This window comes from Ictalurus furcatus, chromosome 3 (genome assembly GCF_023375685.1).
Source record: "Ictalurus furcatus strain D&B chromosome 3, Billie_1.0, whole genome shotgun sequence".
Taxonomy (NCBI): Eukaryota; Metazoa; Chordata; class Actinopteri; order Siluriformes; family Ictaluridae; genus Ictalurus; species Ictalurus furcatus.
Genome location: NC_071257.1, coordinates 9,003,304 through 9,064,251, shown reverse-complemented (window position 1 = coordinate 9,064,251; position 60,948 = coordinate 9,003,304). Strand labels below are relative to the sequence as shown.

Below are 60,948 nucleotides of genomic sequence, written 5' to 3'. Positions count from 1 at the left end.
GGATTATCTGAAAAAATAAGCTCTGTGGTCAAAAAAAGATTAAAATACTAACATGTTTTAACCATCAAGATAATTTCACAAATGAACACAACTTTTCTGAAGTTTGAAGCCTAAATACAATCTCCAGAAAGAAAAAGCTAACCATATGCTATAAAAGTCGAGGTCACTCGACTTCAACGTCACCATCACCAAGCTTCCGACAATTTTTTCCAAACTTGATTTAACACAAGTATAATAATACGGACTTACTCACTAGATGAATCTTCATGCACACTGTTTTTTGGGAATTGTGCCCATGTTGCATTATTTTTGAGAAAATTCCATTTGTTTATATGTGCATCTCTTTTGGATTGTTTTTCTTTGGGAATAAAGAAGTTTTATTTTGATCTAGTTTTAAAGTTTCAAAAAATATGTATGTTTGATAATTGTGCCTCTAAAGCTTATTATTATGAGGTATGTTTAAATTATTGTATACTGCGCATGCATACCCCTGGCCGGTTAAAAAATAAATAATTTCCACGTCAAATATTTTGCGCTTGTGTTCACCACAGACCTTATTTCCGGCTTTTAATAAAAATCTTATTCAAAAAACCCACAGACTTCAGGAAGATGGAACTGGAAGGGCTAAAATGCTAACTCATTTCCAGGTTTTGGCATACAAAATGACGTCATCCCTGCACCACTCTATAGCAGGAGGAGAGGGAGGGGCTGCAGTGGGGAGTCATATATTGAGTGAAAGGGTTGTATTCGTGTTCTATCAAAAAATAAACACTTTAAAGTTATTTAGTGATTTTGTATTTATTTACTTTTTTTTATATAAATATAATTCAAGCACTTTTTAAGCACCACTAGATAAAAAATAGCTATTTTCAAGGTTTTCCAGTACTTAAATTTCAAAAAGCCAAATTCAAGTACTTCAAGCTCCTTGTACAAACCCTGATGAAACTCATAAAAAAGAATTTGAGGCTCTTGAGTTTTTATTCATAGGAACTGTAACAGAATTCTTTCCCTTTGTCATATAACTGTTGTCACAAAGAGCAAATTTAAGACGAGCCACAGGATCTATCCTTGTGATATCCATTTTTAAAATGGAGCTTTTTTAACATGTCAAAACTGAAATCACTGGTTGACTGACACGACAAATGTACAAACAAGGATTTCACTGTGATGGACTGACCAACAAATGAAATAGAAAGCTGGAGGGTGCGAGACATTCCTATCTAATCTAGCTATCCAATTTACTTGAGTTGAATTCTAAGAAGGCATTCTCATGAGAATCAGTTCTGCTACATTGAAAGAGCAAACTAGAGGATACTAATTAACAAAAACTAATATGCACCTGCTGCAAATTTAAGCTGATCAGCATTGTGATAATAAATGTATTTTATTCATATAACCAACAAACTCACTCAACTTAACTGAAAGGCACTGTCTCGCTAAGTGAGTTTGTCAACGGTCGGTCCGTTCCACTGTGTTTGATAGACATGCACGCGCACTCCAAAACCAGGCCCACCTGATCACACTAAACTGTAGAAATTAATTCGAATAGAGATGTGGTTTGAAAAAAGACTGCACTTTGCATTCCATATTTTCTCCTTCACTGTGATGTTTTTAAAATAATTTTTTAAAGCCCCTAATTTTATTTTCTTTTAGTCTTGTTAACTTTTTTACATATTGTACAAATAATTATACAATACAATAAATAACTGATTTTTTGGTTTATTATTTATTTATCAATTGCATTACTCTGCTGTAAATCTGTTTGTATTTTTTAATAAATTTTATGTCGACATATTTTTTAATGCAGTAATGTTTTTAAAACATTCCACTGACAATGTAAGAATAATGTTTTTCTAAGAACGTTTACCAAAGGCATCTAACGTTGAAAAAACGTTATCTTTATCATGAGTGTGCTTACTCAGGTTGCCTTTGTTTTATGTTGTATTTAGTTTGAAGATCTAAAACTATTTAGTATGATATATACACAAAAACAGAAGAAATCAGAAGGAAATCAGCAAATACTTTTTCACAGCACTTTATGCTAAGTTTGCTGAAAATGTATTTGACATGTGAGAACAGTAGGTAATTGGTAACATTAAAATTTTCATTACATTTTTTAAATGACACTGTGCATTGGAATGAGTTTACTGTGCCCTGCTGCCTCATCGGCCAATTACTGTCACTATTCATTCATGAAATATGCCATCTCTAGCCATGATTTCACCCATTTCTCCTAACTTAGGAATTCCAAAGATACTCTCAGTGGCAGTGTAAATAGTTTATAAGAAAAAACTCTAAATTGAATAATTGTTAGTGCCATTTTTAGTGGTATGACAAAAGTCTTTGTGAATACGGCCCGTTTTTCCTTCTGTTTTTCCAGTAAGCTCCCACTTCAATATATATAAATTATTTGTAAAAAATTATGGCCTTTAAAACAAGTGTTGGGTGTATGAATGTATGAATGATAATAAATAAAATAGAGATGAGGTGTGGAAATGTTTTACTTAAGAATGCAATAAAAATAGCACTTGAAAACACTATATGACGAACAATTGCAAGGTACGCATATTATAATGACCAATTCATATTTATCACATTTAGAGTAAATCTATATTTTCAATAGTGTCACAAACTTCAGTCTTAAAAGAGATTAGAATATGACGATAGAATATTAGAACTCAAATAATTTAACCTCTTTTACCGGTAGCCAAAAAATGGCATTTTTGTCTGTTTTGGGGGTACCTGTGTTCAGCATTGATTTGTTTTGTGATCTCACAGACCACAGTAGTGGTTAATAGCTCATATGAAAGTAGACACTTAAGACTTTAAGAATAAGTAGTTATTTCAAGTATTTCTTCTTTGACCTAGCCTACCTGGGGCAATATATTCAGAATTTTTTTTTAATTATTAAAAAAAAAAATTTACTTTTAACACAATTGTTATATCTTCACAGCAAATGTTGATATCAACCCCATTCCTGGTCTCAAAGATGTCCCAAGTACTTGTCCATGAACACACAAAATATGAGGAAGTTATCTCTAACCACTAAAATTGTGTGTAAGGTTATCCAAACACACGTAAAAACCTCTCCAAAATGCCCCAAAACCTCTCCAAATGGCACCAAACGTCTCTGAATGACATAAAACCTCTCTAAATGGCACAAAGCTTATAAAAATGGCATAAAGCCTTTAAATATTGCAGACTTCTAGAAATAGCAAACATTTTTTTAAAGGCACAAAATAACCTCTCCAAATGGCACCAAACGTATCCAAATGGTACAAAATGAAAACAAATGGCAGTAGCATGAACTCTGTTACACAATGTGTAATTTCACACACACAAAAAGTCTGAAACATACTTATAAAATATAATGTTTATTAAAAATAGTGCCAGAGCCCCAGGTGAAGGAGCACGTGCTCTCCGAATGGCTCAAATGATAGACACACGAGTGACCCCTCTCCTCTGACTTCTCGGGGGGAGGGGCGAAACCGCGAGCGAACTGGATTTTCGTCTATGTAGGTAATGTAAGGTAGTAAACGTTTATACAAGTCCGATCTTTGGTTTAAATGTTATAATTTTATTGTGGCAGTTGTATACGGTGTTTTACTATCAAAAAAGCTTTAGTCGTGCTCTCCGATTTATCTCTGTCTCAATGTTTTCGTGGACAGGTGTGAATTGTTTGCCCAGCAGGGAGCTCAAACTCCGCCCCTTTCCCATCCCGCTGCTCACCAGCAGTTAAGCAAACAGACAGAGAACTGTACACACAGAAAGCCACAAGTGTCCTGACTAATCTTGTACCAGAATTTCGGTGATACAATAATTCATTTGTTTATACCAATTGAAAATGTCCGATAAGTCGTTTTCCATTCCGCCGGCGAATGAACGTTAGTGTCGGGGCGAAAGTGGTTTTAAAGAATGACTGTTTTTGTAAAGGTAATGATCTGAACGTTATACTGCCAATCTCTCATCCTCCCATTTTAAATTAATATGTTTATCAAAATTATTAATTAATATTATTATTTATATTAGGTCTAATACCCATAAATTATCTCAAGTGCTAAGATCTGCACACCATAACCAGGTTGTCCTGTTTAACAGCTCACTTAAATGGGTTTAATCCAAACACCTAAAAACAGGTAGCCTTATGAATAAGGTTCAGTGGTAGCTCAGTGGGTAAAACTGCCAAATGTAAATGTAAATGAATAACATCAACAGGCACCTAAAGTGTATTGTGAATGGAAAGTTCAAGAGTAAATGCTCTATGGCTCCAATAAATAGCCAGAGTATTACTATATATATATATATATATATATATATATATATATATATATATATATATATATATATATACAATAATGGTATAATAATTTAAATAAATAAATGTATACTGAGGGGGTTTGTAGAACTGGTGATAATCTATTGCTAATAAATGTTTTGCATATGTTGTACAGATTGACACAGTGCTGTCACTAATATCACCAAGGCAGCAACCTTCAGTAAGGGGAAAAAAACACTAATAATCTTATAATCCTATACTGTATAAGCCCGTACCCTCAGACAGCACGCTATAACTTAAAATCCTATACTGCTTTAAGCCTGTACCATCATATAGCATGTGATAACGTGTAATCCTATACTATAGAAGCCTGTACCCTCATAGAATAGTTTTCAGCTATTTTTTTTTTTTACATGCTTTGTGATTGTTTCAAATAAAGTAAAAATAAACTGGAAATAAGTACACAATTGCATTGGTACAATTTATTTACTGAATAAGCTTTAGTTCATTACAGTTACATTTATATGGCACTTTTCTAGACACTCAAAGTGCTTTATATAGTATGATGAGGTTGGGGGGGTCTCCTGAACCACCACTGAAATGTGTAGCATCCACTTGGATGATTAGACGGCAGCTATAGTGCACCAGAACACCCACCACACACCAGCTATTAGTGGAGAGGAGAAAGTAATGTAGCCAACTCAGAGATGGGGATTATTAGTAGGCCATGATAGAGAAGAATTTTAGGACTATTTAATATAGTTTCAAATATTCCCCTAGCCCTGTGTGCTATCTGTTAAAGGAACTGCTGATAGCGGTAGTATTTTAGAGTATAATTTTGGGGAAGTATTCAAATGAATTTGCTGTGTACTGATCGGTGAGTGGCGCATATCAATTGATCCACGCTGTACTCTTCAGTAATCCGCACAGGTATTTGGTCCGTACTGCACTGTTCTACTGAGTAGCTCAGTTTGGACCACCTTTTGAGTTGTTTGGCTTCCCATAAATGAGAAACTGAGTACCGGCAAGGGCAGCTCTTATTAGGTGTCCTATTCCCGCAAAAGTAAATCAGACAGAGAAATTATGAAGGTACAGCATCCCATCACACTGACATCCATACAGTGCATTAACCTGTCTTGTTAAAGAAGGTCTTGATAGACTGGGATCCAGCAGTTCCCCTGGCCTCCCTCTCCTTCTTTTCATTACATTTCTTGTAGCCAGATTTGTGTTTTTTCCTGACAATCACTCAGTCTCCTGTTCTTCCACTATAACTTCTAACTTAAACTATTCTCAGAGCATCCTTAACTCTGACTGGTGATTTTCACTAGCTCGGGTGGGATTTACAATTTTATTGGGTCCCTCTGCTGTTTGTCACTGTCTGAGCTGAGATAATTAATTGGACTAAACCATTTTTAGGGAGGGGAGAGGAGGTATTTGGAAAACTTCTTACAGGAAATTGCTTGTTTTTTTTGTGGTTTTCAACTCTCAGGCATACAAGCTGAAGCTGTATACTACTACCAGGGGTGGATTTAGTGATTTGGGGGCCCTAGGCAAAATGTAGGAATGGGGCCCTCATTTCAGTGTTTTAATATCGATATTTAAATTTTCAACATTTTATTTAGCATTATATATAGCAATAATCAGGGGTGGCCTGGGACCAAAAAGTGGCCCTTTCCTGGCCCTGAGCGGACCTCCACACCCAGCCCACAACACGCCACATCACAGCACACTGTTACGCCCTCGCCGGCAGATGGCCCTGCGGCACGGCTTTAGAAAGTGCGCATGCACGAGAACTCTAGTATACGGACACGTGCCTTTGTTTTGGTTTTGTTCTCTTCCTGTTCCGGTATTGGTTTTTGTTCGAGGGTGTCTCATAATTGGTTCCAGCTGTCTGTATTCAAGCGTGATTATGTTGGTTATTTAAACCCCTCGTGGTGCTGTGCACTTCGCACAGAATTATTCATATACGTTAATGTGATGGTGAATGCGTTACGCCTGCTAAGCGGTCTTATTTTCATGTCCTGTTCTCATTCCATGCCTCGACTTTAATTCTATGTTTAACCTCGTTAATCTTGTTCAGTATAGACTGCGTTTCCTGTGTTTTGTCTGCTGCATGAAAATAAAGACGCTGATCTGTACCTGCTTCTGCCTCACCTCCCGTTTCGTAACACACACCGTCTCGTTGATGGTTAGACCAATTTTTAACACCACTTACTAGCATAAAATTACAACACAATACAGAAACATAAATGCTATTTAAGCATATTTATTTGAAGTAGCACTGAACAGATAAAGTCAGAAACAGAAGAACAGCGTGACAAAGACTATAAAACAATCAAGACAGCGTGTTAGCCAGTCAGGGGGGATCATCTGGGTGCAGTGTAGGAGAGCTGCAACACTCATCTCCTATACTGTCAAAATTTACAGACTTTCAGTTGTTTGCAATGAAGAAAGTAAACAAAAGCACTTGAAATAGTTCAACACAACTAATGCTTCAAGTGGTTTCCCCAAATTCAACTGAAAAGGCAACTTATAATGACTTCTCCAGTCTCAAAATTATTCAACCCCTTCATGGCAAGCATCTTTAATACTTAGCAGAGCACCCTTTTGCTGTTATGACTTACTGCAAATGAGATGCATAGCCAGACACCAGCTTCTGGCGGTATTCCTGAGGAATCTTAGCCCATTGCTCAAGAGCAATGGCATCCAGTTTAGTAATATTCTTGGGTTTGCATGCTGCAACCACCTTCTTCAAATCCCATCAGAGATTTCCGATGGGGTTCAAGTGAGGTGACTGTGATGGCCCTGTAGAATCTTCCAGAACTTCTTCAACCAAGCCTTGGTAGAACTTGAGGTATGCTTGGGATCACTGTCCTGTTGGAAGGTCCAATGACACCCAAGCTTCAGCTTCATCACAGACGGCATGATGTTTTCCCCTAAGATTTCCTTATACTTCAATGAATCCATCTTGCCTTCCACTCTGCAGGTTTCCAGTGCCAGAGGATGCAAAGCAGCCCCAGAGCATCACCGAACCACCACCATGCTTGACTGTGGACAGAGTGTTCTTTCTTCATTCTTATTTCTCCAGACATACTGCTGATCCATCGTGCCGAAAAGTTCAATTTTTTTCATCGCTCCACAGAACAGAATCCCAAAACTTCTGTAGCTAAATTTATATGATTTTGAGCTGACTTTTCTTGTGCTTTTGTGTCAGTAGTGGTGTATGTCTTGGCATTCTAGCATGGAAACCTTCTGCGTTTAGTACGCGCCTTACTGTGCTCACTGAAACCTCAGTGCCTGTTGCCACTAAGTCTTGCTACAGGTCTTTTGCACTCACTTGAGAGTTTTTCACAACCTCCCTTCTCAGAAAACTGGTTGCAGCCATTGACAGCTTCTTTTTTCTGCCTCTTACAGGTATTTCATACATTTTTTTACCCCTAGCCAGTTCAGGTATTTCATGTGTTCCAGCTCAAGTACACCTGGTGCAACTAATGAAGCCCTTGATTAGCATTAAGTGTGCTTGAGACAACACCTGTTTTGCATATTTGTGCTGTTGTGAGGGATACTATTCAGGGGGTTGAATTGCAGAAGGGATTTTAAGGTCTGTATATACTTAAAATGTCAATGGATGTTCCAAAAAGTGATTTTATCTGGAGTAAAAAAAAAAAACATTTACAGAAAGATAGAAATAACAATAGGGATTATTTGACAGACCTCAATAATGTTTAAGATAAAATGGATAATTGAATATATAAAAAATAAAGGTAGTGTATGTTTTACAGAATGAGACTTGGACAGGAAGTAAGCGCAGGAGGGAAGTCTTTATTTGATACTCAAACAGAGGACATGGAACGGAAACACTAATTGAACTAAGGCCTGAACACTCCTTAAACTAATACATGAACGTTCTTTAATCCAAGACATGAACCCTCCTTCAACTAAGACATGAACGTTCCTTAAATTAAGGTAGGAAACACTCATCTAACTTAAGCATGGCATGAACACTCTTAACTGAGGCATGGCATGAACACTCTTAACTGAGGCATGGCATGAACGCACAACTATGGCATGACATGAACACTCAACTATGGCATGGCATGAACACTCAACTATGGCATGGCATAAACACTCAACTTGCTTGGCTTGGTGTTGCTTTGCTGCAACTCTTTAGCTTTGTCTCTCTTAGTCCAGTCCCGATTTGCATGGGTAGATTCCATTTAGTTCAGGTTAATGCCGCGCCACGTGCGAAGCAACACGAGGGGTTTAAATAACTAACATGATTAATCTAAACCAAAGACACCTGGGTTAAATCAAGGACATCCTCAAACAGAAACTAGAACTTGGGCAGGAAGCGAATGAAAACAAAGAGTCACGTGAGCCGCATAGCAACCGCGCTACAGTGCCATCTGCTGGCGGTGGCGTAACAGAACCCCCCCCTCCAAAGGCGCTCCTCCTGGAGCGCCAAAAAAACCCCCTCCAATGGGAGTCCGGGACCGCCGTGAAAGCTGACACTCACTGCCACGACGAGGCTGGAACGCTGGGCACCGCCCATGATGGGGCTGGAACACTGGGAGGAGTCCCCAGAGGGGCTGGAACTTGGAGGGACTGGACCTGGACTGGAACTTGGAGGGACTGGACCTGGACTAGGAGGCTGGGCGGCGGCGTCTCCAGCGGGACCAGACGGCTAGGCGGCGTCCCCAGAGGGACTAGAAGGCTGGTTGACTTCCTCTGTGAAGCAGGAAAGCAGAGAGACGTCCTCCTCAGCACAGGTAAACAGAGCACTGTACTCTGTGGGGCAGGCGAACGGAATACCGTCCTCCGCGGAGTAGTCAAACAGAACGGTGTACTCAGCGGTGCAGGAAGGCAGAGGTACGTCCTCTGCGGGGCTGGACAGCAGAACAGCTTCCTCGGCTGGGCAGGGCAGCGGGACAGCCTCCTCAGCTGGGCTGGACAGCCTCCTCGGCTGGGCAGCAGGACAGCTTCCTCGGCTGGGCTGGGCAGCAGGATAGCTTCCTCGGCAGATGAGACCTCCCCGTAGGTCTCTGGCCAGAGCTCCGAGGTCGCTAGGTTGACCTCCGGGGGGAGCTCCACAGCCGAGACCTCAACGTAGGCCTCCGGCTGGAGCTCCGAGGTCGCCAGGTTGACCTCCGGGGGGAGCTCCACAGCCGAGACCTCGCCGTAGGCCTCTGGCTGGAGCTCCGAGGTTGCCGGGTTGACCTCCGACGGGGGCCCAGAGGTTGCCCTGTTAACCTCGGGCTGGAGCTCCACAGCTGAGACCTCCCCGTAGGTCTCAAGCTGTTGCTCTGAGGCCGCCATGTTGACCTCAGACGGGAGCCCAGAGGTTGCCATGTTAACCTCGGGCTGGAGCTCCACAGCGTCGACCGGAACCTGAAGCGAAGCTGCTGCTTCTAACCGGTCCAGCCATGTATAATAGAGGTGGAATGGCCAGTCCTCCCTGTCCATTACTTCGATTCCCCTCTGCAGTACATCCAGGCGGTTTAATTGCCCCGGCTGCGAGAACTCCTTCAGAAAAAGTTCTGAGAACTGGGTGACGTCATAAAGGGCACTGGACCCTGAACAGGCCAGCTGCTCTGCCGAATCCCGGGCCGGGCCATAGAACCGGGATACTAGGAAGCCCAGCCACTGTTTCTTGGTAGGCTTGGGGGCCGCCAGGCTTGCAAGTACACCTGGCTGTGAAACAGGAACAGCAGCAGCAGCGGGTGGGATCCCCACCCATACGTTTCCAGCGGGAGTTCAGCGGCCGTCTTCTGTGGAAACTGCACGGACTTGTACTGCGGCCAGTAGTCCGAGCGCCTCCCGACCAGGTGCTCTCCTGCTACTTCCCTGCTTGGGCGCGGCATTCTGTTATGTAACGAGACTTGGACAGGAAGTAAGCGCAGGAGGGAAGTCTTTATTTGATACTCAAACAGACGACATGGAACGGAAACACTAATTGAACTAAGGCCTGAACCCTCCTTCAACTAAGACATGAACGTTCCTTAAATTAAGACATGAACATTCCTTAAACTAAGGTAGGAAACACTCATCTAACTTAGGCATGGCATGAACACTTTTAACTGAGGCGTGGCATGAACACTTAACTATGGCATGGCCTGACCGCACAACTATGGCATGGCATGAATACTCAACTACGGCATGACATGAACACTCAACTATGGCATGACATGTACACTCAACTATGGCATGGCATGAACACTCAACTATGGCATGGCATGAACACTCAACTATGGCATGGCATGAATACTCAACTATGGCATGGCATACACACTCAACTTGCTTGGCTTGGTGTTGCTTTGCTGCAACTCTTTAGATTTGTCTCTCTTTGTCCAGTCCCGATTCGCGTGGGTAGAGTCCGTTTAGTTCAGGTTAATGCCACGCCACGTGCGCAGCAACACGAGGGGTTTAAATAACTAACATGATTAATCTAAACCAAAGACAACTGGGTTAAATCAAGGACATCCTCAAACAGAAACTAGAACTCGGGCAGGAAGCGAATGAAAACAAAGAGTCACGTGAGCCGCATAGCAACCGCGCCGCAGTGCCATCTGACGGCGGTGGCGTAACAGTATGAAATATATGCCCCAACTTTATAATTAATTTATAACTTTTAATTATAAACATTATAATTACTTCTCTGAGTGGTATTAATTTTCTTTTAACCGGCAAACTTCCATAAGCAGACACCGCTGGTTTGGCAATTAATATATAATCACAACTTTTCACCACATTTCTACTTTATATGGAATAATAGAGATATCTTGGATGAAAAAATGTCTATCTTCAATCAGACATGGTACAACTATGGAATACTCACTGTTAGTCAGTTACTTAATAAACAACGTCAGCTTTTATCATACTCAGAATTGTTAAAAAAAAAAAAAACATTCCTGTGAAACCAAAAGATTATGCAATTATCTTGGATGCAATCCCTAGTAAAGTTGTTTCATTGCTACGAAATTCTGAATATTCCTCTGTTAATGTAGAGCAACAACCTCCCAGTTGTAGTGATACAATATTTATTGGTGATATTCACATGTAAAAGATAAATGCAGCAATAAATATATTAGAAATATATGAAAGAAGAATTACAAGCCGTGTTCAACAATGTTATCTGAATTTGAAAACATTAAGTGTGGAAAAAAGTATGGTGATTAACAAGTAAATGCATTTAACAGTTGCTGATGCAATCGATGGATGCCATATTCAGATTCGCCTGCCTGCTGGACCATAGAAACAAAGTTATATCAATTCTGCAGCCATACGTGACAGTGATGGGAAATTCCTTGACATCTATGTAGGCAACCCAGGATCTGTGCATGATTCTCTGGTCCTATGAAGATGCGTGGTGTACCAGGAATCCCTTTTCCTTCCAAAAGACTACTTTCTTCTTGGAGATGGGGGCTACCCATGTCTGCTGCATCCTGTAACCATAATCCACCTCATACAGACAGCCTGTGGCTGGTAAGAATGTCTGCTTAGTTATATCATTACTTTTAAAGTTTTATTTCTTTTTTAATTATTAGAAATATAGCGATACAACTGTAACTTCTACAGTGTTATTGCATTATCACTAAGACATCTTGACCTAAATTGACCTATTGTCACTGGCAATATTACCTCCTACCAAGTCGTGTTGAAGATTGCTTTAACAAGCACCACATCAAGGCTAGATGCATCATTAAAAAACCCGCTGGAGGGCTATCTTCTTGGGGAACCTGAAGATCTGCCCCTATTTGCCCTAAAGGTGGTTGCCGCATGCTGCATGCTACACAACCTTTGTCAGTCCACTGATGACATCCTGGAGGAAAATGATCATTTTCAGGATGAGGATGAGGAAAATATGGATTTAGACCTTGAGAAAACTGGCAACAACATCTGGGCCAGACTTGCAGCACAACTGTCAGCCCCCAAGGAGCTGCCTGCATGTCTGCAATACTCTGTGATTAGAAATTCAGTGAAAAGTTACCCGTGTGTGTGTGTAAGCAGCAGTATAAGCAACAAATCTAATGAATTCTAAGGCCTCTATGAGTGTACATGTACAATGCTGTGAAAAAGTGATTTATTAAGTTTTTTTATGGTTTCCGAAATTAAAACAAAGGCAACCTGAGTAAACACAAAATACCGTTTTTAAATGATAATGCTATTTATTGAAGCTAAAAGGTTATCCAATACCAACTTGGCATGTGTGGGCCTGTGCTCCAATAGTTACTAATTTCCTAAATCTATGAAACTGCATTAATAATGGGGTTCAGCTGATTAGACGCAACCAGGCCTGATTTCTGCAAACTCTGTTCAATCAAATCAACGTTTAAATAGAACTTTTTCAACAACATGAAGTTGGTTAAAAGGTCTTACCCAGTAATGCACTATGCTAAAATTTAAAGAAATTCCAGAAATGATTAAAAAGATGATTGAAATAGATCAGTCTGGGAAGGGTTACAAAGCTATTTAAAAGGCTCTGGAACTCCAAAGAACCACGGTGAGAGTCATTATTTCAAAATGGAAAAACTTAGGACAGTAGTGAAACTTCCCAGAAGTGGCCGACCTTCCAAAATTCGTCCAAGAGCACAGAAATGACTCATCCACGAAGTCATAAAAGAGCCAAGGACAACATCAAAGACCTCCAGACCTCTCTTGTATCAATAAAGGTCACTGTTCATGACTCCACTATCAGAAAGACACTGGGCAAAAATGACATCCATGGAAGAGTGGTGAGGTGAAAACCACTGCTAACCCAGAAGAACATTAAGACTTCTTTTTTTTTGCCAAAACACACCTTGCAGATCCTCAAACTTTTGGGAGAATGTTCTGTGGACTGATGAGTCAAAAATGGAACTGTTTGGAAGACACGGGTCCCGTTACATCGGGCTTAAACCAAACATAGAATTCCACAAAAAGAACATCATACCCACGGTCAAGCATGGTGGTGGAAGTGTGAAGTGTGGGGATGCTGGGCAGCTTGCAATAATTGAGAGAAAAATTAATTCTGTTCTCTACCAGAAAATCCTAAAGGAGGATGTCTGATGGATTATGCAGCAATGATCCAACACATAGGAGTAAGTCCTAGTCCTAGAAGTAAGTGAAAGACTGATCTCCAGTTACCAGAAGCATTTGGTTGCAGTTGTTGCTGCTAAAGGTGGCACAACCAGATTTTAAGTTTAAGGGGGCAATTAGTTTTTCACATGGGTGATAGGTGTTGGATAACTTTTTTTGCTTCAGTAAAATAAATAAATAAAAACTGTATTTGTGTGTTTACTCAGGTTGCCTTTGCTTTATGTTGTATTTCGTACTATTTAGTATGAGTTATACACAAAAACAGAAGAGATCAAATACTTTTTCACAGCACTATATTATTTAATTCTCATTATATATTCATCTGTGAGAGAGAAATAGTTTGTATATATTGTAACTTTATTTTTGACAGGTCTAGGTCAAAGGTCAAAAAGATACATATTCTTACTCTCTATATCTAGGTCAAAGGTCATGATCATAAAATATATTTATAGTTATGTTAAATCCGGATCACATACATTCCAGACACAAATGTTACCATACATGGTGTGGGCATGTGTATTCCAGACACCCACATACGTTGCACATGTTCTTTCTAACACTCTGAGGTAGGTCATAAAAATATATATAGTTATGTTAAATCGGGTTCCCATCTATACCTGACACAAATGTTACCATACATGGTATGGCCATATGTATTCCAGACACCCACACACGTTGCACACGTTCTTTCTAACACTCTGAGGTAGGTCTAGGTCATAAAAATATATATAGTTATGTTAAATCTGGATCACATACATTCCTGACACAAACGTTACCATACATGGTACGGCCATATGTATTCCAGATACCCACACACGTTGCACACACACATGTTCTTTCTAACACTCTGAGGTAGGTCTAGGTCATAAAAATATATATAGTTATGTTAAATCTGGATCACATACATTCCTGACACAAACGTTACCATACATGGTGTGGGCATGTGTATTCCAGACACCCACACACGTTGCACACATGTTCTTTCTAACACTCTGAGGTAGGTCATAAAAATATATATAGTTATGTTAAATCGGGTTCCCATCCATTCCTGACACAAATGTTACCATACATGGTATGGCCATGTGTATTCCAGACACCCACACACGTTGCACACATGTTCTTTCTAACACTCCGAGGTAGGTCATAAAATGTATATATATAGTTATGTTAAATCCAGATCACATCCATTCCTGACACAAATGTTACCATACATGGTATGGCCATGTGTATTACACATCCAAACAAAAATATGACACACACACACACATCCAAACAAAAATATGACACACACAAACACACTTTCTTTTCACATTATTTAAAAGGAATTTAAGTGTTATGTACTAAATTACCATGATTATGAACACAAGTTGTTAAGTTGACAATCATTTTTAAAATTACATTGCTCCATTTAGATTGTCTGCAGTAGAATGCTTTTAAAGTCTTTTAAACCAGGAAAAATGACTGCCTTTAAGTCGTATAACAATAGTAAGTAAAATACAGTGTGATTTACATTACAAATCTCATACATAACATCTCTGCAGGATTTATAGACGTTAAAGCACTGAATGAAATGAGCAATATAGACAAAAAAGAAACACTCTGTGTCTACTACTTTTATCTCTCTCATAGAACTATCCACAGTCCAAAGGCTGTGGAGCTAGAAGGCTACATGTGCGAATGACAAAAGATTTAAAAAATAAAATAAAAAAATGTATCAATACATGAAATTACATTACACAATGTAGTTGAGGTTTACATGAATAAGCAGAAATGTAATCATGCTTATCTTTCCTATAGCACAAATGAAAAGCCCTCTCTAGATGAGCAGATTTGTCAAATGAAACTTTTTTCGTTCTTATCCATTGCTACCGTAAACTAAAGAGTAGATATTCAAATTACACTGCTAAATATGACTAGCATTAGCTACGTGTAGTAGTGCAAAATAGTCCATCAAATGTATTAGCGGGTGTAGCTTATACACTAGTCCACTATTGGTCATATCACAAATGAAAATATGCCCCAAATTCATTGCTTTAGTAGAATTTAATTGTAAGTGAAACGATACTCACATTGTAATATCCTTAGTATTTGTTCAGTCTACAGGTCCTCTAACACACTGTTAAATGAATAAATGTAAATGTACTACAACATAAATTTTGTTTTAAATCAATTAATGCAGAAATTACACACAATATTAAGTTGATGTAATTATCAACATTGTTATGTCAACACAGCTCATCAAAATAATGTGTACAACTTTAAATATTTAATTAATTCAATAAATTAGAATTTTTATCTTGCAACCACACATTTTAGATTTAGATTGTGGGGGTTTGTTTTGTACCCTGTCCAGGGTGTACCCCGCCTTGTGCCCGATGCTCCCTGGGATAGGCTCCAGGTTCCCCGTGACCCTGAAAAGGAGTAAGCGGTAGAAGATGGCTGGCTGGATGGATGGATGGATGGATGGGTTTGTTTTGTGTAACTCCGCTGTTAGAAAATACATGATGGTTGAATGTGAACATAAATGAGCAGAGTGTAAGTTTGTGAAATAAATGAAACTTTATCGATTACATTTTTGAGAAAATTGCATGACTTTGAATAAAAATTTACTGAAATAATACTATAAAACATTGATATACCCGAAGAAATGTTAAAAAAAAAGAAAAGAAAAAAAGTTTTTACATACTTTCTAAATAGGTCCCTTTAGGAGGTAAACATTTTAAAGACGGTGTTTTATAAGAAACGTGCGTATTACAAGCCTTCTAAACATAACCCTTTAGGATGTAAAATGTTTAAAGTCTTGCTTAAAAGAATCGAGAGTTTTGTTTAAACTAGAAGACAAGTTTTTTGGGCGATGTCTTGTAGGCCTATACACACCGTCCTACACATGTGTTTTCCCGTAGTTCTGTAGATAGTGTACATTTTACATTTATGAGCTCTGGTGACAGTGTCTGAAGTGTGTGTGTGTGTGTGTGTGTATGTGGGTGTGTTAGAGAGAGAGAGAGAGAGAGAGAGAGAGAGAGAGAGAGAGTCATGTGTTTCCTGGGGGTTTGCTGACCTGAATGCTTACAGTGTGTTTATGTTAATGAATTAAGGGACGAGTCGTGTGTTTCAGGGTTTTACGACCCCTACCAATGTGTACATTTGTGGTTTAAGTCAATCTTTGTTTCTGAATTTACTTCTGTGGTAATTATCAGTTTGTGTAACTAATCTATCAGAAAATACTAGACCTGGTGACTGAATGTGGTAGATCTATTAGAATTTTGGACATGTTATGCATGTGTAGCTCCCTATGTGTATGATTTATGTGTAATGCTTCTGTCAAGAAATTAACAGACTGAGGTTTGTGAAATAATTGAACTATTTATTGGCTACGTTGTTGAGAAAAACACTTTGATGTGTAAAACATTTCTACAGTCCTTCAAGGCTGTACGATGTCGTTGTTCTCTTTTACTGAAATAAAGGCCAAAACCATCGGTGTTATTCGTTGTGGAGACTGAAGTGACAATATGTCTAAAGAAAATGAAAATATATATTACATAGCATACCTTCTAAACAGATGGTGTTTTGAAAGAATCGTGCGTTTTATTTAAACTATAAACAAGATTTCGGAAAATGGTTCGCCAACGAGGATACTTACACAGAACTGTCGCTAAATACATAAGCTTTTGTCTATGCTTTGACATCCCATGTCCCCGCTGGCTGATAATCGAGTCATGTACATTTATGACCTCTGGTGACCATGTGTGTGTGTGAGTGAGTGAGTGTGAGAGAGAGAGAGAGAGAGAGAGAGAGAGAGAGAGAGAGAGAGAGAGAGAGAGAGAGGGAGGGAGGGGGAGGTGTTCTTTTGGGGGTTTTGCTGACCAGAATTCTTACAAATGTGTTTATGTTAACGAATTAAGGGGAGTTGTGTGTCTCAGTATTTAAATAATGGTTAAGACTTTGTAGTTAAAACACAGAAGAAACTCTGCAACTATCTGTTACAAGAAATCCTAATACCCTTAGAAGATTGCTGTGTATTCACAAACAAGTGGACCTGTTGAAATGAGAGAGGACCTGACTTTTGCTCCAAGAAAAAAAAAAAGAAAAACAAACAAACAAACAAAAAAAAAACCAAGATGTTAGTTTGACAATTTATTCATGAAGGTAATGTAAAGATGTTGTTGTTTAACCCTGAGCAGGGCGTCAACAACTCCAAACATCGTGTCTTAAGTCCGAGGGTTTAGTTAGGAGGTAGAAAAACATTTAAAGATGGTGTTTTAAAAGAAACAAGTGTTTCATCCATAATGGTAAAAAAAAGAAAAATGGCTGTACTCTAATATGAAATAAATCGGTGGAGACACACTGAGTACATTTCTGTTCCACAGTCTATAAGGATCCCCACCCTTCGTGTAGTGTGAAAAATATATACACCCTCCGTGACTACGTTACTTAAGGTTTAAACATTTTTATTTTGTGATGGCAGCAAGACAAAACGGTTGTGCATTTGGTATCTGGTTATTTTAGAATTAGGCCCCAACTGTCAAATATGTTTTGTGTATGGCTTCATCAGGCAAAGATCACGATGGTATGGAAAGAGTATACAAGAGTAATTGGGGTGATCTAATGCTTAGGAGTTGTACAGTACTTCAACTCGGGAACGTCCCACCATGGCCCTCAGAGAGGCATTATCTAAAGTACATGCATATATAATATAGATCAGATCACCAGTCTGTCTTTACCCACTCCTGATCTGCAGTCAAAATTATTACTGTTTATTTCTTTGTAGGGGTTTATGACAGGGAGCAGTCATATACACTACAAGCCAAAGTTATAGAAGCAGTCGAGTTATTTTAAAAGGTTCGGGGGAAAAATAACAGTTCAGGCATATTTCCAACAGAACAGAATATTAGACATTTAGTGTAAAAAAAAAAATTCTCTGAAATATTTCAGTGAAAATATTGGTCCATATTTAATGCATTATATTAGAAATGATAGTACAATCTTTGTTGATCAGTTACCAACTCATACTTTATAACAATGTGTTTAGGAGCATCTGAATCTGGCAAATAACTTTTATTGCATTTAGGCATACAATAAAAGTTAATAAACAAATTAGGAAGAAATGACTTGTACACTACTGCTGCAGATATTAAGACAAACCAATTTATTCAAACTTCAGCATGATCCATAGAGTAGCAGAAACGTATGACACCTTATGAATACCATGTGAAGGATTAAGTTGACTCGTCACTTACAGTTACAAAGACATGTCCTTGTGCAGGATCACCTTCGCACCAGCATTGATCCCCTCTTCTCCCATGTCAACGTATAAGAAAAGGCAAAAAGTAATATAAGATATATAAGAATATATTTATAAAATATAACACATTATGAGGAAGAAACATAAAATATTATTTAACAAGGTCTGCCATTCAGCCCTCTTAAGTGTAAGAGCATGCTCAGTATTGTACGACAGTTGGGACAGTAGTTAGCTTTCAGATGTCAGATATAAAACAACTTTTTGAGTCACAGTGCCAAACTACTGGTATAATATTTTGATCCTTCTTTTTCAGCATGAAGGACTGGCATTTATTTAATAGACAGATGGCATAGCCATATACCTGGTCAGAGGATTTAGGAATTTCTTTAAGAAAGGTTCATTGTTTTTGTTCTTTTATCATAGCGTCAGTTTGTATACTTACTTTGGTTAGTGACTTAAACTGTTTTATTAGGTGGTGACAGATTTCGTTAACAGGGAACGATGATAGGTGAAGATTAAGTTGGTATGCGTGTACAAAATAAAACTGTCTATGTATATTTGTCTGTTATGTATCTGTTTAAGCACTACTGTAATAGCGATATAAAGAGAGAGAGAGATACCCATTAACTAATTCATAGAACCCCCCTCTACCTTTTCAAGTTCATTATACATGTTTCTTTTCGAGCATCGTTTTCAGACATTGCAAATCATTAGTCTGAAGGTTAAGGGTTCCTTAGATTTTTGCTTCTTCAGCATCAAAAAAAGTATAAACATTAAGCTTATTATTAAACTCAGAAACAATATAACTGTCTGGTTGTGATCAGAATGAAAGGCAACATGAAAGGTGACTTAATTCCCAATGAGATTTCTCTCTGACCTTTCTACAGTATATGCCATTAAGTCCTAGTTTCCAGCCATCATTACAGCATGGGAGAGGAAATCTCGTTCATCAGATGTGTTATGTACGTCTAGACAATCTGATAACAAAATACAAACATTTAGGAAGAGGAAGAGAAAATGTAGATTTACTGTTCATTGGAACTTTATTGTTTATTTAGATCAGTCTTGATTCATTTTGATATTCAATTTTTTATACATTTTATTACTTTTTATGATGTACCTTACATGTGGGCAGATGCTGTAAACTATGGATCTGATCCAATGTTATTTGGGAACAAAGAGCAAGCTGAATTTTCTCAATATAAATGTTGTGTGTAGTTAACCATTATTTAAACACTGACACACGACTCCCCTAATTAACATAAACACATTTGTAAGAATTCTGGTCAGCAAAACCCCCAAAAGAACACCTCTCTCTCTCTCTCTCTCTCTCTCTCTCACTCACTCACTCACTCACTCACACACACACACACACACACACACGGTCACCAGAGGTCATAAATGTACACGACTCGATTATCAGCCAGCGGGGACATGGGATGTCAAAGCATAGACAAAAGCTTATGTATTTAGCGACAGTTCTGTGTAAGTATCCTCGTTGGCGAACCATTTTCCAAAATCTTGTTTATAGTTTAAACAAAACGCACGATTCTTTCAAAACACCATCTGTTTAGAAGGTATGCTATGTAATACATATTTTCATTTTCTTTAGACATATTGTCACTTCAGTCTCCACAACGAATAACACCGATGGTTTTGGCCTTTATTTCAGTAAAAGAGAACAACGACATCGTACAGCCTTGAAGGACTGTAGAAATGTTTTACACATCAAAGTGTTTTTCTCAACAACGTAGCCAATAAATAGTTCAATTATTTCACAAACCTCAGTCTGTTAATTTCTTGACAGAAGCATTACACATAAATCATACACATAGGGAGCTACACATGCATAACATGTCCAAAATTCTAATAGATCTACCACATTCAGTCACCAGGTCTAGTATTTTCTGATAGATTAGTTACACAAACTGATAATTACCACAGAAGTAAATTCAGAAACAAAGATTGACTTAAACCACAAATGTACACATTGGTAGGGGTCGTAAAACCCTGAAACACACGACTCGTCCCTTAATTCATTAACATAAACACACTGTAAGCATTCAGGTCAGCAAACCCCCAGGAAACACATGACTCTCTCTCTCTCTCTCTCTCTCTCTCTCTCTCTCTCTAACACACCCACATACACACACACACACACACACACACACTTCAGACACTGTCACCAGAGCTCATAAATGTAAAATGTACACTATCTACAGAACTACGGGAAAACACATGTGTAGGACGGTGTGTATAGGCCTACAAGACATCGCCCAAAAAACTTGTCTTCTAGTTTAAACAAAACTCTCGATTCTTTTAAGCAAGACTTTAAACATTTTACATCCTAAAGGGTTATGTTTAGAAGGCTTGTAATACGCACGTTTCTTATAAAACACCGTCTTTAAAATGTTTACCTCCTAAAGGACCTATTTAGAAGGTATGTAAAAACTTTTTTTCTTTTCTTTTTTTTTAACATTTCTTCGGGTATATCAATGTTTTAGAGTATTATTTCAGTAAATTTTTATTCAAAGTCATGCAATTTTCTCAAAAATGTAATCGATAAAGTTTCATTTATTTCACAAACTTACACTCTGCTCATTTATGTTCACATTCAACCATCATGTATTTTCTAACAGCGGAGTTACACAAAACAAACCCATCCATCCATCCATCCAGCCAGCCATCTTCTACCGCTTACTCCTTTTCAGGGTCACGGGGAACCTGGAGCCTATCCCAGGGAGCATCGGGCACAAGGCGGGGTACACCCTGGACAGGGTACAAAACAAACCCCCACAATCTAAATCTAAAATGTGTGGTTGCAAGATAAAAATTCTAATTTATTGAATTAATTAAATATTTAAAGTTGTACACATTATTTTGATGAGCTGTGTTGACATAACAATGTTGATAATTACATCAACTTAATATTGTGTGTAATTTCTGCATTAATTGATTTAAAACAAAATTTATGTTGTAGTACATTTACATTTATTCATTTAACAGTGTGTTAGAGGACCTGTAGACTGAACAAATACTAAGGATATTACAATGTGAGTATCGTTTCACTTACAATTAAATTCTACTAAAGCAATGAATTTGGGGCATATTCTCATTTGTGATATGACCAATAGTGGACTAGTGTATAAGCTACACCCGCTAATACATTTGATGGACTATTTTGCACTACTACACGTAGCTAATGCTAGTCATATTTAGCAGTGTAATTTGAATATCTACTCTTTAGTTTACGGTAGCAATGGATAAGAACGAAAAAAGTTTCATTTGACAAATCTGCTCATCTAGAGAGGGCTTTTCATTTGTGCTATAGGAAAGATAAGCATGATTACATTTCTGCTTATTCATGTAAACCTCAACTACATTGTGTAATGTAATTTCATGTATTGATACATTTTTTATTTTATTTTTTAAATCTTTTGTCATTCGCACATGTAGCCTTCTAGCTCCACAGCCTTTGGACTGTGGATAGTTCTATGAGAGAGATAAAAGTAGTAGACACAGAGTGTTTCTTTTTTGTCTATATTGCTCATTTCATTCAGTGCTTTAACGTCTATAAATCCTGCAGAGATGTTATGTATGAGATTTGTAATGTAAATCACACTGTATTTTACTTACTATTGTTATACGACTTAAAGGCAGTCATTTTTCCTGGTTTAAAAGACTTTAAAAGCATTCTACTGCAGACAATCTAAATGGAGCAATGTAATTTTAAAAATGATTGTCAACTTAACAACTTGTGTTCATAATCATGGTAATTTAGTACATAACACTTAAATTCCTTTTAAATAATGTGAAAAGAAAGTGTGTTTGTGTGTGTCATATTTTTGTTTGGATGTGTGTGTGTGTGTGTGTGTGTGTGTGTGTGTGTGTCATATTTTTGTTTGGATGTGTAATACACATGGCCATACCATGTATGGTAACATTTGTGTCAGGAATGGATGTGATCTGGATTTAACATAACTATATATATATATTTTATGACATACCTCGGAGTGTTCGAAAGAACATGTGTGCAACGTGTGTGGGTGTCTGGAATACACATGGCCATACCATGTATGGTAACATTTGTGTCAGGAATGGATGGGAACCCGATTTAACATAACTATATATATATTATGACCTACCTCAGAGTGTTAGAAAGAACATGTGCAATGTGTGTGGGTGTCTGGAATACACATGCCCACACCATGTATGGTAACATTTGTGTCTGGAATGTATGTGATCCGGATTTAACATAACTATAAATATATTCTTTGATCATGACCTTTGACCTAGATATAGAGAGTAAGAATATGTATCTTTTTGACCTTTGACCTAGACCTGTCAAAAATAAGGTTTCAATATATACAAACTATTTCTCTCTTCTGTGGTCTCATGTTCATACAAGTATTTATTAGACAATTTTTAAAAACCCACTTTGTTATTAAGTAGTGGGTAGGCATGTTGCTTGTTGGCAGTTATTCATGTCTTATTATGGCGGATAGGATTACTAGGTGGGTAACATATATTAGTGGGTGCAATTGCAACTGAATTTTATGCAACTGTATAATAAATGGTTCAAGCCATCATCGTCACTTTTAATAAGTTTTATTAAAGCTTGTTAACAAACCTCTCAAAAAGAGCAAGGAGTCATTCCATCTCAGTCATTCCATCCATCTTTTTGTCAAGGCACACAACAAATTTTGACTATACAGTTGTTTACAGAAACCTCAATATCTTGGCTCTTGCTCCTTGGAACAAATACTGATCTCTAGAGAACAATACAAGGTACATGGCATAAAAAAAAATGCACATTCCTTCCTTAGCTTTAGAACTTAAGTTCAAATATAATGCTCAAGATTGCTCAGCGTGCCACTTTTGGGGTCACTTTATAATGGGAAGGTTAGTGCATGCAGAACATTTCAGGTTTGAGTCTTCTTTTTTTATGGGGGTGAGAAAGTGCAACTTAAAAAAGTGTCCTTACTTTAGGGTGTGATAAATGCAGTAAGTGACTTCTGAGCTATAGTACTATAGAGCACTTATTTCTGTCAACATTTCAGGTTCGTGTCTGGTCTCCCACAAGAGATATTCAACCTGAAGGTGAGGGAAGTTTTTAAAAACTGGACTTTCTCACTCATGCTGAGTTCAATGGACCCTATGATGTCTAATTTCCACCTAATTAGATTTTCTGCCATCTTGAAATTTTGTCCAAATTTCACGCAATTTTGCCCATAATATATTCAGACCAATCTGCACAAAAGTTATCAAATGGAATTTGAATCGAAGCGAAACTCTTTGCTTGTGACAAGCCAAAAAGTCTGGTGATGACGTCGCCAATCAGGAAGTGACGCTGTCTCATTAACGACTTGTCATGAAACTTGGTACATGTCTTCAGAACTATGACCTGATGCTACCCAACAAATTTCATGACAGTGCCACCTAGAGGTCAAAAGTTACTATAACATGTAGAAAATGCTTGAATCAAATGTGTTTTCGTCATTATGTGTAAGACGTTTCATCTACAGTATAGACCAGTCTCAACACAGAGGGAACTACTTTTCTAGCCGCTCGACTCAGCAACAAGGGAAAACGTCATGATTTCGCACATGCGCGCTGAAGTGGAAACAGGAGAACTGAAGGGTACTGAATTCTCCGGAACACTGGAAGTACTGTTTTTACGAACTGAACGACGGGAGGACGCAAAAAAATACGAGAGAACCCTTCTCATCTCATGTTTTTACCATCCGGGGCTCCGTAGGTATCCGGGGTTACAGCTAGATGTCACTCAACTACAGAGACACTTTCCCCGCCCATGTAGTCCCTGTAGGCGGGACCACCCTCTCTGTCACGATGATTGGTTATGATTTGACCAATGGCGACTTATCCTGAACGGCGGCAATATATATAAAAGTAAACAGGTTTGAACGTTCATAGGGCGCAGTTTGGTGTTTCGCTACGTGTTCGTGTGTAGATGGTAAGATACTGATTTTTTTTCGTCATTATAAGATTTTAATCAGCAGAGTGGTGGAAATGGAGACATCGTGTATTAGCTCAAATACCGATAAAGGGTTTCGTGAAATTATGGAGGCAAAGTAGTCAGTTAATAAAACGGTTTGAGAGTTAGCATCTCATAGTTCTAATAACAGCAGAGCTGATCATTCATTTTAGTTAGGATAGTTTTGTCACTTCTGTGCTCTACCTTTCTTCTGCCACTTTGTAAGTCTTCTGTTTTGCTTAACGGATTTTAACTCTTCTGTTGTTGCTGTTGTTGTTGTTGTTGTTTAGTTAAGCACAACCTGCAGGATAAATGAGCAAAGAGGTGAGTGCCAATTCTGGTTGTACCCCTAGCTGTCTAGTTAGCAATATGTCGCCCGCCGTGTTCTTGTATCGCTAGGCATGTAAATGTTTGAAACCTCGTCTTTTTTGTTTAAGGCTCCAGCCAAATAAAGTACATTTTAAACCTTTTAGATATCACAATCTAATTCTGAGTGGTGATATTCGTGAAAATGTTTGTGTTGGGTCGTTTTAATGTTTGTTTATACAAATGAGGCTTCGTCCAATTAGTGTGCATGTATACATTGGCACATCCAAACAAACAAGTGTTTTGATGTTAAATGTTTTCATCGTGAATCCATTCAAGATTTGCAGAAAGATTTGTTGGAATATCACTTATTTGGAATATCACATGTTCAGTAGAAATGAAACTGGAGATTGTTTGTTTGAGCTGAAATAAAATAAACATGGAATATCATTTATTTAATCAAAACAATACCATGCACCATGTAATAAATGCATTTTCAGAATGAAAGCTAATTTAAATCCTACAGTCAAGATCTTGAACATTTATTCTGAATAATCCTTTCATTAGTGCAGGCCATCTAGAGGGGGATGAATAACTTTTGGATATAAATCTAGTAAAGACAGTTTAGAAAGATAGTGTGGCGTAATGTATATACTTGCTATCCATTTTATTAGGAACACCTGTATGGCTGCTTATGAATTTACATTTTGGTAGGTGCCTTTCTCCAGAGTGACTTTTAGAAGTGCTTTGTAATCTCTCTTAATCCTTAGATGCATGAGTGGGTCTAAAATGACCTGGTGTGGTCATTTGTTTGCAGTATCTTTTAAATATAATGTATATAACTTCATATCTTGGGTATTCCTCAAACAAGTTTTTTGAGTTTTTTTAGTCATGGTGTAATTTATTTATTTATTTCTAGTTTTACTGATTTAAAAGTTTCTCTAGTCTTTGTGTTACTACCCCACTCTTTCATAAGTGGGTCAAAAAGACCTGCATGCTTTTCTAATGGAATTTCATGGGAACACTTGATTGTCAACTGTTGCTGTCAGGAATATATTAACTGTCGACCACACAAAATATATCAAGTGTCACCCCCTCAGGAAAAATATTCTACACAGTAACATCTCATGTAAGTGTGCCATTTTATCTTCTGGAAATATCTGATGTCAACAGGTTGACACACAGTATTTCAACAGCATACTTGCACATTCATGTGTGTCATTCACAACTATTTAGTGACTGTATGGGTTATCATGTGTCAACAAATTAGCCTAGCTGACAATCTGGTGATAATTTGTCAGCTTGCGCTAGCTAAGTAAATGAGCTGCTGTTTGGGAGTCCTTTACGTAATCCCATGTACAAGGCCACTATGGCTGTTGGGAGATTTGAAGATATTTGCTGTGTCTTGCCCTTTGATTACAAGGGGACCAGATCCATCTGTCTGAAAGCCTACCATATGGCAGCCTTCTGCTACATATGGGACCTGGTTCCTGGTAAACTGCAGACAATGATTCATTCCCAGTGACCGTGTCACTGTGGATGAACAGCTTGTGCCATTCAGGTGGCGGTGCAAGTTTCTACAATATATGAAAGACAAACCTGCCAAGTATAGTCTTAAGATCTTCTGGGTTTGTGTTTCATGTGTCCCCTATGCAATAGATGTGATGGTTTACACAGGAAAACAACCAGGGGAAGTTGTTCAGAAGAATATGGGGCGAACATTGTCCAGAAGTTGTGCAGCAGTTTTAGAAGCACGGGTTGCAACATCACCGGAGGACCTTTTCATGAGTGTGCCTCTTGTACAGCATCTCTTGGAGAAGGGCCTCTCTACTGTGTTTACTCTAAGACAGAACAAGTGAGACATCCCTCCTGTGTTGAAGGCATCCTTGTCCAGAGAGCTTCAAAGCAGAGTTTGGATTTGGTGGCAGCTTTTCCATGGTCCGCTATGGCGGAAATAAAGGAATGGCTGTCGTGCTCCTAAGCACGATGCACCACAACAAAGTGGTGGATGAAAGTAGCAGAAAGAAAAACCTGAAGTAATTACTTCTACTATATACAAAATTCTACAATAAGACCAAAGGATGTGTTGGCACCAAAAAGAAAGCTGTGTCAGAAGTTCCGAAGACTGCAAAGTCAGTAATCTGTGTGGGAATGTAAAAAGAATGTAAAAACGCATTGATTCTAATACAGGTCTTTTTAGATCCACTTACGGAAGAGTGTAGGGTCCAATCTGAGGGTTAAAAACACGTGCTCATGTTAATTTATTAGCTCAGGGACTGAGTACCATTAGTTTAAGAAAACCCAGTTGTGGTAGTTGGTACGGTATAGTAAGATTTTACTTATTTTAAATTAATACTCTGTAGAAACTTTTCATAGCCTGTTGGGCATGAAATCCTAGCAGTTTTTGAAATGCTCCACAACCTTGCAATAAAGATTACTTTATTTCCTCCCCACCCTGCCTGTGTCCCAACTATATTGTTTGATGTGAACATCAAACTGCATCTGCATGATTTTATGCATCACACTGCCACATGATTGTTATTGACAAGTTTATGAATGTGCAAGCATTCATTAAGGTGGCCAGTGACTGAAACATCTTTCTGTTTACATGTTCTTACAGGCTAAGAATTTCAACAAGCTTGCTAACAACTATATAATCTATTAACTGTTTTAAGCAGTCAGATTGATTCCTAAAATTCCTCCTCCAGCAGAGTACAATGTCCCGATTACCAGTCATGTCGAAGAGGCCTTTCTCCAGCACCACTGATGGAGAGTATCAACAGCCTGCAATGGTGTGGTTTTGTTCTTTTTATTAAAAAGAAAAAAGAAGCAACATGTTTTGTCCAGTCCCTTTCATATAAACAAGTCTTTTTAGTCTTTAAAACTTGTATTCTCACTTTATATTATATTTAGAAAAAGATCCGGAAAGTTGAGACTGGTCTTCAGAGGCTCAAACCGCCTACCAGTGTAATCCCTCCAAAGTATCCTGGGCCAGTCAAAGCAACCAGTAAGTGATGGTGCTCAAACAATCGGCTGATTCAAACACCACATTACCAGTTCAACATGTAGTGTTGACACTTGCTTCAGATCACTTTTTGTCATGTGCCATACTTGAGCATTAGTTCACTAATGTTCCTTTCTTTTCCTTCAAAAGCCAACAATACTACTTGTTTTTAGATGTAGAATTTACTTTTTTCTTAATCTTGTTTCATCGATAAACTGCTTTCTCCAGGCAGTGCAGCAACTGTGGCTGCAGCTCCCTCGAGAGGTATGTTTGTATTCTTAATGTCTGGGTCTGGAAAGTAGAGCCAGGGCAATGCTTATGTTCAGATAATTCTTTGCCTGTTTGAGTGGTCACTTGTATTGAATTGGTTTAATCTAAACCTCAATAATTCATAAGTAGGGATAGAGAGGGATGGAGATGTAAAATAAAAAAAATTATTAGTGTGTCTATTGCACTTGTAAATAATGAGCATAATATACTTCTAGTTATGTTCATTAAAAAAAATCTCTGCTGAGGAATACCCTGAGTATTTCTTAATAAGTAATCTGTGGTATGTCTATGCTCATTTAAGGACTTGAATGGTAACAAAGAGCACATCACTACCAGTATTATTTCCTCCCCAAGAAAATAGCTATGCCATCTTGAACTCAAAACGATGTGCAAGTGTCCTGTCATGGCTGTACACTGACAACTAAAATGTGTGATTCAAATTACTATGGGAGGAAAAATTATCAGCTAATTTTGTTTTTAGGTGCTGCAAAAAAACCATCTGCACGTGCATCAGTAATTAAAGGTAGGATGAGAAACTAGTTTGCTTGTAAGGTGGTGGTTTTATTTTAAATGTCTTCTTGAGACATTTTAAAGGGCCAGCATTAGTTACTCTTGTAGCCTGAGTTGTTCCATTCAACATGTACAGGAGCATCCAAGAGACCGGGACGGGACTTGAAAGGAAAAGTCACTGACCCGGAGAACAAAGTTCAGAATTACCAGGGCCGTTGGAAGTCTTTTAACCAAGAAAATGAGAACCTTAAAGCGTCAAATGCAGAAGTGCATAAAAACAATGCACAGGCCAAAGAGGAGAACAAGCAATTAAAGCAGCGCCTTAGGTAAACTGCACACTACATTTGAATTGAAATGACATGGTTTTGGTTATATGAGTAGGTTTTGCTTTAAACATTATTTGCAGGGCCCTTGAAGAGAGACTAACTAATCTGGTATCTGTGAAAGAGGAGCTGGAGAGAACTATTAAAGAAAAAGATGACCTGACAACTGAAAACGGCAATATACAGGCATGTCATTGTACCCACTGTATGAAACGAATGTACACATTTTTTTTGAAGATGATGCAGCTATGATTGAGCATGCATTTTGGCCATGCACAACTGTCTGCACAAATCTGTCCTCTGAAAGTTCAAAACTCACTTTGCTGTTAAGCTGAAACTCTTGCATCTTTTGTGCTAATATTCAAATGTTTTTGTTCACCTTGCTTGTGCCCCCACCCCCCCTTGCTTCTATTCCCCATTTAAGAGCCAGCTTTCTATTCAGACTTCTGCTCTGGCCCACTGTGAGGACAGTCTCCGAGTGTCTCAGGATACAGTAAAAAGTTTGCAGGAATTGGTGGCAAGGCAGCAGGATGAGCTTCACTATGGGGAAATGGAACGCAGGAAACTCCATAACACAATTCAGGAGCTGAAGGTAAGTTGAATGGCCTACTGTAGAAGTAGTGTTCTAAAACATTCTAATACACGTTTGAATGCTTATTGGAAGCAATAAGAATGCAGTTATCTTTAATTTGGGTGTAAAGCAAGTACATGTGGTTAAATGTAAGAAATATCACTGGTAGATGCATTAATCATGATCTTGCATGATTTTTGCTTAATGAATCACTTTATTCTTGTCTAAAGTAACCTAACTGTAAAGTCTGATTTTTGGCAAGAAGTTGACTGAATTTATAAGCATTTCAGCAATCTGATACATAGAAAAACTTTGACTATACAAATAATTTTAACTAATTTACAGTTGTTACCACTAGTAGTAAACAAAGGTGGTTGTGGGGATGTCTGCAAGGTTAGCCAGAGCATTCATGTTTAGGCAATAGGTAATGTTCATCTGTCAGCAAGACTGAAAGTAGATAGACCCTATTCCCTTACTATCTTTTTATAAAATCGTGTATTGTAATCAATCCTTCATGATCAGAGAGACAAAATGTATTTATTAGGTATGTTGGTTTCAAGAAAGCTTGGTTTATTCTTATTATGCAAGCCATTTTTAACTAAAAATATGTTGTGGCATAATTACTAGAGCTGCAACATCTAATTGAGAAATCAGTGTCAACTAATCTCATTATTGATTAGTTGGTTTGCATGCAGCATGGGGTATACTTTTACTCATTGTGTTACTGCTGTTCTGAAAATGTGCTCCAGAGAGTAAATATTAGTTGTCCCACATTATGTACACTGTGTACTCTACCGTCTAGTAGGGATGTCATGATACCAAAAATCTAGTAGTTGGTACACATACCACCAAAAGTACACGATACTCGATACCAAAGTCGATACCACAGTGTGGTATAAAAGTAAAATAAACAGTTAAACACTCCTGGAAGACATCCTCCTCTGGCTGATACTGGCAAAAAGAGAGAGAGAGTGGGGGATATTTTAGTTATCAAACACTGTCTGACAATGACTAATAACAGTGGAGGCTACAAGTGCTAAGGTGCACACCTAAACACGTGCACACCCCTTATACTCTCAATGCAAGCATTAGCTTAAATTCAATAAGGTGGCAGGCCAAAAATGTAATAAAACCATTAACATTTGAGTAATTATTAGTGACATCAGGATACGTGCTGAATGGCGATGCATGGTGGCCCGTTGGGAGGTAGTTTATAACATTACGATAGCCAGTTATTTGTTAACGACGCTAACGCATTGCAAACATTACATGGAGCCTAACGTTAGCTGGTTTCACGGCCACAGTGCCAGCTGCCTCAACCAAACCTATTATAGGGCCCATCTTTCAGGTGCCTGGCCAAATTCCAGGTGTTTCTGCGCTTTGTTTGAAATGAACAATAGCATCGGTTGCACACCAGCTTTAGAGCATCAATTGTCATCTGGCTCAAATGCGAAATATTTCCATATTTAACTTTTACCACCTTTCCTCTCAGTGTGTTAGGGCAGAGCTAAACTTGTCACCATCTTCTGTAGTTTTTCCCATGTGCTTGTAGGCATTCTTCTTCTTCTTCAAAACACTTGTGCTATTTGCTGCCCCCATCAGTTCTGGAAGAATTGGTACCTACACTACTGCAGAAAAACGAGTACTGTTACGTTTTAAGACTGTTGGTACCGAAGTATCGGTTCTCATGACATCCCTACTGTCTAGTGTATGAATTTTAGAAAGGTAGTAGCATCTCAAGTGTGGAGTTTGTGTAGAACGGAAGCACAACAGTGATGTACAAGCATAAACTCATGTTCGTATCCAAAATGCTGCACTGTGTGCAAGCTGCTTAAGGGGTTAAGTTTAACTTAAGTGATGCTAGTAACAGCAGTGTTGCTCCTCACTCACATGGAGTCGGTGATCCACAGTGTAACATCTGTAATGTCAAATCAAAAGTAAAAACAAGTAAAACAATATGCCTAAATGCAGCGAGTAACCGAAACCACAAGGTGCAGTGAAAGTGAGGCTTGTTTGGGTTTTGTTTTATTTATATAAATAAATAAATAAACAAATAAATAAATAATCTCTCTAACTTAGGACTGTAATTTAATTCGGTGCTTTTTGTGCATCCATAAAAATAATGCATATACTCTAATAGTATATAATTTAGTTTATGTATTTTTTTTATTTTTTATTTATTTTTTTTTAAATGCATTATTTTTATGGATGCACAAAAAGCACCGAATTAAATTACAGTCCTAAATTAATAGTATATCTTCTGGTGTCTGTGTATTGGGTTCTTTTCAGTCTTGTATAATTGGACAAATGTGTGTTTGTGGTTTATATTTAATGCTAAGTTTGTGGATTTTATTTTAAGTAAAATAAAAGATGGTACTTGAATGTTTGCCCCTGCCCCCCCATCTGATTCATCCAAAAACTAATCCATTGTGAAAATAATTTAGTTGCAGCCCTAGTAATTACTCTTAAGCCACAATATTTAATCTCTTCTGAAAGTATTGGAACAGCAAGGCCAACTTGTTTTTGCTATACACTGAAGACCTGTGGGTATGAGATCAAATGATACATGAGTTGGATCAGAATTTCAGCTTTCATTTCATGACAGTTACATCTTTATGTATTAAACCATGTGGAACATGGCACCTTTTGGTGGCAGACAACCTGCAATTTTTTGGTATGCAGAAGTATTGGAACAGTGTCTTAAGGTGAATTTAATATTTGGTTGCATAAGCAAGTTCAACACTTGACTGTCCAGATGAGACTGCATGGTATACTGCTTCCTAGTTGAGTTGTTGCTCCTAGATGCTTCCTTGTCAGCATTTTATAGTTGACTGCAGTAGCTTGAACAGGGCAGAAATTTGATGAACTGACTGATTGGTGTAGATGAAATGGCCGAACCCAAAAACTGGAAGCGGTGACCACATACTTTTAGCCATGTAGTGTTTTGTTTTCCCTGAATGCAACACTACTAGTTTTGAGTAAAACTAATTCAAACACATTTTACTTCAGTGGTAGTCCAGCTCCACATTACAAGTCCATTTAGAAACCATGTTACTGTCTTTAATAATTTGGTATGAAAATAACTAATGAAAGTAAAGACACTGAACTGTGTAAAAATGTGAATTACCTTAAAGAACTGTTGGGCCAAATGCGGGAATGTTTAATGTATAAAACTGGGAATAGAATGACGACTAATATCCGTGAAAATGCTGGTCAAACAAGAAAACTACATATGCATGTTACATCAGTGCTTGTTTAGAGCTCTCTTTTTATTTATTTTCTATTTTTGTAAACCCCCCCCAGGGTAACATCAGAGTTTTCTGCAGGGTACGTCCTCTCCTTTCCAACAAGGAAGCAACCATCCCACACATTCAACTGCCTACTCATGACAACAAGTCTATAACACTTGCAAAAATGGAAGAGGTAAGTACAAAAAATTGTCAGGTAATGGTGAGACTTGAATTTTACAAGTCTGAAATACAAAGTTATTTTTTTTGGTCTGAAACTTTCCTTAAAAAGACTAACTGTAACATTTTAAAAGGAGGACTTGATTCCTTGTCTGTGTAAAAGGCAGCTTTAATGTAGGGTACAGGTTCCAAACTGGCATCGTGAATTGCCCACCTGTTCTGCACGTTAGTGTCTTCTCTTCTGTAGCACACCTGCTTTATCTCAGGAAGGACTGTTGGTTGATTATTTGAGATGGGTGTGTTTGACTAGAGAAAACACTAAAATGTGTAGGACCGGAGGTACTCCAGGTCCAAGATTGGGAACCTCTGATCTAGAGCAGTGTTTCCCAACCAAGGTGCTGTCTGAGAGCAGGGGTGCTGTGTAAAAATCCTTCTAACACTTCTAAAATGTGTAAAATATTGTAATATAGCTGTGTGATCAATATCTGATGTCTGAAATAATAGGCACAGAAATAATGACACATCTGCATAACAATAATAAAAAATTATGTATAAAAACAAATCCCCCCCCCAAAAAAAAGATTATGGACAGATTTCTTAAAAGAAAAGCTCCAGATGCTTCTGGGCCATCCTCCTCATGTAGCTAAAGCCTTGTTTATACTTTCACCTGGCTCCGCAGCATGAACCTCCACTGACTGCATGCGCACCTCCCCAAATGGATGAGGCGTTCATACTTGACACGCTCGTCGTTGTAATATTCTTAAACGAAAGTTGGCAACTCTGTTTATTCGTCCTATGAACCAACAGGAAGGTGCTAAGAGAAGAGGTAGTTCGTCAGAACAACCATAGCAGCGCTTGCAAACAAGGTGTCTCGCGTTGAGTTCCTGAATGCTGAGGAATTGTTTGACTGTTTTTCAGTGCACTTCACTAAAACCCACAGTGGTGGGGGGGAAGCAAAGAATCATATAAAACTCAGTAAACCTTGAGAGAGAGCTATATTTTGTTTTAATGTGATGTGTATAAAACTAAATTGAACAACCTCAATTTTTTTTATTACTTAAGATTTTTATTAAACATGGCCCTTTTGCTTTCATTAAATAGACTTATTTATTGTAGGTTCATTTTGTAAATGTTAGCAATTACTGTAGACATGAGCAAAAAGTGGGTGCTTCCTGCAAATGACATCTCACATTTATAAATTCAGGTGATTGTTCACCCATATTGGCACCCTGTCCAGGGTGTAGCCCGCCTTGTGCCCGATGCTCCCTGGGATAGGCTCCAGGTTTCCCTGTGACCCTGAAGGAAGGATAAGCGGTATAGAAGATGGATGGATGGATTGATGTTCACTCATCAGTGCAAATGTCTCCATGTATAAAGACAAAAGAAAGATTACAGAATGATCACTCTGTATGGCTGCCCATCAATGTAAATGTCTCCATGCAGGGCTCCAGGCAAAAAAAAAAAAAAAAAAAAAAAATATTTAGGCGCCAATTCAAATTTTCAGGAGCCAAAATATAGTGATGTCGTATGACATGATATCATTGTTAAACGGCTACCTCACACTGCCTTTTCTTTCTTTTCTGTACTGTCTGCCTTTGTTTACTCTGCCTCACATAGTTTACACAATGTATTCTTTACATGCACAATATGTGCAATGTTCAGTATATCATATTTCCGTAAATACTTAAATGTCCAGTCGTTTGTTTCTTTTTTTTCATTTTTTTTTATTCAACTATGTACAATTAGTTGTTTCCTGCTTATTCAGGCAGAGTCATGTAGGCTGCATTGAATTTTATTTTCAATTCTCTCATCTCTTTTTCTGCGACTTTATCACTAGCACGTTGCTCTGCTTTCACGGTTGGGGTGGCATGAGGGGCAGACTTAGCAATGACTCAATCCCTGGCGTTCTTATGTTTTTTACTGTCACCATGCTTCTTCAGTTTCTTTTTTAAAATGACTCAACTGGTAATGAACTGTTTTACCAGCAATATCTTGTCCTGCTTTAGCACAAAAGGTGCAGTACATTTCCCCATTGTCATAACGTAACCAGGCAAGCTCTTGTAGCCAAGCTGATTTAAACAGTTTTGTCAGGATGAGAGCCACAGGGACTGGAGAAGACTTGACTCGCTGCGCTTGGCTGTCATCATCTGTAAAAGATTGCACACCGATTGAAATGGGCTGGGATGACTCAAATGTCACTTGAGAACTTTCACTGGTTGAGTTGGTCTCAACATCGTCGGCATCTGATGTAGAGGAGGCAGGGTTTGGACGGGCAGGGAATGAGGAAAAAGTGGTATTTTTCGTTTGCGCTTTTCGTTGCTTGTTTCTGTTCATCTATACAGCCGACGCTTCAACCACTGCAGGACAAGAATACAGAGTTTATTTATTGGAAACCAAACAGGAGTGCACACGATATGGCAGGTAGATGCAGGTGCAAGGGGAGATGAGTTCAGTAGCCTAACATGAGATATATGGTAATTTCTATTTAATTTGTTTTTAAATTTTGTTTGTGGGTAACAGTGGCCAGTGGTGACTGGCAGAAAAAACATGGTCGCAAAATTAAAGTTAGTTGCAGTGGTGACCATTTTAGTCGCCATCTGGAGCCCTGCCATCTGGAGGTTTAATCACCGTCTGACGGTGTAGCGTAGTGTCTGTTTATTTGTGAAGATACTGAAAGTTTTTGGTGATGCACTATGTTTTCAGCTCTGGCTTTATTCCTTCAACAGTATGTACAAAGCAAATCTAAATCGCTATTTTTAAAAACCTTTCCATGAATTTTGGGCCATCTGGCTATCTCTATGGATGGATCATAGAGTTGCCTGTACAATCGTACCTTTTGGCAATAACCTCGAGGTGACTCTTAACTTCCGGATGCGGCGCCTTGCAGCAAGTTACAAAAAATGCCGTGCAGACCGCCACAAGAAATGAGGCCTTGCGCACTCCGCGCTCGACCGCCCACTCCGCAATGTTTTTTGCCACGCTCTCCCTCGTGCTATTGCAGATGCATAGAGTATAAACCAGGCTTAACGCTGTCTAGCATTTAGTGTTTGTAAGGTGCCACATATTAAAATAAATAAATAAAAATTCAAAGGGTGCTGTAACTGAAAAAGGTTGGGAAACACTGACCTAGGGAAACTAGAGTCTCTCTCTCTCTCTCTCTCTCTCATTCACTCATTTTCTCTCCCTCTCAGTCACATGTGGGACGGGCTGCAGAAACTAAAATTTACATCTTCAGCTTTGACCGTGTATTTGGGCCGCACAGCACCCAGAGTGAGGTGTTTGAGGAGATCTCCCTCTTAGTGCAGTCAGCTCTGGATGGCTACAATGTCTGCTGCTTTGCTTATGGCCAGACAGGTAGTGGCAAAACGTTTACAATGGAAGGTGGTGACACGGATGACATGTGGGGGGTCATTCCACGAGCTGTCCAGCAGATTTTCAAGTCTGCCAACATGCTTCGTGAGCAAGGCTGGCAGGTAATGGTCCAACTATTCCGGCTGAATTAATGTGTTCATGAATGATTAGGTGCACAAAGCACTTAACCAACTCCTCAGTTCCTCCTACCTTAAACTGATAGTTCAAAGATAAAAGTTCTGTCAATTACTCACCCTCATGTCGTTCCAAACCCAGAAGACTTTTGTTCATCTTCGGAACACAAATGAAAACCTTTTTAATGAAACCTGGGAAATTTGTCATTTACAGTCCAAGTATTCAAAATTTTCAAGCTCCAAAAATGCATAAAGGCACTGTAAAAGTAATCCATGTGACTCCAGTGGTTTAATCCCAAGTCTCTATTCACACAATGTCTTCACTTCCGCATAGATGTCCGACTCCGCATTCATGAGAACCACAATGCAAGAACGGGTTTAAAAAGTCAGAGTAGTCAAAAAAGTCCTCTATATTGAAATCTGCAGACATCTTCGTTACAACGATTTGTTTTATGTGACTGTACAGCGTCCCTCCTGGAAGCACTGCATTGTTTACAGTCGAGGAAGATGGACTCTATGCGGAAGAGAACATTTTGTGAATAAAGACTTAATTTTAGGTTTTTTTTTTTTTTTTAAATTGCTTCACAAAATTGGGATTAAACCACTGGAGTCATATGGATTACTTTTTATGACGCCTTTATTAACATTTTTGGATACTTGGACTGTAAATGGCGGGACAAATTTCCCAGGTTTCATTAAAAAGGTCCTAATTTGTGTTCCGAAGTTGAACAAATTCTTATGGGTTTGGAAAGACATGAGGGTGAGTAACTGACGGTTCACCCAAATATGAAAATTCTATTGCTTTAATGTAAATTATACAGTCTATAACATATGCCAATATTATATCTGCATATTAAAGTGCTATTGGAAGCTAAAATGGTGACTTAAAATTGTATTGCATTTGTTTATTTGTAGTATACCTTTACAGCCAGCTTTGTTGAAATTTACAATGAAACCCTGCGGGACTTGCTGTATCTGGGCAAACCTAACAAGAGGCCAGAGCATGAAATCAAAAAGACCACAAATAATGGAGTAACAGTCACCAATCTGAATTACCAGAAGGTCACCAGTGTGGATGAGGTATTTTTGTGTGCATGTGTCCTGCTGTATATTTCCCATTTCAGAATTGTAGATATTTATTTATTTATTTATTTATTTATTTATTTATTTATTTATTTTTGAGAAATGACTAGGCTTATCTGGGAGACACAAAATATGGCACCAGTTCTAGAGTTACACATATAATTGCATTGGTTGAATGCCATCTGTGATGCCTTAATGTGATAGATCAAAGGTTGGGTTTTTTAAATTTTTTTTTTTGGTTTCCTCAATGCTAAAACCCCTTGCATCTAGATAAGGCAATAAAATTGCCAAAGGAAGTGTAAGTTTCTTGCATATTTGTATTTTCTACTCCCTTCATAACATTGACCTCGGGACGACGGAACCGGAAGGGCTAAAATGCTAACTCGTTTCTGGGTTTTGGCATACAAACTTGTTGCATCGTAGTGAGTGAATTTTGCAGCATGGCTCGTCTTTAAGTTGGGTATATAGTGCATCACTGATATGTTTTTTTTATTATTATTATTATTATTATTATTAATAGACAATGCATCCAATTTGTTTGTCTTCAACTATAAATAGTGCATTAGTTGCATTAATAAACTAATAATTATGTATCTGTATTTATTTTCATACAAAACTCTTGTTTCTACTTGTCCCATAACCCATAGATTTCTATAGCTTTGCCTCATGTCCACTTTAGTACCTGATGGCTAGACCAAGACAGTGAGGGTGAGACTGCAGTGATTGCCATAGTGTTGAACAATTCATTTGTTATTTGTCATACAAGTTATTTGTGGTTGGGACTGAATTTGGGTGATTTGTCTCTCTGCTTTGAGTGTGTTCCTGTTCGGGGCTCAAAAAAAAAAAGTTAAAACTCAATGCTTTTATGAAAGTAAAGTATACCTCTGTTTTCTGACCTGCACTGCAGTCATCTTTCAGTTGCTCAAATTGCCTTTTTAAACACTCATTCCTTTTTTTTTCTATGTGCAGGAGTGTCTCTAAGTGCACTAATATTTCATAGATTTGATCTTGTATGGTCATTTTGGCCAGCTCTATACATGGCACATTTTGGGTATGTTTACATTAAGCATTTGTATTTTACTTGAGTGTCTGTTTAAACATTAACTATTTTATTTGCTTTTAATTTCAGGTTTGCAAGTTGATCATCTTGGCAAACCAAAACAGGTCCACTGCCCGAACAAACATGAATGATCAATCCTCTCGTTCCCATTCAATTTTCCAGCTGGACATTGACGGAGAAAACACTGGCAGAGGCACCAAGTGCAAATGTAAGTATTCTAAGTATTTAATTGGAAAATGGGGAACTTGATTTTTCTTTTCTTAAAAAAAAAAAAAAAAGATTAATTTAATAACTGCTTTGTGAAAAGCCATTTTATCCATATATAATGACCCCACACTATTGACATGGTAGATACTGGAAAACTATGCTTTTCTGCTTTGAATACATGCCTGGTCCCTGTTTTTGTAACAAATGTAGAAACTAAGCTTGTACATTCAGCTGTTTCCTGTTTGGGAAAAGTAAGTACACCCCATGGAAATTGTTTCCTTTTTAGACATATTTGCACAAGCAAATATTTTATCCTCTTTGAAACTGTGCCTATTAATAAAGGTGATGCACTCTACTACAATTTGAATATTACTACAAAATGTAAATTTTGTGTAATTTGTTACAATTCATTAAATTGGAGTCAGGTGCTCAAGATTGGGTGCCAGTGATTAAAAACTGCTTAGGGAGTGCAGATGGAACCGGTCTTATTTATACTCCACTCGTATATCTAGTGTCTGCCGTTCTGTGCGTGTGGTCACGATACCAAAAATCTAGTAGTCGGTACCGATACCAGCAAAAATACTCGATACCATGGTGGTTTGTGGCTTTTATTTATTTATTTATTTATTTATTTATTTATTTATTTTTAGATGGTGGCAACAGTCACCTAGTGAAAAAAGCAATTACAAAATAGATATATTTAAACAGTTGAACATTTTAAAAACAGTGGTATGTAGCCTTCAAATAATAAATAAAATGAAACTTTTACAAAATGGATCGGTTACAAAATCAAACAACTACAAAAAAGATCAACTTTCAACAAAAGTTTAACTTTTTTAAGGCACAACTTTACCATTACGATACCAGATTCAAACAAAAATGGCATCACTTTTCATGGCTTCTTGAACTTTTTCTTGACCAGTTTAAGGTTTCTGGAAAGGAACACCAACATATGTTATCTTGGGTCAGTCTTGAACACCTTGGACTGACCATAATCCCTGAAGTACTGAATGCTCTCTCAGAAGCACAGCTTGACGCAGCAATGCCGATACACCTTCTGGCAAACTCTGATAGCACGGTGGTAATGTGCTCCCGTTGGTTTTCCACCAAGTGAGGGGATCCTCCTCAGCACTGAGTTCTGGCACTTTGTTGTATACCAGAAACTCTCAATTTAAACGGTCACTTGTGGAAAGCCTTTGAGTTGCTGTGGCATCACTGCCTTACTTTTCTCCTTGGATACTCGAAAGGGGATGTTTCAAGTCAGTCTTCGACTTTTTTGATGGCCTCTCTTGGCTTGAAGCCTCTGCACCTCTTGGCACATGGGCTCCACCCCTGTCATCAGCATCATCCCTTATTTGGTCCAGAAGCCTTTTTCACCTCAAGTGCAAAAAAGCCTTCTTTAAACCTAGGGTCCAGGTAGGTGGCAGCATTCAAAAGTAGCTGCATCTCCTCATCATAATGCTGCCTGAGATTTTCTTTGATTGCACCTTTCATTTCCCTAGCAAGTACAGACTCACTATCTTCATCACAACAAGACAGTATCTCCCACCTCAGTGGTAAGACGGATGAGAGGGTTGTGTTTCTCTCACCACAGAGTGTATCTGTAGAAGGACTTGGTGGTCCAAGGACTTCTCTTAAAGTCTCTATAGTTATGTCCGTGTCTTTGGGCATTTCTTTCGGTCCTCTGCCAGCACGGCACATAGTTTGCTGCTGTTCCAAAAACCTTTCGACCAGATCATACGATGAATTCCAGCGGGTGGGTTCATCATGTATGAGTTTATGTTCTGGGAGTGAGAGGTCTGTGTTTTTTTGGTGAGTTGGTGTGAGCGCTTTGGTGATCTAGTAAATGCAGATACTGTTTTGTGAAGCCTTGACGGTGCTGCAGATACCCTGTTGATGGCAACTGCTTTATTTACTGCAAGATGTAAATTGTGGTTGAAACATGGGATGCATGTGTAATCATCTTTGAAGGCCTTTTGGTTATCGGATGCATTGTCTGTGATGCCTGGCGTTCTATAAATGTCCGATTTCCATTCTTCCTTTTTTGTCTCCCCCCCAACCCCGTTTCCTCAAAGGCATCCTTCAAACTCTCCCCTGTGTGCTCAGTGTTCAGACCACTACAGCCCAAGCGCCAGGAGTCCATCTCCCAGGGGGGATTTGAAACTGGCCTAACTGGCAGGAAAACCCTGAAACATCTTGCAACTGAAAGAACATTGTATGGAACAGTGGTCAAAAATTCCAGCAAACCTGGTGGACAATTATGCAAAACACCTACAAGAAGTTATTTCTGCTAAAGGGGGCAATTCATAGTTTTCATGGGAAGTCACATTTTTATAGGAACGCACACCTGGAGGGCAAAACACTGCTTTCTTCTGCTGCCCAGTGGTTATTTTGAGCATATTTGTTTAGCTAAAATGCCGGCTAGTTTGTTCAGTCAGATGCACTAACAGTTTAGACTGTAGGAGTTAGATATTGTGTTAACCAAAATATTACTGCCCTAGAATGCATCTTACAGTGAACCTGAAACTATGGTTAGCTAATTACCACTCACCTTTCCTCTGACAGTGAAGAATTTCTTGTCTTTCATGTCCCAAATGGCAGCACTATTGACCCATTCAGATCGAAAACACTAACTCTGTACTTTTGTACGCTTTCATCCTGGCACCAGTGTAGGGGGATGGATTCTCCACAAGATATGTAAACGTTGCCAAAGCGCTCTGGCAGGGACCTCGCTGTTTTCAGTTATTGAAATACTGTGGCGGATGCTGTACATGGATCGCAAGTGCCCAGAACTTGCAGCTTGTTCAAATACTTACTTTTTTTTCTTTTTCGTTTTTCTTTTCCTTTGAAAGGTGATCAAAATATTTGTGGCTTGAAATGGATGGAAAATTGACAAGCCTGTGCTGCATTTCCATGGAGTGTCCAGTGTTTGCTGCCATTTTGGAACTATGTTTTGCCATCTAGGTCTCTGTCAGTCACATGACAAACTGTGAATACTCGTGTCTGAGGCCAAGGGTGTACTTGCTTTTTCCAGAGAATCACATTAGTGATTTCTGTTGAATAGATGGTTGAAAAAGCTAATTTTTCCTTGTGGTTTTGTTCATCAACTTTTGTTAATAGGCATTGTTTCAAAGACTATCAAATGTTTGCTTGTCCAGATGTCAAGGCCAACAATTTCCCTGGGGTGTACTTATTTTTTTCAAATGACTGTAAATCCAAGTATTTCTGCAGTTTGAAGTTAAACATCAAATAGTTGTCTCTGCTGTTAGTGATCACATACACAGATACTATGCAACAAACCCCTGCCCCCTTTTTCTTTCCTGCCAACTATGATTTTCTTCACACACGATTCTTTTTCCCCCCCAGCCTCTCTTTGTTTGGTGGATTTGGCTGGCAGTGAAAGGATCCAGAAAACCCAGTCTCAAGGTGAAAGGTTTAAGGAAATGACTGCCATAAACTCTTCGCTCACCAATTTGGGAATTGTCATCACTGCTTTAGCCAACAAGGTGTGCTTAAAAAAAAAAAAACTATCTCTCTATACTTTCGAGCTGGTTAGATTTTTGGACAAATCTAAAATCTTAATTCTCATGACTCCCTTTCATCCACTGGTCTGTTTAGGAGAGCTTTGTGCCCTATCGCAACTCAAAGCTTACCTACCTGCTTCAGGGGTGCCTGGGTGGCAACAGCAAAACGTAAGTTGAGAATTGCACCCATGTTAAATGAGAGCTTGAATTTCTATTTTATATGTGTAACTTAAATTGATAACAGTGAAGACAATTTCTGAATAAGCCTTCTGTCATATTCTATATTTCAACAAAATACAAAAAAAATTGCTATTCAGTTTCAGTAATGATATCAATACATGATCGCTTTAGCAACAATTTCTTGGAGCAGATATTACCAGTTGCAATGTAAAAACGATGTATGCCGGTTCACATGACATTTAAGAGGGAATTTGGAAGAGAATTGTCTTGAATATGGTTGAACTCGAGTGTGACCTTTCAAGAAAGTTTTTCGTAGGAACACTTACACAAATTCTTGTAGGATATGAACGTTTTTGCAAATGTGACTTCTTTCATGCATACCAAATTTCTTGTATCTGTAAATTTTGGCAGAGTGTCATATAATTGGCATGGACTACTGAGATTTTTCTTCTGCAAAGTTTTGTGGCCATGTACTTTTTGAGCAAATGAGCAGTGGCCCGCATGTGCTCAGAAGAAAATTGGCAGTTCAGAAGTTGTGTGTATCTGGTAGAAATTTTACGCACAACTAATGGTTGATCAAGGAGTCTCATTGTATGTACTAAAGTGGATTTAATGGATGGATACAGGGACTTTCAAATTATAAACCAACTTGTGATTGGTTATTTGAATGAAGGAAAACTAGCATTGCAATGTACTATATAGTTAGCTAGAGAGATTTACATTTTCATTCAACTTATCCAGCGTTTCAGGCAATAACATTCATAGCAATAATCATATCTATTAATTCATTTGGTACATTGTCAGGTTATGGAAATGAATAACTGAAATTAATGCAAAGTTAGTGTGAGTGAGGTGGTGAGCGAAAATGAGCAAGGGAGGCTAAGATAGTACTGATACGACAATCTCACTTGTGTTTACTTGTTTATTGGTTAACTGCTCATATCAGTCACATTTAATTTAAATGATGTTTATGGATTCTTCAAATGAACTCCGGTTTAGTCTGCATCTGTAGAAAAACTAAGGTCCTTTAAAGTTTAACCAGGTGAATGTTTCTTTTTGTGTCTAGTTTGATGTTTGTAAATATTTCACCTGAAGAAGAAAGTTTTGGTGAATCACTTAATTCACTGCGCTTCGCCAGCAAGGTCAGTATTTATCTTCCAGTGGTTTATGTTGAATATTATTACGGTGATGCTCATGTGATTTTTGTTGACCACTTTTGAGATGTTTGATCACTGTGTACTGTTGCAGGTGAATGACTGTATTATTGGAACTGCCACGGCCAATAGGAAGTAGCATTTTGTTTTTTTCTTTGACCATCTGAAGGCACCGTTACTGGTCCATCTTTATGCTTTTTCTGTATCTGTCTGCCTTGCATTTTGAAGATGGTTTTTAATCCATTTTATTGCTTTATATTTTAATCTCATAATTTTCATTTTTACATTTTGTGCAATTACCTGGACATGATATCAAAAATAAATATTTTTGATCAATGCATTCATTATAAAAACATTGGTTCTGTTTTATAACAGTACTTTTCATGGTTTCAATTCTTTGAGTATAATTAAGTCATAATATGATTTTGATTTAGTTTTTCCCCACATGGTTTTTCTGGTCACTACTATTGTTGGTAAGGGGGTGTCTAAATGGCTGAAAACTACTGTATTGGCCAGTATTTATTTATTTACTTGCAGGCTTTGTGATTGTTTTAAATAAAGTTTAAATTAACTGGAAATAAATACACAATTGCATTGAAACAACTTTTATTTACTGAATAAGCTTTAATTCATTACAGTTGCATATATATATATACACACTTTTCTAGACACTCAAAGTATACGTAGTCGATATACAAATCATAGCAGATGTACAAATCTGGTGCAGTCCATGTGAATGAGATGCACTGTAGTACTTAAAGCAGCTGGACACCAGATACTGACTGTTCTACAGGTGCATGTGCATTGGCTACTACCGTTATCAGCAGTACCTTTAACAGATGGCACACAGGGCTAGGGGCATATTTGAAACTATATTAAATAGTCCTAAAATTCTTCTCTATCATGGCCCACTAATAATCCCCATCTCCGAGTTGGCTACATCACGCTCTCCTCTCCACTAATAGCTGGTGTGTGGTGTGTGTTTTGGTGCACTATGGCTGCCGTCTAATCATCCAAGTGGATGCTACACACTAGTGGTGGTGGTGGTGGTTCAGGAGATTCCCCCCAACCCCCCCCCCCCCACACACACACACACACACACCATAAAGTGCTATATAAATGTAACTGTAATGAAATAAAGATTATTCATTAAATTGATTCAATGCAATTGTGTTTATTTAAAACCATCACAAAGCATGTTAAAAAAAAAAATAGCTGAAAACCATTGTATGAGGGTACAGACTTCTACAGTACAGGATTATAAGATCATTCGATTTTTCTTTTTTTTTTTTTTTTTTTTTCTTTTCTCCCCTTCCCCCTTTCAATCTGCAAAACATTTATTACCAATAGATTAACACCAGTTCCACAAGGCCCCTCAGCACACATTTATTTCAATTATTTTATTTATATATATATATATATATATATATAACAAATTAATTAGTATACTAATACTATAATACTCTGGCTGTGTATTGGAGCCATAGAGCATTTACTCTTGAACTTTCCATTCACAATACACTTTAGGTGCCTGTTGATTTTATTCATTTACATTTACGTTTGGCAGATGCTCCACATTCCTCAGATCAGTAGTTCAGTTTTTACCACTGAGCCTTATTCATAAGGCTACCTGGTTTTAGGTGTTTGGATTAAACCCATTTGAGAGAGCTGTTAAAACAGGACAACCTGGTTATGGTGTGCAGATCTTAGTTTTGGAAGCACTTGAGATAATTTATGGGTATTAGACCTAATATAAATAATGATATTAATTATTTATAAATATGAATTTAAAACCCGTGACCCTGAAGAAGAAGGAGTAAGCGGTAGAAGATGGATGGACGGAGGAATTTAAAATGGGAGGATGAGAGATTGGCAGTATAACGTTCAGATCATTACCTTTACAAAAGCAGTCATTCTTTAAATTATTTTCTAATATTCTATTGACATATTTTAATCTCGTTTAAGACTGAGGTTTGTGACACTATTGAAAATATAGATTTACTCTAAATGTGGTAAATATGAATTGGTCATTATAATATGCGTACCTTGCAATTGTTTGTCATATAGTGTTTTCAAGTGCTATTTTTAATTACATTCTTAAGTAAAACATTTCCACACCTCACCTCTATTTTATTTCTTATCATTCATACATTCATACACCCAACACTTGTTTTAAAGGCCATAATTTTTTACAAATAATTTATATATATTGAAGTGGGAGCTTACTGGAAAAACAGAAGGAAAAACGGGCCGTATTCACAAAGACTTTTGTCATACCACTAAAAATGGCACTAACAATTATTCAATTTAGAGTTTTTTTCTTATAAACTATTTACACTGCCACTGAGAGTATCTTTTACTGAGGAATTCCTAAGCTAGGAGAAAGGGGTGAAATCATGGCTAGAGATGGCATATTTCATGAATAAATAGTGACAGTAATTGGCCGATGAGGCAGCAGGGCACAGTAAACTCATTCCAATGCACAGTGTCATTTAAAAAATGTAATGAAAATTTTAATGTTACCAATTACCTACTGTTCTCACATGTCAAATACATTTTCAGCAAACTTAGCATAAAGTGCTGTGAAAAAGTATTTGCTGATTTCCTTCTGATTTCTTCTGTTTTTGTGTATATATCATAATAAATAGTTTTAGATCTTCAAACAAAGTACAACATAAAACAAAGGCAACCTGAGTAAGAACACTCATGATAATGATAACGTTTTTTCAATGTTAGATGCCTTTGGTAAATGTTCTTAGAAAAACATTATTCTTACATTGTTAGTGGAACGTTTTAAAAACATTACTGCATTAAAAAATATGTCGACATAAAATTTATTAAAAAATACAAACAGATTTACAGCAGAGTAATGCAATTGATAAATAAATAATAAACAAAAAAATGTTATTTATTGTATTGTATAATTATTTGTACAATATGTAAAAAAGTTAACAAGACTAAAAGAAAATAAAATTAGGGGCTTTAAAAAATTATTTTAAAAACATCACAGTGAAGGAGAAAATATGGAATGCAAAGTGCAGTCTTTTTTCAAACCACATCTCTATTCGAATTAATTTCTATGGTTTAGTGTGATCAGGTGGGCCTGGTTTTGGAGTGCGCGTGCATGTCTATCAAACACAGTGGAACAGACCGACCATTGACAAACTCACTTAGCGAGACAGTGCCTTTCAGTTAAGTTGAGTGAGTTTGTTGGTTATATGAATAAAATACATTTATTATCACAATGCTGATTAGCTTAAATTTGCAGCAGGTGCATATTAGTTTTTTTAATTAGTATCCTCTAGTTTGCTCTTTCAATGTGGCAAAACTGATTTTCATGAGAATGCCTTCTTAGAATTCAACTCAAGTAAATTGGATAGCTAGATTAGATAGGAATGTCTCGTACCCTCCAGCTTTCTATTTCATTTGTTGGTCAGTCCATCACAGTGAAATCCTTGTTTGTACATTTGTCGTGTCAGTCAACCAGTGATTTCAGTTTTGACATGTTAAAGAAGCTCCATTTTAAAAATGGATATCACAAGGATAGATCCTGTGGCTCGTCTTAAGTTTGCTCTTTGTGACAACAGTCTTATGACAAAGGGAAAGAATTCTGTTACAGTTCCTATGAATAAAAACTCAAGAGCCTCAAATAATTTTTTATGAGTTTCATCAGGGTTTGTACAAGGAGCTTGAAGTACATGAATTTGGCTTTTTGAAATTTAAGTACTGGAAAACCTTGAAAATAGCTATTTTTTATCTAGTGGTGCTTAAAAAGTGCTTGAATTATATTTATAAAAAAAAGTAAATAAATACAAAATCACTAAATAACTTTAAAGTGTTTATTTTTTGATAGAACATGAATACAACCCTTTCGCTCAATATATGACTCCCCACTGCAGCCCCTCCCTCTCCTCCTGCTATAGAGTGGTGTAGGGTTGATGTAATTTTGTATGCCAAAACCTGGAAATGAGTTAGCAGTTCCATCTTCCTGAAATCTATGGGTTTTTTGAATAAGATTTTTATTAAAAGCCTGAAATAAGGCCTGTGTTGAACACAAGCGCAAAATATTTTGACGTTGTAATTATTTATTTTTTAACCGGCCAGGGGTATGCATGCATAGTATACAATAATTTAAACATACCTCATAATAATAAGCTTTAGAGGCACAATTATCAAACATACATATTTTTTGAAACTTTAAAACTAGATCAAAATAAAACTTCTTTATTCCCCAAAGAAGAACAATCCAAAAGAGATGCACATATAAACAAATGGAACTTTCTCAAAAATAATGCAACATGGGCACTATAAGTCCGTATTATTATACTTGTGTTAAATCAAGTTTGGAAAAAATTGTGACCTCGACTTTTATAGCATACGGTTAGCTTTTTATTTCTGGAGATTGTATTTAGGCTTCAAACTTCATAAAAGTTGTGTTCATTTGTGAAATTATCTTGATGGATAAAACATGTTAGTGTTTTAATCTTTTTTTGACCACAGAGCTTATTTTATAAGATAATCCAAAAGCCTATGGTAAAATCCTATTGGGTTTTTGTTGAGGGAACCAGTGTGATGTGAACTTCCAGGTTCCGGTACAAAATGATCATCATTCTTGCACCACTCAATCATTTTAACAAAGACAACTCCAGTCCACTACTCAGCACCGCAAGCGCAAGGTCCTGCTTTCCCCCTGGAGACCAACCTCTCTGCAGCTACCAAAACGTTATTACAATGTTTCATTCACTTGTTATGTAAACGTTATGTAAAATGTTATTGTGACATTTAATTTTCACCATGTACAAAAGTTTATATAAAGAGGAATGGAATGTTCTAATAATGTTTTGAAGAACATTTTTATAACCTTAGAAAAACATGAAGAGAACAGTTATATAACGAGGGAATGGTATGGAATGGAATGGAAAGCAATTATCTAATTATTACCTTATTCTGAATAAGACAATATTGTGATTAAGGTGTTTACATGGGTCGCTTTTAGAATATTCCTTTCATGTTCCCATTTTACATGTTATAGAACACAGTTCGATTACGCCACACATCATTACGTCCCCATGCCACGCCGTCCGACGTTCCCTCCAGAATTTCACGTATCAACGTACAGTTCGTTTTTGTTATGGTACCGTATATAGTTTTGCCTGTTTCATTTTTTATTTTATGAAAGCTTCAAGTGCATTAATTATTTGTCATACTATACGTGCAAATAGACTGCTTAAAACCATGGGCTGCGTCCGAAACCATGTACTTACCTACTATATAGTAGTTGAAATACGTGTATTTCTCTCTTGTTTGCCGTCAAACGGTTGAGCACTGCCATGTGTGCATGTGTCCTGTCGCAAAATGTGTTGAAGACTCCCACACTACGTTAACAGTGTGATTAAGGTGTTAACATGTCTGTAATACACATTGATAATGCGACTTAATAGGAGTACTCCACATGTCTTAATTCGATTTGACTTTAGTCGGATTAAGGTAATCAATAATCGATTCAATTCAATTAAATTTTATTTGTATAGCGCTTTTTACAATGGACTGAAGGAGAGAGGGAGAGAGAGGTAGAGATCATTAGGTATACTTACTATCCTGTGATGTATAAGACTGTGTACATTGGGTAAAAGAAAGTCTATTCATGGTAAGCTTGAGTAAACAAATACGTTTTCAGCCTAGACTTAAACACTGAGACTGCGTCTGAATCCCGAACACGAATTGGAAGACTGTTCCGTTACTGTGGGGCTTTATAAGAGAAAGCTCTTCCCCCTGCTGTAGCCTTTGCTATTCAAGGTACCAACAAATAGCCTCCACCTTTTGATCTAAGTAGAGGGACGGATCATAAAAGACCAAAAGTTCATTCGGGTACTGTGGCATGAGACTGTTTAGCGCTTTATAGGTTAATAGTAGTATTTTATATTCAATGCAAAATTTCACTGGGAGCCAATTCAGTGTGGATAAGATCGGGGTCATTTTTTCTGGTTCTAGCAAGAACTCTTGCAGCTGCATTCTGTACTAACTGGAGCTTGTTTATGCTCCTACTGGAACATCCAGACAGTAAGGCATTACAATAATACAGCCTAGAGGTGACAAAAGCATGAACTAATATTTCTGCATCGTGTGTTGACATTATATTTTTTATCTTAGCAATATTTCTGAGATGAATGAAGGCTATCCTAGTAATATTATCTACATGAGCATCAAATGAAAGACGGGACAATAATCACACCAAGGTCTTTTACTGCTACACATGATGAAATGGAAAGACCATCCAGAGTTACTATATAATCAGAAAGCTTACATCTAGCTACACGTGGTCCGAGTACAAGTTCTTCTGTCTTGTCCGAATTAAGTAAAAGGAAGTTAAAAAGCATCCAATGTCTAATGTCCTTTACACATTCCTCAACTTTATGAATCTGCTGTGTGTTGTCTGGCTTTGCTGAAACATACAGCTGTGTATCATCAGCATAACAGTGGAAACTAATTCCATGTTTACGAATAATTTGACCCAGAGTTAGCATATATAAAGTAAAAAGCAGAGGGCCTAAAACAGAACCTTGTGGAACACTAAATTTAACCTCGGTATGCGTGGAGAAGTCGCCATTTATATCTACAAACTGATAGCAATCGGTCAAATAAGACCTGAGCCAGGAAAGGGCCATTCCCTTAAAGCCAACAACGTTTTCTAGTCTATCAAGGAAAATAGTATGATTAATTGTATCAAAAGCTGCACTAAGGTCAAGTAACACAAGCAAGGAGACACAACCCTGATCAGAAGCGAGTAGTAGGTAGTTTACTACTTTAACTAGCGCTGTCTCTGTGCTATGATGACGCCTGAATCCTGACTGATACATTTCATGGATGTTGTTCCTATGTAGGTACGAGCATAGCTGCTGTGCTACAACCTTTTCTAATAGAATTCTCTATAATGGTTGTTATGTAATGGGAGTTTAACTGTCATGTGCATGTTGAGGCATCAGAGGACACTTCCACATACAGTTCTTGTGGTAGGCTTGTGCAACCAACGCAAAACCCAATAGTTTTTTCAAGTCTTGTGGTATACCTATTTTTTAAATGTAGAAGGTGGGTGAGCGTCACGTAAAGGAGGCATGGACAGAAGCAAGTGTAGGTTCTGAAGTTTAATCCAAAAACAACAAGTCCAAAGGGTAATTCCAAATTCCACAATGTTAAACAGACAAGGGTTATACGATCAGGCAAACAGGTATAAACTAGGCTAGGCAGAGAATCAACATCAACAGAGTAAACAAAGTCCAAAACCAGAATATCAACACTTAGACAGGCTTGGTTACAACAGAGACAATAGCAACTGAGCGTATACTTAGCATCCATTGTGTTGAAATAGTCTCTTTTATGTGTAGTGTGATTGCGAGAGTAAATGGGAACAGGTGTCTCTGATTAGAATTCCGGAGAATAAATTGTTAACTTGTTTAAGCATTTTGTGTATATGATGACGTTGAAGGTCACATGACAATGCTAACATGGCAGATGTAGTATGTCTGGGATTATAGTCGATCAATTCCAGCATTATGGACGTGACATTTACAGTCAAATCTTGAAATATAAATTCTCGGAGAATGTATTAATTAGCAGTATATTGAACCATCTTTTTATATATTCCTAAACCCCTGATGCTAGAGTCCAGACATCAGAAAAATATCAGTCTATACAAATGTTTTCTATTTTAGACGAGGGAAATGTATAAATACGCACACACACACAAACACACACACACACACACACATATATATATATATATATATATATATATATATATATATATATATATATATATATATATATACACACATACATATACATACACACACACACCTGCATTATGGACATGACAAAAAGAGGATATGAGTTTTTGGGAGACAAGATATTTTGTAGGAATTCTGTGAAATAAAATGCACAAACCAGAAGTATTAATACAGACCGAATGGAGAAGAAGGATTGGCTTCTCCATAGAACATGAAATATTAGAGATGCACCAATGTATCGGCTAATAATCGTTATCGGCCGATAAAGGCAATTTTTCACGCTATAGTTTAAAAACATCCGATGATCGGGGCCAATTATATCCTCTCAATCAAAAGAGGGTGGGAAAACACATTGTATTTGTGCTGTGTGTAAAGAAGATGTCTCTTGTGTGAAATGATGACAACTGCAGTGTGTAAGCTCTGCACTGCTAAAATCTTACATGGCCCTTATAAATTCAAAAGAATTTCGGCGTCGAGTCGCAGTGTTCAAGCTACTCGTGCTGAATTAAAGCGCCAGTACACATTTGAAAGATTTAAATGAAGATGAGTTGACAAAAAAGTATATTTTGCAAGGAAAATATATTTGTAGAGTAGTGCTTCATATCCAGTTAATGTTAATATTTAAAAAAAGTTTATTGTGTGTATATATATATATATATATATATATATATATATATATACAGTGAGGGAAAAAAGTATTTGATCCCCTGCTGATTTTGTATGTTTACCCACTGACAAAGAAATGATCAGTCTATAACTTTAATGGTAGATTTATTTGAACAGTGAGAGACAGAATAACAACAAAAAAATCCAGAAAAACGCACATCAAAAATGTTATAAATTGATTTGCATTTTAATGAGGGAAATAAGTATTTGACCCCTCTGCAAAACATGACTTAGTACTTGGTTTAAAAACCCTTGTTGGCAATCACAGAGGTCAGATGTTTCTTGTAGTTGGCCACCAGGTTTGCACACATCTCAGGAGGGATTTTGTCCCACTCCTCTTTGCAGATCTTCTCCAAATCATTAAGGTTTCGAGGCTGACGTTTGGCAACTCGAACCTTCAGCTCTCTCCACAGATTTTCTATGGGATTAAGGTCTGGAGACTGGCTAGGTCACTCCAGGACCTTAATGTGCTTCTTCTTGAGCCACTCCTTTGTTGCCTTGGCCATGTGTTTTGGGTCATTGTCATGCTGGAATATCCATCCACGACCCATTTTCAATGCCCTGTCTGAGGGAAGGAGGTTTTCACCCAAGATTTGACGGTACATGGCCCCGTCCATCGTCCCTTTGATGCGGTGAAGTTGTCCTGTCCCCTTAGCAGAAAAAAAACCCCAAAGCATAATGTTTCCACCTCCATGTTTGACGGTGGGGATGGTGTTCCAGGGGTCATAGGCAGCATTCCTCCTCCTCCAAACACGGCGAGTGGAGTTGATGCCAAAGAGCTCAATTTTGGTCTCATCTGACCTCAACGCTTTCACCCAGTTGTCCTCAGAATCATTCAGATGTTCATTGGCAAACTTCAGACGGGCATGTGTATGTGTTTTCTTGAGCAGCGGACCTTGCGCGCGCTGCAGGATTTCAGTCCTTCACGGTGTAGTGTGTTACCAATTGTTTTCTTGGTGACTATGGTCCCAGCTGCCTTGAGATCATTGACAAGATCCTCCTGTGTAGTTCTGGGCTGATTCCTCACTGTTCTCATGATCAATGCAACTCCACGAGGTGAGATCTTGCATGGAGCCCCAGGCCGAGGGAGATTGACAGTTCTTTTGTGCTTCTTCCATTTGCGAATAATCGCACCAACTGTTGTCCCCTTCTCACCAAGCTGCTTGGCAATGGTCTTGTAGCCCATTCCAGACTTGTGTAGGTCTACAGTCTTGTCCCTGACATCCTTGGAGAGCTCTTTGGTCTTGGCCATGGTGGAGAGTTTGGAATATGACTGATTGATTGCTTCTGTGGACAGGTGTCTTTTATACAGGTAACAAACTGATATTAGGAGCACTCCCTTTAAGAGTGTGCTCCTAATCTCAGCTCGTTACCTGTATAAAAGACACCTGGGAGCCAGAAATCTTTCTGATTGAGAGGGGGTCAAATACTTTTTTCCCTCATTAAAATGCAAATTAATTTATAAAATTTTTGACATGCGTTTTTCTGGATTTTTTTGTTGTTATTCTGTCTCTCACTGTTCAAATACAACTACCATTAAAATTATAGACTGATCATTTCTTTGTCAGTGGGCAAACGTACAAAATCAGCAGGGGATCAAATACTTTTTTCCCTCACTGTATATATATATATATATATATATATATATATATATTACCAGTTTGTTGTTCAATGATGAAGTAGAAATGCTTTGGTTTGTGATGAGTGAATGTGAACCTAACAGGAGGTTTTTTACAGTTCAGTCAATTAATTCTGTTAATATGAATTAACATTGAATAAGTTAAGAAATCTTACTTTAATCTTCAGAATTTAATTAATGTGTTAATGTTAATTTGAGTAATGTGTTTTCTGTTTATGAGACCAGTTACTGTGAAACAACTTGTTGAAATTGAAAGAATAAAGTTTTTATTTGCATTTCTTTCAGAATTGTGGAATTAATTATTATAATGTTTAAAACTTATTATAATTAAAAAGAGCGAGGGGTAAGTGATCAGCTGAGTGAACATATGTGCAGGCCTGTTCATATCTCTCTGACACACTCACATTTATTCAAATACTATAAGAACGATAACATTGTAGTGATCTGTAAATCCCCATGGTGCTCTCGTTGTTGTTAGAATTTAATTTCTTATGTTACTAGAATAAATAAATGACACTTCTAAAATGTTCCGATATACAGTAAGCCAGAAAAAAGAGTGCAGTAATAGAAGTCAGTCATCTAACAGCAGCATCATGATAAATGCGCTTTAATATGAAGTGTCCATAGCGATCATGTCTGTAACACATTATGGTTGTTCAGAGCAAAAAAGCGAGATGAGTTGTTGATCATAATTAGCATGGACATAATTTAGCTTTGCACAGAAAGTTTTAAGTTATCTATATTGGTCATTATTATATGATATAAATTTAATATTGAAAACGTTACGGACATGACAGCACTGAAGCGTTGTGATGTCCTAAATATAGCCCTTATAAATTCAAAAGACATTGCTGTTATGACAAAGTGAGTGTATTTATATCTCAGACATTTGTTCATCTTTCTGCAAAATGCTTATTGTTAATATAAAATAAAAAAATTAAAAAAGGTTTTTGAACCCTTTTTAAAACATGAAATATGGCTGGTTGAAAATGTTATTTTAGTATTGGTGCAAACCTCATATGTGATGGATAAACAAGTCAATTTCCTTAAAAATTCTATTACAGCGCATTAATGCAGTAAAGTACAGACCAAAATGGACCACTTATAAAGGGTTTTGTACTTTTGTGAAGAACATTATTTTTTAAAAGGTATGGTTGACATTTGCATGGAATTGCTCAGTCATAATACACACATACTGATTAGTACATACTGTTTCAACGGCAATGCAGTATGTACTGCCTTGAATTCTGTACGTACTGTCATAGCATGCGATTGCAGACACAGCCTTACTTCCTGTACAAACCTACATAGGTTTGTAACAAAAAACCCCTGCCTCTGGTCTTCCCTGGCTGATCATATATTTAAAAAAATATATTTAAACAAATGAGAGAGAGAGTTTAGCCATAGCGAACCTTATTTTTGGTTAATGTTTTAATGCCAGTTTGTACATATTAAGGACTTAATATTAGTCTCAAAGCATTGAATACTAAAATTACTTTTAGTGTTTGTTGTTTGTGTGGCATTACCAAGTGGAAGGAAACTTTTATCCAAGTTTAGTAAATCCAACTACGCCACCCTGGTGGAGAACCAGGGAAATGCTCCCAAATGAAGGCACACAAGTTTTACCAATCGAGGCAAAGTGTCATGATTTCCCCTTGAAGCAGCGTGCTCTAAGCGCGAATGCGCGAGCACCTGCTTTTCCATTGTTGACAGTAGTGACATCTGGACACGTGTGTTTTGTTTATGTTTCTGTCATGTCTCCTCCCTTTTCTGTCAATGGCTGGGATTTCACGTGTGTCTGTATTGCCCTCAGCTGCTAGCAGTTTAGACGCTGATCATGTCCACATATATACCGCGCGCCTCCCAGCACACAACGCGGAAGATTATCGTAGAGTTAGATTAGTTCGTATAGTAGTCATAGTCACGGTCCATGTTTAGAGTTAGTTCACGCTGGGTTATCCGCTCCCAGTTCCTCGTCATAGTTCATGTTTCTCGTTTTGTTTATCGACCCTGTTTTCCGTGACCACGACCTTGATTCATGTTTAACCCTGTGTATGCCTGTTTGCCGATCGCCTGACCTTCGCCTGTTTTGGATTACGTTTATGGATTACGTTTTGGATTTGTCTGCCTGTCTCTGTTTTAAAATAAACAACTGTTCATACTGCACTTGCATCCGTCCTATCTCCGCTCTGTCACGATACATGACACAAATAACATGAGCATGAGACATGAGTATGAATATGAAAAAAAAAATTATTATAACGCTTAAGCATCATTAAGCCTTAACACAAATATAAAATCGCCCTCCCATAAGAATTTTAAAAAACTAAGCACTTCTCCAGGCCCAGGCTTGGATGGAACAAGGCAGGTCAGCTACAGTTCGGAAGGTCATCCACACCCACCTTAATTCACACCAAAATCATCAAACACTACCTACACCATAAGGAAGTTGTGTTGACACACTGAGATGCTGTGAAGCACACACCACCGAATGAAGGTAGTTAGCCTCTCCTGTCCCACACCAAGACTGACTGGCTCCTGGAGAGAAAGAAAAGAAAGAAAAACACCAATTAACCCCAAATTACACAAAAACACGTAACAAACAAAAAACAAAAATATTACAGACACCGTGGTGTGGTGGCTAGAACAGCCAGGCCCACCGACACCACCACATGCAATAGAGGCAGTTAAACAGCACCTAAGCAGAAACAGAATTATGGTAAACCATAACTAAAAAAAAGTATAGCCACTATAGCATGCAGACAATAGGACAAAGCCACAACGTACACCCCATCAGTAAGGTGATGGTGTGGGAAAACAAACCTGAAAGAACAGGTTTGAGGCTGGAAAACGCACCAATTTAATAGTGAGCCCCTCACAACCCCTGGCTTGTGGTTGCAAGCCAAAAATATATCCAAAACTAAAGTCAACGAAAGCAATGAAAAATAACAGAAAAAGGAATGAAGACAGCACAAACAGAGAAAAACAAAATAAATATTACACCAGCAACAAGTAAAGCTGATATGCAACACAGTTTAGGAGAGGCATGTAAACAGACACGCCAAGCGTGCCGCTAAGCAACATAACCAAAGCAAAGACCATAAGTGAACCAGCCCAGCAAAGTGCCCATAAGCAAAGCTGTCAAGCAAAACAAAGCAGAACAAAGAAATCAAGAAAACGACGGTCAAGCAAAACAGCAGTGGCGTCACATATAGAGTCTCGGCATTGTCTTAGAGAAGATTTAGATGCTCAACTCCCCACTCTTACCTTAACACAAAGATCGTAGTTACCAACATCCATGCAATGATCAAAGTCACAGAGATCACACTTTTTCTTCATTGAAGCGTTTCTGACCTTTATCTGCATGATTTTTTTTTTTTTTTTGCATTGTGCTCCTGCTGATTAGATGACTGCTTGAAGTGCAAGTGCAAGTGTAAAGGTCTTCCTAACACAGTGGATGGGGAGTTTTCCAGTAGAAATATTTTACTTGACAATATACTCCCCTCCTTAGAATGTACAGAAAAAAATGTAGATTTTTGAATAGAATATATTTTAATTTATTATTTTTTTTAAAGGCAAAATTTCTACCATGAATTTATAAACATTTATAAATGTTGTTATTCTGATAAATATAGGTGTTTTTTTAAGGCTATACAAAACATATGATTTGTTTTTTGACACTTCTGACAGGAAATGTGTTGAAACTGTTTTAAGCATCCAGGCCTGCCCTTTAAGCCTTAATGGATTACTTGTTGCTGGTGTATCTTAACATCTCCACCTCCACCCAATGATGCATCATCAGAAATGCACATGTACACATTCTTTCAGCCAAAGAGAACCAGTCCTAGCATGCTCACCTGCACACACCACACCCTTGAACACGAGACACAGCCTAACTCAACTTAGAACTTAAGTCCAAATGTAATGCTCAAGATGGCTCACAGTTCCACATTTAGGGTCAGTTTATAATAGGAAGGGTTTGAGTCTGTCTTATTTTTTAGGGGGTACCTAGGCAAGTATAGTGTGCATGCAGAACATTTCAGGTTTAAGACTTTGCTTAATTTTTATGGGGAGGAGAAAGTGGCATTTAAAAAAAAAATCCCTCAATTTTGGGTTGAATATCTCTGATGGGGGATCAGATACGAACCTGAAATTTTGTCAGAAATAAGTTCTCTACAGTGGTGCTTGAAAGTTTGTGAAGTTAGATATTTCTATATATCTGCATAAATATGACCTAAAACATCATCAGATGTTTGTCCTAAAAGTAGATAAAGAGAACACAATTAAATAAATGAGACAAAAATATTATACTTGGTCATTTATTTATTGAGGAAAATGATCCAATATTCCAAGGAGCTAGGCCCATATTGAGCCGAGATATTGAGATTTTCGTAAACAGCTGTGTAATCAAAATTTGCTGTGTGCCATGACACAAAGATTGCCGCTACTGTTAAACCTAGTAAAGTAATTTTTTTTAGGAAAATTAAAAACTGTCTCACAATCTGATTTGACCATTTGTGATGGAATGACCAATGAGTTGTTTTATTTTACACTTTTGTTGTACACTTCTGACAGGAAATGTTTTGAAATTGTTTTAAGCATCCTGGCCTGACCATTTAGCCTTCAACACTTAATGAAATACTTCTTGTTGGTGTATCTTAACAAAACATCTCCTCCTCCACCCAAAGATACATCATCAGGAACGCACCTGCACACATTTCTGAGCCAAACAGAACCAGTCCTAGCATGCTCACCTGCACATTCCACACCCTTGAACATGAGCAAACAGCCTACCAACCTAAATTATAGAAATAAGACAATGTTATGTTATCAGAAAAGCTTATCAAATGTTATTACACTGTTTCATATATAGTAGTTATACAATAACAAACAAATATAGCTTCTAAAGTTACAAAACAATCCTTTTGAAATCAGCAATACATTGAAATGAGTAAACATGATTTAAACATGGACACCAATCCTCAATGTACACTATAATAATAGACCTTTGTTGTTCTTTAAACATCTCAGTTTCATAAAGCCAATCATGCACATTTTGATCTTCCTTACTTCCTTGCTTGCCAACTTTATTTCTGCCTCTGTTGCCAAATAAGGATCTGTCTGTGTTTCTCTTGTCTAAAACCTACCTGTATTTGGCTTTCCTTATATAGGAGGTGTTTTTTTATGCTGCTGAACTTTATTAGCAATTATTTTACCCTGGCAATCATTACCTGTAAACTCAATTGTTGTATAAAATTACATATTTATCCCTTATCATAAACAGACAATATATTTATCCAGATAGCAAATTAGTTAAGATTTGGATTCATTTAGAATATTCAATTAATTCTAAATGTACGGAAGTTTAAATTTGTCCTCAGGCTATCATCCATTTGAGGCAATAAACACTTTGAGGAGTCTAAAGTAGGTGTGTTCATCTCTTCACCAGCTCCTTCAACTCTTCGTTTTCTCACTATCCACCACTTTTCCATTTGCAGCAGCCACTCATTTTTTCAGTACGTCCCTCCAAAATAAGGATTGTTAGACATGGTGAGTAGTATTTTTCCCCACATAATTTATTTTTAGCATGATTCTTGATAAAAACACGCTGGCAGTGAAAAGTCAAACAACTGAAATTATGTGGTCTTAAAAGCAGTGGTAACCTAAATAAGAATTTGTTGAATGTTTTGCTAATAGAGAATATATTTGAGGTATTGCATGGTAAAATGAGGTATAAGTGAGCTGCATTTACATGGGTGAGTTAAGGTGTGCCTGTCTGCTAGTGCTGACGTGTTCTCAGTAGAAAGGAATGTGCAACTAAAGACTTACCACTCTCTTGATGTAAAAACAAAACAAAAAACAAACAAAAAAATTAATTGTTTACACACATCTACTCATTAAAGACGATTTTTCTTATCCTTAAAATTTTTAACTTTGAAGAACATTTTTTGAGGTTCCACAGCCTTGTTCTTCTTCAGCTCTAGTTTCATAATGTTGTTGTAAATTGAATAAACCTAACATATTATTGTAAACTCTTTAGCATATGAATTTCTTTTATTTTTTAAACCACCTTTTTTATATGTATGAACTTTAATAAAGCTGTAATAAATTGATTAAACAGGCTATTTTGAAGAACAAGCCAAACTTGTTCCATACAAGTTTCTCCTTTAAAGTAATGGTGGAGCCTCTGTCTATTATGTGCTAAAGAAAAATTGGATTGTGACACAAAGAAAGGGTTGTATGCTTTCAGTTTGTTTTTCAGATTGGTCAGGTTGTGACCATTTGGTGAAATGTGCAATGTAGAAAGAATTTACATTCTTGTCTGTGCTAACTTTATTTCTGTTGTAAGTTCCCTACTGATTATAATCCAGTTTTGAAAAAGATGCAGCTTACCTGTTTGTACTTTTCACATGATGTAAAATTTCTCTTTCTTTTCTTTCCAGGCTTCTGGTGTGGCTGTAAGTGATGAGGTAATCAAGTGCTATGACGAAATTAGAGTCCGCTATCAAGGTAGTGAGGAAAAGGAGCGGTTTAAACTAATAATAATGCGCTTAAGTGAAGACCAAAAGAGCATTGTCGTGGACCACAAATCCACATTGAAGGTCAAAGACATTGTGAATGAAAAAAATGTCTTTGAAAAAATTGTCAGCATGCTGCCCTTGACGGACTGTTGCTACGCCCTGTATGACTGCAAATATGAGACCAAGGATAGTCAAAAGGAGGACCTGGTCTTCATCATGTGGTACATAATTAACACTTTAACACTCTCCTCCCCAAATTTCCCCACCACTATACTTTGCACAAGATATTAACTACTTCCTTTGCACTTTCATTGATCATAACAATTGATACACACACACTTTTGTTTTAACTCTTCACATTCCAAGCACTGCAGAAAATTCTACCCCTTTGATTATTTTTTTTTTTCTTTCAATTTTTCAAATTCAGAATTTCCTACTAATTTCTTTAATATGCAAACATGCGTTTCAGGAGTGAAAAAAAAAAAAAAATCTACTAAACATCAACTACATTACTGTTGCACTTTCTTTATGCCTAGCTATTAAAATCACCAGATCTGAAAGATCAGTTCTTGTCACCAAATATTCATCATACAAAATTTATTGTATCTCCTGCAAGAGGTGCAGTAGACTGAAGGCTGAGCATTTCTTTGAGCTTTGTACCATGAA

The 60,948-nt window shown here is 37.6% G+C and overlaps 2 protein-coding genes across 5 annotated transcripts in view; both read left to right on the top strand.

Annotated features, from left to right (window-relative positions):
- The first annotated feature begins 23,934 nt into the window (after positions 1 to 23,934).
- On the top strand, positions 23,935 to 44,012 carry LOC128605333 (carboxy-terminal kinesin 2-like). Of its 4 annotated transcripts, XM_053620650.1 has the most exons (17): positions 23,935 to 24,567; positions 24,879 to 24,912; positions 27,603 to 27,686; positions 27,808 to 27,901; positions 28,127 to 28,162; positions 28,650 to 28,691; positions 28,815 to 29,004; positions 29,085 to 29,187; positions 29,426 to 29,593; positions 32,876 to 32,995; positions 36,171 to 36,452; positions 37,380 to 37,544; positions 38,677 to 38,815; positions 42,181 to 42,320; positions 42,433 to 42,506; positions 43,585 to 43,660; positions 43,767 to 44,012. In XM_053620650.1, the coding sequence occupies exons 2-17, from the start codon at positions 24,901 to 24,903 to the stop codon at positions 43,809 to 43,811; spliced, it is 1,770 nt and encodes a 589-aa protein (XP_053476625.1). In that variant the 5' UTR covers positions 23,935 to 24,567; positions 24,879 to 24,900; the 3' UTR covers positions 43,812 to 44,012. The 4 variants fall into 4 exon arrangements, with proteins under 4 accessions (XP_053476625.1, XP_053476628.1, XP_053476629.1 ...); XM_053620653.1 differs by lacking the exon at positions 28,127 to 28,162; XM_053620651.1 differs by lacking the exon at positions 23,935 to 24,567 and having other exon boundaries at positions 24,574 to 24,912; positions 27,606 to 27,686.
- A 15,120-nt stretch (positions 44,013 to 59,132) lies between these two features.
- Positions 59,133 to 60,948, top strand: part of cfl1l (cofilin 1 (non-muscle), like) — a 9,774-nt gene continuing 7,958 nt past the window's right edge. Inside the window, exons 1-2 of the mRNA XM_053620661.1 lie at positions 59,133 to 59,311; positions 60,205 to 60,503. Of these exons, the coding sequence (XP_053476636.1) occupies positions 59,309 to 59,311; positions 60,205 to 60,503 (302 nt within the window). The 5' untranslated portion in view covers positions 59,133 to 59,308. The remainder of the gene's footprint in view (positions 59,312 to 60,204; positions 60,504 to 60,948) is intronic.

Excerpts from the sequence above, each read along its gene's own strand:
- LOC128605333 (XM_053620650.1), top strand. Across the intron at positions 28,692-28,814 it reads ACGTGCATCAGTAATTAAAG|GAGCATCCAAGAGACCGGGA; the intron begins GTAGGATGAGAA and ends CAACATGTACAG. Across the intron at positions 37,545-38,676 it reads AGGTCACCAGTGTGGATGAG|GTTTGCAAGTTGATCATCTT; the intron begins GTATTTTTGTGT and ends TTTTAATTTCAG.